The following is a 69,540-nucleotide window of genomic DNA, read 5'->3' on the forward strand; positions in this document are numbered from 1 at the left end:
TTCAAATGATTAATCAAATGGGAACGCGAAAAATAATTCATACAAAAAATTACAACACATAACAAGTTACCCAATTTAAGTAGCTACATTATGGTACTTCTGAAAGATAAAGTTACAGTACTAAAATCCAGAATTCTAGTCTCGCTTCCCAAAAATTTGCTCTCAGATTGAATTCTAGTTTCTTCATCTCGCAGAAGCTCTTGTAATCGTTGACAGTCTTAAGCACTAATATTCTCAAATGCTGCAGTTTTGTCTACTCTCTTCACAGTGCCCGGTATAACCTGAGATAAAATAATAACGCAGTACAGAGAGTTGTCCGGGAGCGGCGCGTAGGGGAAGAGCTGGGCGCGCTTGTGGCGCGCATAGTCGGAGAAGGGGAAGGAGTAGTACGTGGCGGCGCCGGAGAACAGGATTAGGGCGGCGTATCCGGCGCACTTCCGGATCTCCTTCGGCGACGGCGAGGTCTCCGTCGAGAGCGGTCGGGAGAGGGGAGGCCGGCTGGGTTTGGGTTTCAGATTGTGGGTTAGGCATAGAGAGCGCTTGTTCAGTGTCAGATCTCGCAACATTTTTATTGGGTTTTCAGAGAGAGAGAAAGACTACACAGCTTCACTCTCCTCTGTTTTTTTATCTCAGGTTGACTGGTGAGTTGGAAAATTTTCATCTTTCATCTTTTCTTGTTTTTTCCAGTGTAAGGGCATTAGTATAGAAAAATCACTTTCCATGGTACACAACATTCCTCGTCGATGAAAAAAATGCAGAGAAGAAAAGAAGGAGAGAGAGAGAGACAGAGAGAGAGAGAGAAGAAATGAAATATTTATATTTTTAATAATTAATATATCTAATAACAATATTTAAATATTAAAAGTATTTAAAATAATAGAAAATACTCTAATACTCTCTAAAATATTGTCACGTCATCAAAAAGTTAAACTTAACGTCCAAATACTGACGGAAGTGGCAAGTTGTAACACGTGTCTAAGTTCTGAGATTAGTTCTGCAACATTTCCGAGTGCAGTGGGTGAAATGTAATCGGAGTACGAGTCCAGGGGTAAAAAATAATTAATTCTTCATTTTTTTCCTCTCTCCATTAGGGCCTACTCTCCACACTCTTTCCGCTCTCTTTTTTTCTCTCTCTCTCTCTCTCTCTCTCTCTCTCTCTCTCTCTCTCTCTCTCTCTCTCTCTCTCTCTCTCTCTCTCTCTCTCTCTCTCTCTCTCTCTCTCTCCAACTCGCACAAGTGCGTATATTCAACTAGTGGTACAAATAAAAGTTGGACATATTCTTGAGGCTTGGGCCGTGGTATATATCACATGCTACTTTTTTTTTTTGAAACTTTTTGTATTTTTATTATATTCTCTTGTATTGGCAAAGTAATGTATTTATTAGTATCTTAAATAACAAATACATGTATAGATATACTATAACTTTGATTATTTCATTAGGAAATTGAAAATATAATTATTGATAATTATTTTATTATAAGATTTTTTTTTCGATATATCCGTTGGCAGTCGATACATCATCGATATTATCGGTAGTCGATATTAAAATTATAATAAAATGTTCGTTGATATATCTGTAAAATCAAAATTTCGATACGGATATCGGTATTGATATTTGAAATATTGCCCTTTAGTTATCTCTTCTCGTCTTTTTCTCTACGTCTTATTCCACATAAAATTGAACGGAGAGTTTTTCACAAAGCCCTTTAAAAAAAAAAAACAAAATTGAACGGAGAGGTTTTCAAAAAGCCCTTTAAAAAGAAAAAAAAAATGGACCACATGAATAAAACAAGACACGAACATGATTCCACAAGGTACAGCTAATAATAATTATCATATGGTATATCTAGAAGATACTACTACAGTAAAAAGAGGCTCAATTAATATTTAATACACAAAAATGACCAACTTATCCCTTGCAACAAGAAGTGATCCAAGAAAGCCACTGAATACTGATACAGGTCATAGTCACCATATAACATCAGACATCTCTCTCAAATTTAATCGCATAAACATAATACGTATTTTAGAGGATTATGATTATATACTAAATGCATTATATGACACGCAACGTTTTATTTTGTATGCTACATGTCTCACTATTTAACACATTTTTAAAGTTTAAACAGAAAATATTAGAGTTAAAAAAGGATGGCGTTTTTACGTTGATTGGAATATGAAAAATAATAATAATAATTTAAAGTGAAGGATCCGAACTATATTGCACTATAAAAAGGCAGTATCACAAGTATAACTGAGCAAGCTACACCAGAAAAATCTATATGACGGATTCGATGGAAAGGCAAAGGCCTCACGTGGTGTGCGTTCCGTTCCCAGCGCAAGGTCACGTGACACCGCTCCTGAACCTGGCGAAGTTCCTCCACGGGAAGGGCTTCCACGTCAGCTTCGTGAACACCGAATACAACCACCGTCGCCTCCTCCGCTCCCTTGGGCCCCATTCCCTCGACGGCCTCCCAACTTTCCGCTTCGAGACCATCCCCGACGGCCTCGACTCCGGCGCCGACGCCGATTCCACTCAGGACGTGCCTTCTCTCTGCGCCTCCACCTCCGCCACGTGCCTCGCCCCCTTCCGCGACCTCCTCCGCCGCCTGAACTCTAACGCCGACGTCCCGCCGGTGACGTGCGTGGTCTCCGACGGGTTGATGAGCTTCTCCGTCGACGCGGCGGAGGAACTGGGGATCCCAAACGTGCTGTTCTGGACTTGCAGTGCTTGTGGGTTTTTGGCTTACTGTCACTACAAGAGCCTCGTCCACACAGGCCTCGTCCCTTTTAAAGGTACGCCTATCTATGCCTATCCCAACTTTTGGCGGTCACTACTTATCTCGAATATAATAATATAATAATCAGCCAGCGTTTGAGTTTAAATATAAGAATCGCTAAGAAAAAAAAAAAAAAAAGTCGCATTCGCAAAGAATTTGAAATAAGTTTATAGAAACTTTTTATTTTTTTTTTTATTTTTTTTTTTTTTTTTTATGGAATTTACAGCATAAGAAGAGTGAGATATGATAATTTTTAATTAATTTTGTAACAAAAATAAAAAATTAATAAACCTAGGAGAGATCTAATCCCCTCAATTTTTCCTTTTCTTTTTCACATGTGTTTAATACTTTTTATGAAAAAAAAATACTATATATATAATCTAAAATTAACCCCCCTAAAAATATATTTTAAACCCCTAAAAATATATTTTAAATTAGCCCCCTAATTAAAATTTATGACTCCGTCAATTAATTAATTAATTGTCACTAAAATACTTGTTAAATTTATGACTCCGTCAATTAATTCCACACCACTTTGAGATCGTGAGTGTTTGAGTAATTACAAACTTACAAATTCACATTGATTTAATTTTACAAACACTAAATAAAACATTAAAATGAAAATTAGTATTATATAACGAAAACTCAAACGGATGGAAGGACTAAACTACCAAAAGGTAGAGTAAATAACCTTTCCATTCTTTTAAATTTTCTTTTATTCGAGCAGATGGAGAAGATATGAAGCGGAGATTGGAGGAGACGGTGGTAGATTGGATACCGGGAATGAAAGAGATGCGGATGAGAGACTTGCCGACGTTCATCCGAACCACCGACAAAGACGACATAATGCTCAACTTCGCCCTCCAAGAAACTGACAGAGCTCGCCGAGGCAGCGCAATCTTGCTCAACACCTTTCACGCCCTCGAAAACCACGCCCTCGACGCTCTCTCCCGCTCCCTCTCCCTCCCTCCGCTCTACACCGTGGGCCCGCTCCACGTTATGACGTCACTGCAGGACGTCGAGCCCGGCCTCCCAGGCTCCAATCTTTGGCGTGAAGAGCCCGGGTGCGCCGACTGGCTCGACTCCAAGGTGTATTGATAATTATGTGATTGATTATATATAGGAAATACAACAATAATCTGAATAATAATAATAATAATAATAATAGAAAATTAGAAAAATAATCGATTTAAATTTTTGACATTGCTAAATAACCAACGTTTGATAAATCTTAAGTAAATAACCACTTTCATACGTAAATCTATCTTATGTAAATAGCCAACGTTTAGTATATATATATGAAAGTGACTATTTACATAAGATTTACATATAAAAATGGTAATTCACCTAAGATTTACAAACATTGGCTATTTGACAATGTCAAACGCTTAAATAGGTTATTTGTCTAATGGACCCTAATAATAAAACTAATGTAGTATGCTAATAATACAAGGAAGCGGGCTCGGTGGTGTTCGTCAACTTCGGGAGCGTGACGGTGATGTCGTCGGAGCAGCTCGTGGAGTTCGCGTGGGGCTTGGCCGGGAGTGGGAGGGATTTCTTGTGGGTGGTGAGGCCGGACGTGGTGGCCGGAGAGGCGGCGGGGGCGGCGGTGCCGCCGGAGTTTGCGGAGGAGACGAAGGGGAGAGGGAAGATGGTGAGCTGGTGCCCTCAGGCGGAGGTGCTGGCCCACCCGGCGGTGGGAGGGTTTCTGACGCACAGCGGTTGGAACTCAACTATGGAGAGCCTCGCCGCCGGCGTGCCCGTCATTTCGTGGCCGTTTTTTGCCGAGCAACAGACGAATTGCCGGTACAGCTGTCGCGAGTGGGGGGTCGGAATAGAGATCGAGGTCGTCGAGCGCCACGTCATTGAGGGTCTCGTGAGGGAGCTCATGGATGGAGATCATGATAAGATGGATCACCGGCGGTATTCGGCCGCCGAGTGGAAGCGCCTCGCGGCCGAGGCTGTCCGTGGCGAGTCGCGGGTTAATCTTGATAGGATGATCGGCGAGGTTCTTTTGGCTCCTAGGGCTAAGAGCGATTAAATTATAGTAATCCAAGTCAGATGATTTTCGTGTTTGTTTGTAATAATAATAATAATAATAATCAAAGCTGGAATTTCTATGCATGGCTTTAATTCAAAATATTTTGGCTATTTTAAATGTAAAAAAAGATCAAAATGTCTTTAGCCCTAACTCTTCGATAAAATTTGAGGAACAAGTGACTGATCACTTCCTTGATTTATTAATCCCTACATTACAGTCACTAATTAGTCATTTTCGCTAATTAATTATAGTTTAAGATACGTAAATTGAGTTTTAACGAATGAGTCATTAAATATTAAGTACATTAAAATAAATTACCTATATTAAAGGGGGCTTGAGATACCATTAATTCACAAGGCCTTGTGTAGTGTCCCATGAGGTGCACACCCAACCCAAGGTTATTACATGGGGATTGTTATGTTTTTATTCTAAACTTAATTGGTAATAAGGTTTAGTGAAAAAAAATATATTCTACAGATTTGGATTTAAAATGTTTTATTGAATAAATATGAATTTAAAATATAAGATGTTAATCATGTAAGTTAAGAATTCTAACCATGTAAAATATAAATAGTTATGATTTTATATCTTATTCTAATTGAAAGAATAAAATAAAACAAAAGTGGTTAAATAAATATTTTATTTTTCTTAGACTCCAGAATCTTGAGAAATTATAAATAGAGGCTTGGAATATTATAATTTTCAACCAACTTACTGTCCCTTGGTCTAATTATCTGTCTCGGGTCTCTTTTATTTAAGTTCTTCTACTGTTTAAATAAAATAAAATAAAATAAAAAAAAACCTAACCATGATTTTGTGGCTATGGGTTCGAGCGGAGTTCCCTCTAAAAAAAACTATCTGAAACTGGAAAGTCCAACCCCCAGTTTGAATAATTATCTGCAGTTGGCGATGTAAATTATTAAAATCATTCGTGATTGGTGTCATTTCGAACTTCTTAATCAGAATTATTAAGTCACACGTGATTGGTGTGTTTTCAAAGCATCCACCGCCAAAGAAATCACCTCTGAATTAGAATCTTAGAATTATTGTCTATCAACAATTATAGAGGTCAAAAAGTTCCCATCTTTTTGCTATTTCTTTCTTGGCAGAAGAATCTACGTAGGGCCGTGAGATTTTATGTTCCACTATTACATGGTCCCATCCCATGTGATTCATCTCTTGTGGGAAAAGGGTCGAGGCAAATAGGCAATGTACAACCATCCATGTATGTATATGTATATACGTATACATAAATAAAGTAAGATATCAAACAAAACAAAAGAAAAGAAAATAGAAAAAAATGACAGGAATCGGCTTATCATCGATGGCATTTAGAGTGATCCAGAGCTAGTCGCACCTGCGATACCAACTCCGCACGAGCTGAAGCAACTTTCCGACACTGATAGCCGTATTCGGTTTCATCATTTTCGTGGTATTCTTTTATAAGAACAATATCCAACGATGGACGGTCAAGATCCGGCTAGGGTTATCAGAGAAGCCCTTTGCTAGGGCACTGAATTACTACTATTGTGATGTAGACAAGCTTATAGGAAAAAGATAATCACACGGGTTTTTTTTCAAGCAATGCTTGGGTTTCTTTTCATTTAATCAAGTCTGCCATATAACTTGGCAAAGACAAGTATATATAAACTAAAATTAACATGATACGTTCAACACAAAGCAAGAAAGCAAATGGGCACAGCCACATTAAAACTGACAGCAAATAAAAGCCAATAAAGAAGGAAATAAAAGAGGAAAATGAAAGACAAAATAACAGCCCATAAAAGAGGAAATAAATGACACCATTAAGATGAAACGGAAAGTGACTTTTCATCATTTTCTCCCATTGTTTTGGTCCCACCTTTCCATGTACGTAAGACCCATTTGCATGGCATTATGCATGGCATCATTCTCCCCTCGGTCGAGAAAATTCGTCCTCGAATTTTGCACAGTGTCGTCGTCGGAATTGTCGCCGGTGTAAGGGCGGAGATGCTTGACATTAAAAACGTCGGCGGTGCGAATGTGGCTAGGCAAATTTAGACGATACGCATTGGAATTTATCTTCTCCACGATCTCGATCGGACCAATTGTCTTGGATTTCAACTTGTTGTACTCGTGAGCCGGAATCCGCTCTCTCGTAAGAACAGCCCAAACATAGTCTCCAACTTCGAAGTCGACCGATCGACGTTTCGCGTCCGCATGGAGCTTGTACTTAGCAGTGGCTGTGCGCAAGTTCTCCGTAGTTAGCCGGTGAACATTTTGGAGTTGTTTGACAAAATCAGCGGCGGAGCCATGGAGGCGTGTGTGGTCGGGAACTGGGGCGAGATCTAGCGGGCAGCGAGGGTTGGTACCATAAACGACGTGAAATGGACTAAAACCCGTACTTCGATTAGTGGCGTGGTTGTGAGCGAATTCAGCTTGGCAGAGCTTAAGATCCCATGATTTAATTGCTTCGCCTACGAGACAACGGAGGAGATTGCCGAGAGAACGATTGACAACTTCAGTTTGACCATCGGTTTGTGGGTGGTAAGCACTACTAAAGTCGAGGCGTGTGTTGACGAGGCGCCACAAGCTTCGCCAAAAATGACTCAAGAAGCGAGTGTCGCGGTCGGAGACAATGGATGTGGGGAGACCATGAAGACGGTATACCTCACGGAAATATAAAGCAGCGACGTTGACCGCGTCCGAAGTCTTTTTGCACGGAATAAAGTGAGCCATTTTGGAGAAGCGATCGACCACGACAAAAATGGAGTCATTTCCGCGTTGAGTGCGAGGTAGGCCCAGCACGAAATCCATGCTAATGTCGACCCATGGTTGTGTCGGTATCGGAAGCGGCATATAGAGACCCGCGTTTGTTGCTTTGTCTTTGGCGAGGTGGCATGTGCGGCAACGTTCGACAAAGCGTGTGACGTCACGCCGTAAGGAAGGCCAGAAATATGAAGCCGCCACGAGGTGATGAGTGCGATCCCGCCCGACATGGCCCTCGTTATGCATATCGCGGATGATCTTTAGCCGAAGACTACCCTCGGGAATGCATAACCGTGTGTTGTAGAAGAGGAACCCATCGGACCATGAAAACTTAGGATGCTCAGTCGTGTGAAGCTGCTGGATGATATTGGAAAAGAATGGATCCACCGCGTAGAGCTCGGTCAAAGAGTCGAACCCGGGCACTTCGACGCGCATTTCGGTAAGTAAGGTGTGGCGGCGGCTAAGTGCATCGGCGACACGGTTCAAAACACCCGCTTTATGCCTTATTGAAAACGTGAATTGTTGTAGAAAAGCAATCCAAGAAGCGTGCCGCGAAGATACCTTATCTTGAGTGCCGAGGTGTTTTAGCGCGTTGTGGTCGGTGTAGAGGACAAACTCTTTTTGGAAGAGATAATGGCGCCAATGACGAACGGCGCGGACAATCGCGTAAAACTCGACATCGTACGTGTTGTAGCGTGACTTCGGGCCGGTGAGTTTTTCACTAAAGTAGGCGACCGGGCGATTACCTTGGCTAAGAACGGCACCGATCCCCACTTTTGACGCGTCACAGTGGAGTAAAAAGGGCTGCTCGAAATCGGGTAGGACGAGTATTGGAGCGCTCGTGAGCAGTGCCTTAATCCGCTCGAATGACACGGCCGCTTGTGGTGACCAATGGAAGCGTCCGGTTTTGATGCATTCAGTGATCGGAGCCATCACAGAACTAAAATGCGGAATGAACCGTCGGTAAAATGATGCTAAGCCGTGGAAGCTACGCACGTCCGTGACGGTGTTAGGTTGTGGCCATGAAGCGACGGCTTGGACTTTCGAGTCGTCGACGCTTAGTCCCTCGGCAGATATTACGTAACCCAAAAAGGTGACGCGGTCGGTGAGGAAAACGCACTTCCCAACAGCGGCATAAAATGAGTTTCTACGAAAAATGTCAAGGACCTCGCGAAGATGTTGCAAGTGGATATCGTCGTTAGCACTATAGATCAATATATCGTCGAAATAAACCACAACGAATTTACCGATGAGTGGGCGCAACGCTTGGTTCATCACGCGCATGAATGTGCTCGGTGCGTTGGAGAGGCCGAAAGGCATAACGAGCCACTCGTAAAGACCCTCGCGAGTCTTGAAAGCGGTCTTCCACTCGTCGCCGGGGCGAATGCGGATTTGGTGATATCCACTCTTCAAATCCAATTTGCTAAACACGCGTGCGCCGCTCAATTGGTCAAGTAAGTCATCGAGTCGCGGAATAGGAAAACGATAGCGAACCGTGATCTTATTAATGGCGCGGCTATCGACGCACATGCGCCAAGTACCATCCTTCTTAGGCGTGAGCAAGGCGGGGACCGCGCACGGGCTTAGACTTTCGCGAATGTGCCCTTTTTTTAGAAGCTCCTCGACTTGGCGCCGAAGTTCTTCGTGCTCGGCCGGGCTCATGCGATAATGGGCCCGGTTTGGTAAAGAAGCATCGGGCATAAAGTCGATCCGGTGTTGAATGTCACGAAGAGGTGGCAACTCAGCGGGGAGATCACCGGGAAAAACGTCATTAAATTCCGCGAGCAGCGGCTGGACGGCCGAAGGCACCGAAGAAGTGTCGGGTATTGATTTGCCGAGAAGCGCGTAGACAATCCTGGACTCGGTCATTTCGGCTTCAAATTCGGAGCGAGAGAGCAATGACATAGTTGGACTTTGAGCGGGGGTTGCTGTGGGATTCGAGGGGAGAAGCACAATTTTCTTTCCACCAAAAAAGAAACTGTAAGTGTTTGCTAAACCATCATGGATTGCGTGGCGATCGAATTGCCACGGCCGGCCGAGGAGTAAATGGCAAGCATCCATTGCCACAACGTCACACATGATTTGGTCCCGGTATGTTGTGCCTATCGACAACGACACTAAAGCCCGCTGAGAGACAGTCACATCGGTGCCGTTTTGGAGCCACGCCAATTTGTACGGCTTAGGATGTTTCTCCGCTTCGATCCCTAGCTTCTTGAGAACGTCTTTAGCGATGACATTCTCACAACTTCCAGAGTCAATAACAAAACGGCACACTTTCTCGCCAATAGTGCACGAGGATTGGAAAATATTATTCCGGAGCCAACCGTCATCACGGCTCGGGGGAGTGAGAAAATTTTGGCGGAGAACAAGCGCGTGACCAACATCACCCGCAACTTCTTCGATCTCGTCATTTTCACCGGCATCATCATCAAAGATGGGATCGCCCATAATCTCGTAGGTTTCGTCGGCAAGGAGACCACGGCGTTGGTTTTGCGGACAATTGTTTCGGCGATGGCCCGGTTCGCCACAGCCAAAGCATCGGATGCCACCACCGATGGCAGGAAGAATAGGCTGTGCCGGGGCTGGATTCGGCTGCGGTGGGGCTGGATTTCCTCGAAGTGGTGCCACAGGTGCGGCGCGGGGCTGTGCGATGTTCGGCGGGGCTGAAATATACGCGCGGCGTGACTGTTGTTTTTCAATCGCGAGAGCACGTTGGTGGGCTTCGGCAACCGTGACGGGATCGAACATATTTAAGGTGTCTTGGATCTGAACACGCAAGCCACCAATATAGCGAGAAACGGTTTGATCGACCGTCTCCGCGATCTCATTCCGGGCAATAAGCATGAAAAATTCCGTAGAGTAGTCTGTAACAGACCTTGCACCTTGGCGGAGGTTTTGGAGACTTTGGTATAGTGTTCGGGCGTAATTGTACGGGAGGAATGCGGTGCGCATATGTTTTTTTAATTTTTCCCACGTAGCGATCTTCGTCTTTCCGCTACGAGCGCGTTGAGTTTTCATCTGGGTCCACCAAGCCGCGGCGCGGCCTCGAAATCGGGTGGCCACGAGGGAGGCTCGTCGATCTTCCGGGACCGCCTTGAAATCGAGAACCTCTTCCACCGCAACAATCCAATCGAGGAATACATCTGCGTTGACGTTGCCGTGGAATTCGGGGATCTCCATTTTGAACGCCGATTCCCATCGCGTATCATTCTCCATGCCGTCCGCGCGTAGGCGACCCGGGGGCTGAATGGCGGGATCTTGCGCGAAAGGGTTATCGTCGTCGATATCGGAGTCGTCAAGAGGGGCCGGCGGCGCTGCGGGTCGCTGTTGAAGGAGCGCTTCGACGGAGCGGGTCAGGGCCTCCACTTGCATTCGTAATCCGGTGAGATCTTCTCGTCTATTCACGTCATCAAGATCAGCTTCGCGATCGGGAAATCCTCCACGTCTACCTCGGCGCGCCATGGCGATGGTGGGGCGATCGGAGCGGGCTCTGATACCAACTGATGTAGACAAGCTTATAGGAAAAAGATAATCACACGGGTTTTTTTTCAAGCAATGCTTGGGTTTCTTTTCATTTAATCAAGTCTGCCATATAACTTGGCAAAGACAAGTATATATAAACTAAAATTAACATGATACGTTCAACACAAAGCAAGAAAGCAAATGGGCACAGCCACATTAAAACTGACAGCAAATAAAAGCCAATAAAGAAGGAAATAAAAGAGGAAAATGAAAGACAAAATAACAGCCCATAAAAGAGGAAATAAATGACACCATTAAGATGAAACGGAAAGTGACTTTTCATCATTTTCTCCCATTGTTTTGGTCCCACCTTTCCATGTACGTAAGACCCATTTGCATGGCATTATGCATGGCATCATATTGACTGGCTGGGTGGCTAATTGAAGGGTCTAACCAGAAACTCGACGTGGATTGCACCGCTGAAGGGGTGTTATGCATAGAGACTTCTTCAGATACTACTCTCGATCAACTCGGTGATACGATTCTATCGCCATATCAGTATTTGGATGAGGTTTTGTATAATATACCCGGATCTCGATCTGATAACATCATTGTCTGCCCTTTACTATTAGTACAGGTAAGTATATATTTGTGTACAAATTTATACCCCCATTTTTTTAAGAAACTTGCAAATTTATGAACATAGTTTGAAAATTTTACTATATATATAATAAATAACATTTGAGAGAAATTCAAGAAAGTCAAGTAGCTATAAACTTGATATAAATAAGGGAATACTATATATTTGTATATAGCAAATTATAGGAAAATGAAAATTTACATAAATTTTTTATAATTGAGGGAGTAATTTTGAAGAAATTGTACATTTTTTTGTTTGTTTGAGGGATTAAAAATGGTAAAGGTATTATTTCCGAATGCTAGGATTATTTTTCAGATTAAGAAATTTTTTTCTTTAGAAAATTAGAAAAATAATCAATTTAAACGTTTGACCTTGCTAAATAGCCAACGTTTAATAAATCTTAAGTAAATAGCCATTTTCAGACATAAATCTTAAGTAAATAACCAACGTTTGTTATATGAAAATGGTTATTTACCTAAGATAGATTTAGGTCTGAAAAAGGGTATTTGCATAAGATTTACCAAACCTTAACTATTTAGTAATGTCAAACGTTTAAGTTGACAATGTCAAAATTTTGGGTATTATTTTTGCATTTTACCCTAAATAAAATACATTCAAATTGATTCATTATCCTTATGCTATATCTCAGGTGACTCGGTTACTGTGTGGAGGTTTTCTTTTGGGATTACGGCTCAACCACGCAATGTGTGACAGAAAAGGGTTCGAACAATTCCTTCAGGCAGTGGCTGAGATACCTCGATGCACCGTGGCTCCTTCTATTCATCCCGTTTGGCAACGAGAGCTCTTAAACCCCCAAGAACCGACTCAAATATAACATATGACGAGCAAGAACAAGCTGTGACGACTTTGGTAATGAACGAAGACACAGCCACGGGTGATGTTTTACAACGGTTGTTCCTCATAATATAAGTCCTGCTTTCATAGAAAGAATCCGTAGAGATCTCCCACAACACCTCGCAAAATCCACATCTTATGAGATTCTTACAGCTTGCTTATGGAAATTTGTGTTGCCCTAGCTTTGAGCGTGGACCATGCAGAGCCGATTTATGTTTTGAATTCAGTTTGTGCTCGCGACAAGATATAACAAGTAACTATATAATAGAAATTATTCCAAAAGTATGATCATTTGCTATTTTTTTTTTCCTATTATACAATAAGAGCTATTTATTCCAAAAGTAGGACAACCAAAATGTCATGAAAAAACCCAGGTTTTGACAAGCTTTATGACCAAATTTCAGATGAAATATGTATATAATTGAGCGACAACGACACAAAAGACGGGTGGCTCTATAGTACTTAGAAAAAACCTTTTATAACATAGTAAATGGTTCACTATAACTAATTTATGTTTGCCTGCTTTTACATAAATGATCGGCCGCCCAGTGGAAGCGCCTCGCGGCCGAGGCTGCCCGTGGCGAGTCCCGGGTGAATCTTGATAGGATGATCGGCGAGGTTCTTTTGGCTCCTAGGGCTAAGAGCGATTAAATTATTGCAATCTAAGTAGATGATTTTCGTGTTTGTTTGTAATGTCTTTAGCCCTAACTCTTCAATAAATTTGAGGAACGACAAGTGACTGATCACTTCCTTGATTTATATTAATCCCTACATTGCAGTTTATATATATCCCATCACTTAACATAACAGTGAATGAGGCTTAACTCTAACAGTCACTAATTAGTCATTGTCGCGAATTGATTATAGTTTAAGATACGTAAAATGAGTTTTAACGAATGAGTCATTAAATATATATATATATATATATATATATATATATATATATATATATATTTGCTCGAAACGAGTCATTAAATATTAAGTACATTAAAATAAATTACCCATATTCAAGGGGACTTGAGATACCATTAATTCACAAGGCCTTGTGTAGTGTCCCAGAGGTGCACACCCAACCCAAGGTTATTACATGGGAATCGTTATGTTTTTATTCTAAACTTAATTGGTAATAAGGTAAAGATATTCTACAGATTTGGATTTAAAATCTTTTATTGAATAAATATGAATTTAAAATATAAGATGTTAATCATGTAAGTTAAGATTCTATTTATTCTAACCATATAAAATATAAATAATTATGATTTTATATCTTATTCTAATTGAAAGAATAAAATAAAACAAAAGTGGTTAAATAAATATTTTATTTTTCTTAGATTCCGGAATCTTGAGGAATTATAAATAGAGGCTTGGAATATTAATTTTCAACCAACTCACTGTCCCTTGGTCTAGTTATATCTCTCGGGTCTCCTTTATTTAAGTTCTTCTACTGTTTAAATAAAAAAAAAAAAAAAAAAAAAAAAAAAAAAAAAAAACCATGGTTTTGTGGCTATGGGTTCGAGCGGAGTTCCTTCTAAAAAAAATATCTGAAACTGGAAAGTCTAACCCCCTTTACCTTGAATAATTATCTGCAGTTGGCGATATAAAATTATTAAAATCATTCGTGATTGGTGTGTTTTCGAACTTCTTAATCAGAATTATTAAGTCATACGTGATTGGTGTGTTTTCAAAGCATCCACTGCCAAAGAAATCACCTCTTAATTAGAATTACTGTCTATCAACAATTATAGAGGTCAAAAAGTTCCCATCTTTTTGCTATTTTTTTCTTACTATAATTAATCTTGATATTTTTTTCCCCAAAAATTATTGGGGCAGAAGAATCTACGTAGGGCTGTGAGATTTTATGTCCCACTATTACATATGGTGATTCATTTCTTGAGGGAAAAGGGTCGAGGCAAATAGGCAATATACATCCATGTATATACGTATACATAAATAAAGTAAGATATCAAACAAAAGAAAAGAAAAGAAAATAGAAAAAATGACAGGAATCGGTTTATCATCCAGAGCTAGTCGCACCTGCGATACCAACTCCGCACGAGCTGAAGCAACTTTCCGACACTGATAGCCGTATTCGGTTTCATCATTTTCGTGGTATTCTTTTACAGGAACAATATCCAACGATGGACGGTCAAGATCCGGCTAGGGTTATCAGAGAAGCCCTTTAACGAAAATTTATCCCCAATCATTACCCAACCTAAAATTTTATTCATTTTAATATATATATATATCAAACTGCATTATTTATCAAAACTCATAATTACCAACTTTACGTTATTAATCGATTAATAATAACAATTTTGATTAAAACTCAGATTATCAACGAAACCTCCGACATAAAACTAAAAGTAGCTATTATGGACTGCAAGGTTCTAGGTAGACGCGCATCACCTACAACCGATGCTAGACCCAAAGTAAGTGGGTGAGGTGGGCCCAACGACCGGTAACCCCAAGTCTCACCCCGCGTAAACCCGCTGCGATGTTACAAGTTTATATTTAACCCGAGATTTCTGCCTTGTGTGTGTGTGTGTGTGTGTATATATATATATAATTGGAAAAACTTGATAACTATATACAAAATATTATTAAGACTACCGTATGTAGACTCTTTTATCACTTTTAATCCTTTGAATGACAAAATTATATAAGATTAAAATGAGTAGATTAGTCACTTTTTAGGAACGTTACATGGTTTGGATTTCGTTAATATATAGCTAAAAGTATCTGTTGTGTGGGATTTTTCCCCATCCAAAAAACATTAAGGCCCAACTCAAGCAAGGATGCATGGCGACCCCGACCCAAAGAGTAGAGCCCGGGATTAAGACAAGTCGGGCTCACCCCTGAGGAGACCTCCCATCCTGGCGTCCAGGGTCGACACCTCCATCCCCCATAGCAGTCAGGCTCGACCTCTAACCTCGTCAGCCTCGGAGGTCAAGGTTGACCTTCAGTCAGGCTCGACCACCAGTCAGGCTCTACCTCTAGTCAGGTTCGACCTTTACCCTCGTCAGCCTCGGAGGTCAGGGTCGACCTCCACCCTCATAGCAGCCAGGCTCGACCTCTGACCTTGTCGGCCTCGGAGGTCAGGCTCGACCTCCAGTCAGGCTCGACCTCTAGTCAGGGTCGACCTCCACCCTCATAGCAGTCAGGCTCGACCTCCAACCTCGTCGACCTCGGAGGTCAGGCTCGACCTCCAGTCAGGCTCGACCTCTAGTCAGGTTCGACCTCTACCCTCATCAGCTTCGGAGGTCAGGGTCGACCTCCACCCTCATAGCAGTCAGGCTCGACCTCCAACCTCGTTAGCCTAGGAGGTCAAGGTCGACCTCCAGTCAGGCTCGACCTCTAGTCAGGCTCGACCTCTAGTCAAGCTCGACCTCTGCCCCATGTCTGAAGGGGAGCCCGAGCAAATGACGGTTTTACCCCGACTCATCATCACATCTATAAATACCTCCAATTTTCCCATTCGGAGGTAAGTTTGCTCACACTTACAAAACCTCTGCTTCTCTCTCATCAGAGCTTCTCTCTCTAGAACTTTGGAGCACGACACCTAGACTAATGTTGAGTGTCGGAGTGCCCGCCGGAGGAAACCCCTCTGCGGTCCTTTAGCTCACTCTTTTCCCTTTTCAAAGATGACGAGTTGTCGGAAATCCTTTTCCGGCACGGCGGAGGTACATGTGTAGGGACAACTTCTCCGTTCGACCACCGCGCGGTCATAGGGTCCGGCCCTAGACCGAACCACGGACCGGTTCGAGTGTTGATCCAATTTTCGGCATTAACAGTATCTATGCAGAGCCGGCCCATAGGCAAAGACTAGTTCCTAGGACTCCGATTGGATTAAGCCTCAAAATTTTAAATATAATATCATGAGAAGAGAAGAAGAGCTTACCTGCGTGTAGGTTTGGATAATGAAGCTAAAATTTGTTGTGCTTGAATGTCTTTAGAAAAAATTGCAAAAATAAAAAACACCTACAAATGAGATAATCCTCACATAAAAAATTGTTTAAAAATAAGATAATCCCCAAGCAATAAAACCAATAAATAAATAAAATCTAAGAATTATGTTATGTACTAAATCAATCCCCTAAATTAGATGCTACATAAAAAAAACCTGAGAATGGCCGGTGACGGAGACGGGTTTGTTGACGGAGTGAGAGCCGGAATTAGGTCGCCAAATCAGATTCACCTAAACATATAATAATTATATAATAAAATCTCCTAAATTTGTTCTAAAAAATTAATCCCCAAAGCGTGCTTATTCATATTCAGAAAAAACTAACTTGAGAATTGCGGAAAAAGGGAGAGATCGAAGACAACTGAGGAGAACGAGTTCACTCTACCCCTGCGGAGATGGGAACAAAGCTTCTCCAAGAACGTGGCATCGCGAGTCCGGTGGCCGAGGCGGTCGGAGATGGCGGAATAGGCGGTGGGAGGTGGTTGATGGTGTGGGAGTCTGAGCGTGACATCAACGAAAGAGAAGAGCCGAAATAAGTTTCCTTGGAGTGGAGAAGAAATCGCGAGAAGAGCCCAAATCAGTTTTCTTGAGTGAAAAAGAAAAAACGCGGGTATGGTTCTATTATTTAGCGGGGAATAGTTATTGTAAGTCATTTTCGGAGTAGTGGTGTTTTTTTTTTTTTTTTTTTTTTTTTTTTTTTTTTTTGGTGTGGGCTGAAATCCTTACAGACTACTACATACATAGTTACAAAAAATAGGAAAGTACTCGTAAATGTTATTTATAACCGGAAACTACTTATATTGTTGCTATTAATTTGCGCGCGCCACTTGCTAAATATGAGAATTCTTGTAGTGTCAAAATATTTAAATTTTCATTTATTTTTATTATTATCGAATGGCCTCAAAATATTAATTTGCCTAAGACACCTAATGAGTTTGGGCGACCCTTTATCTATGAATACCAAAAAAAAAACCATTTTCAATTGATTTTGAAACAAAATTGATCAAGTTTTATTTACATATGTTCAACATGCAATATGTGGGGTCCGCAACCACAGATTTGGGTTATTATTCATTATTCTCTTATGAAAACATATTGGAAGCTACTCTCATAGATTCCTTAGATTAGTCTCGTAATTCGCTGCAAAGAAGACATTTGGGATTCCAAATGTGTACACTACTACAAAACAATTGATAAAAGACGTTTTATAAACGCCATTAAAATACTAAAAACCGTGCTTTTTAGGCACCGTTGAATCGCATGACGTTAAAATTATTTAACGACGCCTAAAAAAGAGCAGTCTATAATTGTGCCACATACGAGACACGTAGAATTCTGGGGCGGGAGGTTTAAACGGCGCTTTTATATAAGCGCCATAGGCGCCATCAATTCTTTTAGACAAAGCTTAGATACGAGCGCCGTCTATTCTTCTGACACACATCATGCTCTCGGTTGTACATTTTTAAAGGCATTTATTTATAAGCACCGTGTAATGTTTTTTTTAATATACAAATTCAAATATTACCAAAATTTCATGCACAAATTCATATATACCACAATCCGAACCTAATTAGGCATACCAATACAAATTCATTTCGAATAACCCAATCAATAATTCCAAAATCAAATTCTACAATTCATACTAATACCTGGACCGAATATCCGAATCAAGACATACCAAAATAAAAATCAACGTTCTCAAAAACGAATAAACGTGTACCTAAACCATACTAAGTATCCATCTATATTTGATGTTTTGGATTGCGTGTTCATACCGTATAACACCACTTGGTACCATTCTTCTCGATACGCCTCTATTCCCTCACCCGTATAAGTCTTAAACTTTTCAAACTAATAATATATGAAACAATTCGTTAGTAATTGTAAACATATATATATATATATATATATATATATATATATATATATATATATATTTGAATGTGTACATACCTCTTGTAAACTTTTTTTGAAAATTTTGAGTTTCAATGATGTTTTTCATCATCATTGAAACGAAATACCCACATTCAGTGGTCGAAGGTTGTCCCGGTACCTATAAAAAAAAGTTAGTCTAAAGATATAGTAATTGATACACTAGTTTAATCGTGCACATACCTTTGGAATTTTCCATGAAAACTTTTTGTTACCGACAAAGTCATCGAACGCTCTATACGCATATATAAAGTTATTAAAAAAAAGATTATCATAACTATTAAATTTAAATTCATAACCTTAAATTTTAATACTTACAAGTCCACTATCGTATTCAAATGAGCCGGCACTCTTTTCGAGTTCATGGGATCAAGATAGTACGTTGTGCGCTTGTTAACATCAACCACCAGGAGCACCCAATGAAAACTATCAAAAAATTCATATGTATGTCAAAATAAATTTAACGGGGATAAATAAAAAGATATTTAAAGTCTAATTACTTACTCATAATTATAATGTGCGAGTAACAATTGTTCGGGAAACAATTCTTGCATTCCCTTAAAAAGACGTCGTGATCGCTCTATAGGCTCGTCTATTTAAGTTACGGACGGAGAAACATCAATCGAATTGCTAAAGAAAAACTTTCGCAATCCGTCCACATCTCGTAAATGATCACGTAAATGTCTAATACATGTAAGAAAGTAAACAAAAACACATCAACTAAAATAACAATGAACGTTTTCATACTTAATATGTTTTAAAGTTGATATAAGTGTACCGTATAAGAACTAGAATGCATTTTACTCCGATCTCCTTCAAACCCATACCACAACAAATAGAACCATTACCGACGATTTTTGTCGTCGGTAATAACTCCATAATCGTCGCTAAATCTATTTAGCGACGATTATTATCGTTGCTAAATGTTCGTGCCTAAATATATTTACCGACGAAATAGTCGTCGCTAAATATTTACCGACGAGATTAGCGACGATAATGTCATCCCTAAATGTTTAAACGAAGAGTTTTTTATTTTATTTTGTGAAATATATTTAGGGACGATTTTATCGTCGCTAATTCGCGCGGGAAAATTTCGCGGGCGAATTAGCGATGATAAAGTCGTCGCTAATAACTTCACTTTTTAAATAATTAGCGACGACTTTGTCGTCGCTAATTAATAATTTTTTTTTTCGTTTTTGAAATTATTAATTTTTTTCGTCGTTAATTATTAATTTTTTTTTTTTCGTTTATGAAATTCTAAAATGAAAAATAAAATAAAAACCAAATTATATTATCGAAATCAACTTATATATAAAATCCGGTTACGATTTCGATTATCGAGAAATATGTAAATAATAATCTACTATACACAAAATATCTAATAAAATACTAGTCGCGACCTTTGCTTCGTCGTCCCGCCGCTCGTTTTCCCCCTCCTCGACGTGAAACGCTCTTCTGCTAGCGCTGAAACTCTACAAGCTGTGGCGGAACAATGTGCTCATCAGTAGACTGACTTGGACCGCCGGGAGTCGTCTGCTGGCTAGCGTCGGGAGTCCTCTGCTGGCTGCCTGTCAGAGTGTGAACGCCGGCCGTCGGAGTCTGCTAGCTGTGGGTCGACGGAGCCTGCTGCGAACTCTGCGGAAATTGGGGCATAAACGAGCTCAGGTTGAGGCCGGGCACTTGACTCTGTATTGCCTCGGCGAACGAGGCGAGGGTCGACGTGAACACCTACTGCGAGATATATCCTGGTTGCGACGTCCCAACCTCCGAACCGTAGACTTCGACGATTTCAGCCGCCATCCGTGCTCCCTGTGGCACCAAACGTCCGACGCCGGTCAAGTGATCAGTCCGCGAACCCATAATATCGCGGATCGCCTGCTGCTCTAGGACGAAAATATCAACGTCCGCTCCTTGTTGCTCAGCCTCCGCTCGCAACGTGTTGAACCTATCGACTAGTCGATCCTGATATAACTAACTAGTTAGTATATATTAATCAAAAAATAAGACAAAATAAATGTAAACTTACATAACGTGCGGAGGCTTCAGGAGTCAGCCATTCGGACTTGTCGGACTGATGTTGGCGCTTGTAGTTCGCAAACAAGCTCTCGAAAGCGCCTATCTCGACGCTCTTCTACATGTAAACAAAATTTCAAGTGTTAGATAGTTTTAACGATTTGATGTATCATATAAACATAAAACTTACATTCTTCATGCGGTGGGTCAAGAATCCAATCGTCCCTTGTCGACTCTTCGTCTTCTTCTTCGCGCGATTCGCCTTGTTCTTCGCTTGTATGGCCTGTAATATATAATAAACTTACACGTAAATAACAAATCGTATAATAAAAGAGTAAACACATATTTAACGTAAATGATTTTATTACCTTAAACTCATCGCTCGTATATCGTTGTATAAGCGTCTCTCATTCGGTGTCGAGCTTAACGGTCTTCGGTTCATCGACTGCGCCACCTGTACGCTGCTCTTGCAGTCGATGTCGAACTATGACCGCAAGGTATGCCTCCAATCATGAAGACGAGTCTTCGCGTCTCGAATGATTGTCACATCGACAATCGCCTTCTTCTTCCCGGTTGCGTCACCATCGACTCGAATGTCGTACTTGTCTCGAATCGCTGCTCGGATCTCGGCCTCCTTCGCCGGCCCCACGTTTGCATTCGTCCACCTTGGGACCGTAGGCGAGATCTTGTCTCGAACGACCAACCCGAGCGTGTTCGCGAACGTCGCGAGATCCGGATCCATCTCTCGCTCTGGCTGCAAGAACGACTGAAACTCCTCGTTATAAATAACGACTTCCTTCACCCCGGGACGCCGTACACGCTCAGATCGAATCCCAAGCGTCGGTCCACGCACGGCCGGTTCGATATCCTCGTCTTCTTCTTCGACGCCATCGCGTATGGGCGCCGACTCGCAATCATTCGGGAGACGGGATAAGTAGTCATCCCCGCCTCCGCTGCCTCCAGCTCCTGTAGCCGTAGCCATCTGAAATTCAAAACAAACTTTATTTAGTTATGCATTCGTAATAATTTAAATAAGTTAATTTAGTAAGTAAATGAACTCCCACCCGCGCTTTCGTTTCTTCCCGCCGAAGTCAGGGTGCTTCCCCGGGGTTGCATCTCCCACTAATCGCAATTGTCGAAGTATGTCGCTCGTTGATTTTCTCACTGGTGGTGGTCGTTTCTCATTTCGTACCTTGTACAGTTTGCTCTTCCGCATCGGGTGTAACAACGGCAAGAAACGACGATGATCGCAGTAAACAATCTTGTTTCGAGCCTTGAAAGACGGTGTGTCGTTGTTACACGTCGGACAAGCAAGGTACCCTTAACCACTCCATCCCGACAAACTGCTTCTCGCTGGAAAATCATTCACCGTCCATAGCAGTATGGAAAACAACCTGAATAGCTCACCGGTCGAACCATCTCTCAACACAACACCGGTTTCCCACAATTCCTTCAGCTCATCAATCAGCGGTTGTAAAAAAACGTCCATGTCTTTTCCCGGCGCACTACGACCTGGTATAAGCAATGTTAACATCAATTACGATGTTTTCATGCACAACCACGGAGGTAAGTTGTACACAATCAAGACTACCGGCCACATACTGTACGATAAACTCATGTCACCAAATGGGTTGAAACCATCGGCGGCAAGTCCAAGCTGGACGTTCCTCGGTTCTGCCGTAAACATGAGATATTTTCGGTCGATCTCCTTCCACGTTGCTCCGTCAGCAGGATGTCGCAGTACACCATCCTCCTTAATGCGTTCAGACTCGTGCCACTGCATCTCTAGAGCTGTGTGCCGACTCGCGTACAATCGCTTAAGCCGATTTTTCAGCGTAAAGTAGCGCAACACCTTATTCCAAAACAACGTGCAATCGTGTTTGCAGACGTGAATCGACTCGTAACCCATACCAAATCGACGCAATTTCGCCTTTGTTTCATAGTGTGACTCTGGAATCGTGTTGCCGATCGGATGAGACTTTTTCAGTACTTTCAGTAGCTGATCAAACGACTTATTCGTCAACTTGTTCATCACTTTCAAATGCATCAACGTGACAACAAAGGAGAGTGACGAATACTCCGTACAACCCAGCCATAATTCTGTGTTCGGGTCGCTGAAAAGATCATCGAACTGTCCACTCTGATATTTTGCATTCGGGTCAATACTATCATCGTCACCGTCTACGTCGTTGTGATCTAAGATATCGTGTACAGCATCAAACATCCCACCTCCTCTTCCGTAATCCGCCTGATACTGCATTACGTCATCTTCTTCCTCCCCGTGAAAAATCCGTCTCGTGTAATTCCTCTTAAATCCTCTGATAAAGAGATGATTCTCTATATCAGGAATTTTTTGCATCAACACGTTGTTACACCTCTTGCATGGACACTTAACTCGTCCTTCGATGTTTACGTGTTGTCGGGCGATTGCCATGAACTCTGTCATGCCAGCCGCAAACTCAACGCTTAGACGTTGGTCCTCGATTATCCAATTCCTATTTGGATAACTTATTTTACCTAAAGATTCAACATTTTAAAATTTAGTAGTTTTCAGATTTTATTTTATAATTTCACGATCCTACCGAAATTTCGGCAGAACCTCCCCTATAAACTTAACAACCCGACATCAAGCCTTTAACTTTAAAACCTGCATAGAAACATCCTAAAACTAACAATAAATCCAACCTCAGTGGTTCGATTATTAAAATACATAGTCCATACCAACTAATTAATTTCACATTTTTAATCATTTGTAACAAAAATTAAATACAATTCCATTTAATTTCACATAAACTAACTAATCGTTTTTACATAATTTTACCTAATATAAATATTTATAACTAATTTAAATATTTATACCTAATATAAAAATTTATAACTAATTTAAATATTTATGTAAACAAAACTAATTTAAATATTTATACCTAATATATAAATATTTATAACTAATATATAACTAATTATGTAAATATAAATATTTATACTAAATTATGTAAATATAACTAATTCATTTATATTTATAACTAATATATATATATATATATATATATATATATATATAAACTTACCGTGAGGGAGGAAGAGCCGGATCGGGGAGGACGAGGACGACGGCGGAGCGGCGGAGGAACGGCGGAGACGCTGCAGGCAGGAGAGAGAGAAAAGTAAGGAGAGAGATGTGAGGAGAGAGAGAAGTGATGAGAGATAGACTAACCGGGGAGGACGAGGACAGCGTCGGCGGCACACGGCGGAGGACGGCACATGGTGGACGGCGGGAGAGGAGGAAATGGGCGAGAATTCGGCGGACGGCAGGAGGGGATGAAATGGGGGAGATTTCGGCCGATTTAGGTCGTGAAAATGAAATGGGGGAAACTGATACGCGACCTGGTATTTAAAGACATTTACCGACGATAAAATCGTCGCTAAATAATTAACTTTCGTAGCTAAATGAACTTACCTTTTCAGTTCATAACCAGGAGTTTAGCGACGAATTAATCGTCGCTAATAGTTTTCGTACATATTTAGCGACGATTTAATCGTTGCTAACTCATTTCGTTTTAATTAAATTGGAGGGATTTTTCCCTCTTCAAAATTCGTCAAAATTTAAAATTATTTAGTGACGATATTATTGTCGCTAAATCATTTCGTTTTAATTAAATTGGAGGGATTTTTCCCTCTTTAAAATTCTAAATTAATTCGACATTATTAGCGACGATAATATCGTCGCTAAATGAATTCAAAACACTTTAGCGACGATAATATCGTCGCTAAATATATTCCCGCGAACTTAGCGACGACAAGAAATATCGTCGCTAATTATCTTTGCCGCCAAACTTTAAAAGTTTTCGCACCAAACAATTAGCGACGATAATATCGTCGCTAAAAGCATGATTAGCGACGATATATTAGCGACAATTAAGTCGTCGCTAATAGTTTCGTAGCTAAATGTCATATTTCTTGTAGTGCCATGAATTGTTCGACATCTTTTTTCATCAAAGTAAATTTGGCTTTTCCGTTGAACACAAACTCGGGAAACTTATAATCGAGTACCACGTCTTTTTTAGTCTCGAAATGCGATCTACCAACGTCTTTTTGATGTACGGGTTAAGATGTAGCTTGGGATATCGCTTTCTTTACCTGCTGCACAACTTTTTTACTCTTCTTACGTGATTGTCGTAACTCCTTCTATAAATAAGTGATTAAGATTATTACTACGCATGTGTTTTGATTGATTTTGAAAGGATATTAATCGATGTTTTCTTATTCATATGCCTTGACAACCATAATCCATTTTGTGGATCCGTTACCACAATTTTGGATTATAATTCATTAGTCTCTTGTGGAAAACAAATTGGAAGCAACTTGTATCGTAGATTCCTTCTTTTAGTCTCATAATACGCTCATATGAAAGGGATTTTGGAATTAGAATGTGTGCCAGCATTAATAAATACATATGTATATGATTAGGGAAACTTCATATTATAAACTTAATATTTAACAAAATATCATTTGTTATCTAAAAAATATCTGAAACTCGTGAACTTCCTAAAAAAAAATGCATGAAATTTTATGTTTCCACGACAGAAAAAAACCGTCGTGAAAAACTTACTACGACGGTCTTAATAACAATCGTGAAAACTACTTACCACGACGGAAAATGTTGAAAAGTAAAGACGACGTGGAATCCAAATTTTGTACTAATATTTATATATTGTCAATGGTTAATATTTGAATTAACGATAGTTTTATCCCATGAAATATGTCACTTGTAGTGAATGTTCATCATATTTTATTTTAATTTTTTTTTTTTTTTTGCCTTCAAACTTTTAGTTTTGATATTTTTGCTCTTTCCGTCTAATGTTTCGTAAAAAAATCCGTTAACTAGACCATGTGTAACACACGTGATCGGTAAAAAAAGGTACTTATGCAATCTTGTACGAGCAGTGTTAATACGTAGACCAAGTAGAGTAGTTTTAATGGTTAATACGTAGCCATGATTTGTGGATGTGGGTTTGAGCGGAGTTCCTCCTCAAAAAATGTCTCAAAACTGCAAAGTCCAATCCCCTATACTTATAAATAATTATTTGCAGCTGGCGATATTAAATTATTAAAGTTATACGTGATTGGTGTGTTTTCAAAGCAACCACCGCCAAAGAAACACCTCTTGATTAGAATTATTTGTCTATCAACAGTTATAGAGGTCAAAAGATCCTATCTTTTTGCTATCTCTTTTTACTATAATTAGTGTTGATTTTTTTTTTTTCAATAAAGTTATCAGGGCAGAAGATTCTACGTAGGGATGGGAATTCTTTATTTTGAAATTATTTTTTTAAAAGTTGGATATGATTTTATGTCCCACTATAACATGGTCCAATCTGATTCATCTCTTGTGGGAAAATGGTCTGAGGCAAAAATAGGCAATGCACATCCATCTCATTATAGATGTGAAATTTAAGAATATGAATTAACAAAGTTTATATGAATTTTCTAGGAAAAAAATTGGAGAAAACGAAAGCCTTAAAAATAACACGAAAAAAGTTTCCAAAATACAAAAGTGAAAATATATAACAAATAATTAGCTGTTTAGTCATCTAAAACACTAGCAATTTGGTTTTAGCCAACCTTTCGTTAATTTCCCGTAAATAGCCATGTTGCTTACGTGACAGCTTATTAATTGAATTAGTTTTACCTTTTTGCCCTTACGCTGTTTTAATTAGGCATTTTTTTTTTAAAATTTCGAATTAAATATTGAAACCGAATAGGGAAGTTTTCAAATTTGAAATTTGAATTTTGAGCAGATTTTGAAAGTTCTCAGCCATTAATTGTTATGTATTTGGAAATTTTCAGCGTTGACTTTAAGTAATTAGTTTCTATTTTCGTTGCAATTCATTAGGTAATTAATTTCGAATTAATTCTTCATTCATTGATATTATTTTGTCTTCCATATATCATAATTTCCAGAATTTTCGTGCTCAAAATATTTCCAGAATTTTTTCAGTTTATTTATACGAGTATACTGTAAATAGGCTTTCTATTTACAGTGAATATATTGTAAATAAGCTTCGTATTTACACGAATATACTGTAAATATGATTTCTATTTACACGAACATACTGTAAATATGATATCTATTTACACGAACATACTGTATTAAAAAAATCATAAACTTCTCTCAGTAAGAAGCTTGTCGATTTGCACATGCGTTCCAAGAACAAGAATGAACTTGATTCCCAGGTTATAAAGGAAAGCAATATCATGAATTGAAATAAAATTCATCAACTTTGAACTTATTAAACAAACCACGACATAAAAAAATAAAAATTAAAAAACATAAAAAAAATGCTGAAATTCCTGAAATTCTGCAGTGTCTCTTCGTCGGCGGCTCGCGGCGGTCGCGCGCGGCGGCGCTCGGTCTCAGCGGGATGGCGCGCGCGAGGAAGTGAAGCTTGGGCTCGGGCTGATGCTGGTGGCCGCGCGCAGAAGAGAAGAAGGAGAAGAAGACGGCCGCGCTCGGTCTCAGCGGGATGGCGCTCGGTCTCAGCGGGATATTACCTTCTTCGACGTCGGGTTGATGTTTTGTTCATCTTCTATGTTAATGAGCCTGAAATTATCAGTCGCACAAAAGAAGAGAATTTGTCGCCGATGAAACCAGAGCTCGCTTTTTTTTTTTTGGGTTTTCAATATTTGGGGATTTCGTGTTTGAACTTTGTGTTTGAATGAGAGAGAAGATTGCGTGTATATTCGGTATTAATTACAGAGCTTAATGATGGCCCTCGAAATACGCGGCAGTTATTATCCAAAGATTTGCTTTAATTGATTTTATTTTCGCGAGGGGAACGGGCGGGAACAGTTGCGAGGATATATTGGTATTTTTATTTATGTAAATAAATTCGCCTGACTATTAACACAAAATTAACCAAATGTTGGCTAAATCCAAAACTGTATATTTTAGGAGGCTATTTAGCTATATAACCCAATATATAATGTAAATCACGCATAGACTTTAGCCGCGCTTTAGGCTTCTCTTCCTTGATTAAAAAAAGTACTTTACATTATTTCTGTTTCGAAAGCCTAGGTAGTAATATATATATTACATAAAAAAAAAATCTACTTCTGAATGTTTTCGTTCCCTTGGCTTTATATAACTTCATGTAATATGATTAATTATTAGATGCACTTGAAACAAACACCAGAGATAACAAAAAAAAAAAATGACAGGAATCAGCTCATCAACGATGGCATTTAGAGTGACGCGGAGTGATCCAAAGCTAGTCGCACCTGCGATACCAACTCCGCATGAGCTGAAGCAACTTTCTGACACTGATAGCCGTAATCGGTTTCATATTCGTTGTGTATTCTTCTACAAGAACAATCCAACGATGGACGGTCAAGATCCGGCTAAGGTTATCAGAGAAGCTCTTGCTAGGGCTCTGATTTACTACTATCCTCTGGCTGGGAGGCTTATAAAAGGGACTAACCAGAAACTCTACGTGGATTGCACCGCTGAAGGGGTGATATTCATAGAGGCTTCTGCAGATATTACTCTCGATCAACTCGGTGATACGATTCTATCGCCATATCAGTATTTGGATGAGGTTTTGTATAATATACCCGGATCTGATAACATCATTGGCTGCCCTTTACTATTAGTACAGGTAAGTATATAATTGTGTACAAATTTATACCCCCATTTTTAAGAAACTTGCAAATTTATGAGCATAGTTTGAAAACTTTACTATATATATAATAAATAACATTTGAGAGAAATTCAAGAAAGTCAAGTAGCTAGAAACTTGATATAAATAATACTATTTGTATATAGCAAATGATAGGAAAAGGAAAGATTACATAATTTTTTTAAATCGACGGAATAATTTTGAAGAAATTGTACATTTTTTTTTGTGTTTGAGGGATTATAAATGGTAAAGGCATTATTTCCGAATGCTAGGATTATTTTCCAGATTACGAAAAAAATTAGAAAAATAGTCAACTTAAGCGTTTGACATTGCTAAATAGTCAACGTTTGATAAATTTTAAGTAAATACTCACTTTTAGACATAAATCTTAGGTAAATAACCAACGTTTGATAAACGAAAATGGTTATTTACCTCTGGAAGTGGCTATTTACCTAAGATTTACCAAACGTTGGTTATTTAGCAATGTCAAACGCTTAAGGTGACAATGTAAAAAATTTGGGTATTATTTTTGCATTTTACCCTAAATAAAATACATTCAAATTGATTCATTATGCTTATACTGTATCTCAGGTGACTCGGTTACTGTGTGGAGGTTTTCTTTTGGGATTACGGATCAACCACGCAATGTGTGACGGAAAAGGGTTCGAACAATTCCTTCAGGCGGTAGCTGAGATAGCTCGCGGCGCCGTGGCTCCTTCTATTCTTCCTGTTTGGCAACGAGAGCTCTTAAACCCCCAAGAACTGACTCAAATAACATATGACGAGCAAGAAAAAGCTGTGACAACTTTGGTAATGAACGAAGACACAGCCACGGGTGATGTTTTACAACGGTCGTTCCTCATAAGTCCTGCTTTTATAGAAAGAGTCCGTAGAGATCTCCCACAACACCTCGCAAAATCCACATCTTATGAGATTCTTACAGCTTGCTTATGGAAATGTGTTTCCCTAGCTTTGAGCGTGGACCATGAAGAGCCGGTTTATGTTTTGAATGCAGTTTGTGCTCGCGACAAGATATACAAGTAAGTATATATTAGAAATTATTACAAAAGTATGATCATTTGCTACTTTTTTTTTTTACCTATTATACAATAAGAGCTATTTGTTCCAAAAGTACGACAACAAATGTCATGAAAAAAACCCAGGTTTTGACAAGCTTTATGACCAAATTTCAGATGAAATATGTATATAATTGAGCGACAACGACACAAAAAGACAGGTGGCTCTATAGTACATAGAAAAAACCTTTTATAACATAGTAAATGGTTCACTATAATTAATTTATTTGCCCGCTTTTACATTCTCAATTCCGAACCAAAGGTCAAGTAGTGATGAATTTTGCATACATAGTGCAAATATTCCTGTAGGGTACTACGGTAACGCTGTTGGCTGGCCACACGCAATCTCGAAATGCAAACATTTGCGCGAGAAATCGCTGGCGTACGCAGTGGAGCTCGTGAAAGCAGCGAAAAGAAGTATGATAGGCGATTACTTTCGTTCGGTCGTGATAGAGTCTGCGGCGGCGGTAGAGGATTCCCTGGCTGAAGGAGATGGTTTTTTTGGAGTTTCGGACATTAGGTTTTTCGGAGAAATAGATTATGGGTGGGGATTTCCGGCTCATGTAGCCCCGCTCCTCGAGTACCACGGGACATGCTATTTAACAAAGTACAGAAATATCGATGCGAGTGAATGTGTTGTTGCCGTGATGAGCTTGCTAGAACCAGTCATGTCTCGATTTGAGCATGAGCTTAAGAAATTAATGGCCACCAATTACTTGTCCAAGCTTTGAATTTCAAGTTATATTTCATGCTCGCGCTGAGGCTGCAGTTAAATAAATGTACGTTTTCCATTGGATTTTTGGTTCAAATAGACATGTTTGTGTACTTAATTTTTAGAAATTTCGTTTAATTTTATATCATTTATCTCTTTTATTAAATATTTCGAATTGATTTGTACCACCAAATTTATATATACAACTGTGTTTTATAATGCATTTTTTTTTTCCATTTGTGACGTTGTTTTGCATAGAAGTTGCAACCGAAAAGTGAATTTTTATTTTTATTTTTACCTCAGATGTGTTTTTGACCAAAAATAAAATACACATATTTTTACAATTTCAAACACCCTCAACTTAATTTTTATATTTTTATATTTGAATATACAAATTATGTATATATATACATAGATATAAATCTATACATATATGATTATAAGACTTGATAATTATTCATGTAGATACATAATATATATTGTAAAGACTACGGTAAGTATATCCTTTGAATGACAAATATATATATATATCATCAATGATTGTATGTAAAGTACATTGGATAAATACTTCGCGGCCATGCCATCCATTATTATATCACCCCAACGACGAGTTGTTGTCCTTAAATTTTATTGATTCTTTTAGATTAAATTCGTTGAATGTCAATATATTCTTCAATGATAAAATTTAAAATGAAAAAAATTGATTTTCCACATGTTCGTCTGCGATCGGAGGAGGTCGCCGGACGGAAGAATGAAGACTAAGAATCGAAAGAGTTAAGAGAGATAAAGAAATGAGAGAACAAATTTTAGTTTGTTTGTTTTTGTTTTTGTTTTTTTTTAGTGAACGAATTTTAGTATTTGAAACAAGGTGTATTAGTCTGGAGTGGCATTCAAAAGATAAAAACGTGACATAAGACTATTCATAAAAATGTGTAGATAGAAAATTTATTTTTAGTTACATAATAGGTCTAGAAAAATAAAAAATTTCTTTTGAAGAGTAGTTTTGAATTTAGCTTAGCTCCACCCCAAAAAGTACGTCAACGTAAGAGAAAAAAAACAATAGTTTAAAACTGACGACCCAAAAAAAATAAATCAGGGACCATTTGTTAAAACACTTGGCACTATATATAATCATCCGGTCTTACTGTCTAAAGTTTCAAGCTTTGTCGCGTTACATTCAACTCGTCCAAAATGGCGGCCACACAACCACTCTCTCACTCCTCCCAATTCGCCACCAAAACCCTAACACACCCACAAACCAAATCCCCATTTTATCGGACCCCATTTCTCCGCCTGAGACCTTCTTCTTCTTTCAAACCCCTCGTTCTTCGGGCCGTACTGTCCCAAAACCCCGCCAAAACCCAGCCCAAAACGACCTCGTTCGGTCACTGCTTCTCCAAAGACTCGGATGGGTTTCTTCGCTGCGAGGGCGTCAAGGTCGATGACGTCATGGAATCCGTCGAAAGGAGGCCGTTCTATTTGTACAGCAAGCCCCAGATTACGAGGAACGTCGAGGCTTACAAAGAGGCTTTGGAGGGTCTGAGCTCTGTCATTGGCTACGCCATCAAAGCCAACAACAATCTCAAGATCTTGGAGCATTTGAGGTCGCTCGGCTGTGGGGCTGTGCTCGTCAGTGGAAACGAGCTCAGGCTGGCTCTCATTGCTGGCTTTGACCCCAAAAAGTAAGAATTTGACATTTGCACGCCAACTGTTTGTGTTTATGCCGCAATAAGCTTTATTCTTTTTTTTTTCTTAAACATAAATATTGACTGATATTTTATCCATTTGCGCGGGAAGTGTATAAGTTGAGTAAAGATCGTTTTAAGAGTAACCTAATTGTATCATGGAGTCTCATTTCAAATCTTATTGACAGTAGGAGTATTTCATGTTTTTATACACTTTGTTGATTCCCATTATTTTAACGATGTGGGCTCGTTAACATACCCAAAGATGGGCTCGCTTGTCTTTGGGGGAATCTGATTATGTTTTGGGCCTGTGACTCGTGACCTTGTAAACATTGCTCAGTGTCGTGATTTAAGCGATGGGAGACCCTTAACAGACTGTAATTATGAATTGCTTTTGGATAGGTGTATCTTTAATGGCAATGGGAAGTTGTTGGAGGATTTAGTTCTGGCTGCTCAAGAAGGCGTGTTCGTCAACGTCGATAGTGAATTCGATTTGGACAATATTGTGGCCGCTGCAAGAATTGCTGGAAAGAAGGTCAACGTCCTTCTTCGGATCAATCCAGACGTTGATCCTCAGGTATAAATTTTGTTTTTTTGTTAGTAATTATTTGATGATAAATTAGCTAGATTATGATGCTTTGGCAGTTGTACTGTACTCTGTTAGTGATAGGACGTGCTTTTTACTGTTTGGTGGCTTCTTTTACACTGATCATATATCCTTACGAGTCGAATAAATGACTTGTATTCAAGTTTGTTTATTGCGAAAAATTAAAATGCCCTTATTTTTATCAGCTTCCATGATTAAAGAACTGTTGTTACAGGATTTTTGGTTTCACTTGCAACTCTGAGACCAAATTGTATTACTGTTGTATTTTTTTTTTCAGGTGCATCCTTATGTTGCCACGGGGAATAAGAACTCCAAATTTGGTATCAGAAATGAAAAGCTGCAATGGTTTTTGGATGCTGTAAAATCACATCCCGAAGAGCTCAAACTAGTCGGGGCTCATTGCCATCTCGGATCCACCATCACCAAGGTGTATTAAGGACTCCTAGCAGACAATCTCTCTTATCCTTTACGAGTTGTGTCCTTCAGATTCGGTGGAACAAGGAAGCGATTGAATAACTAGGGTTTTGTATGAATTTTCAGGTGGATATCTTCAGAGACGCAGCGGAACTTATGGTCGAATATATCGATGAAATTCGCTCTCAAGGTTTCGAGGTTGATTACTTGAACATCGGAGGTGGACTCGGGATCGATTATTATCACACCGGAGCCGTGTTACCAACGCCCATGGATCTCATTAACACCGTAATTATTCATTTCCTTGGTGCACTTTACAACATTTGTTGTAACGCGTTCAAATAAATATATATAGAAATACAAATTTGAGATACTTGCCATGTAATTGTGATTAGGTTTTGACATACTTCCGGAATTTCAGTAGGCAAATATAATCCGAATTTTTTTACGAAAATCCGATATTAAACAGTGATTTTCCAAATAGCGAAATTTCTGTCGGAAAGCACCAAAAAACCAGTGACATTTTCAATTTGACATTTTAAATTTCCAAATGATGACCTGAAATTTCCATATAGTGGAAGCATTGGCCAAGGATTGGTAACCAGCATTTTAGTTCATGGTTGTAATTTTTTGGAATCAAGTATGGTAATACTTATTCCTCTGATCTCTCTGACCAATGAAATTTCATAGTCATATTCGGCTGATTTCGAGGTTGATGTTTGGTTTTTAGGTTCGCGAGCTGGTCCTCTCGAGAAACCTTAAACTCATCATCGAGCCGGGGAGATCGCTCATCGCAAATACTTGCTGCTTTGTCAACCGAGTCACGGGAGTCAAAACCAACGGAACTAAGAACTTCATTGTGATCGATGGAAGCATGGCCGAACTTATTCGTCCCAGTCTTTACGATGCTTATCAGGTAAAGACACGACACATTAAGTCCCTTAACTAATTTCTGAGCAAAATACTCCTCTAACAATAGATTTTGTAGCATTTTAGTCCTTATAAAAAAAAGATATGGAATCACCTAATAAACTTATAACACATTACTTGTTTATAATTTAAAAAGGCTTCATTGGTGTTTTATAATTAGATTATGATATTTTAATTAGTCATTTTTACAAAATTAATAATTTATTTAAGTTTGGTGAATATGTCTTAAGTATCTTAGGTGATAAATTTCATTCAAAATTAATATAAATATATTTCTTCGAATATGACTAAAACCTAACAATATAAACAGTTTGAGAATTATTTTCCGCAGAAAACTATTTTAGGGATTACAATGCCACTCGCGTAATAGTTCATGGACTATTACTGCTTAAAGCCTCAATCACGGACTACTATATTCCAAGTTCAGGAAACTATTCTTTGAGTCTTTAGCTCTGACATCTCTGTCACTTCAATCACAGCACATCGAGCTGGTTTCTCCAGCGCAACCCGACTCAGAGGTATCCACTTTCGACGTGGTGGGACCTGTTTGTGAGTCGGCCGATTTCTTGGGAAAGGAAAGAGATTTGCCAACCCCAGCCCAGGTATCGAATAAAAAAAAATCATGTCATTAATGTCAATATCCGACTCATCAAAATCACATCTATTGATCGATGTTCGTAGCTCTGATCCAAGTTATCAGATGTAATTATTTATTAACCTTTATTATAATAATTATTTTACAGGGGGCGGGTTTGGTTGTTCACGATGCCGGGGCATATTGCATGAGCATGGCGTCCACTTACAACCTCAAGATGCGTCCAGCAGAATATTGGGTAACAATGCTTAGAAAAAAAATTAAACAAAAAAAAACTTTTGATCCTAGTCTGTATGTGTAAATTACATATTTATAGTTTTCCTATTTGTTTAATTCGTTTATTTAGGTTAAAGAAGATGGGTCACTGGCGAAAATCCGGCACCCAGAAACTTTCGAAGATCACGTTCGATTCTTTGAGGGTCTTTGATTTCGAGCTCTCGTTCCATGTTTGATTTGCCTTTGTACTTTGATGTTTGTTGCACTCAGGTACCAAGTTAAAACTTTTTTTTTTTTTTTCCCCATGAATATTTACGCGAATCGTTGAAAATTAGACAGAGACTGAAAATAAGTTGCCAAGCTATTATAAAATTTCAGAATTCGTCATGTTGTTCTCTTCTTAACTAGTGGGAATTACAGACACAAAATAATTCTTTCTAGCTAGCTAGCTAACACGGTAGGCCCTTGTTGAGAAAAAAAAATGATATATTAAATTATTTTTGTTTTATTTGACCTTTTTCTTCTTATTTCATTCTTTTGTGGTTTAAAATTTTATCAGTCAAAGAAGACTACACAATCAACCACATCCATAATGGTGATGGTGGTGTACGTGTATAAAACTATCAATACATTTCACCAATGGAATAATTTGATCATTTTATTCATTTCCAAATATCATTCACCACAAGCAATAATTATTGGCTTAATTCACATTGCAAAAAAATCAACTGTTTTGACTAGTTTATATTTAATTCCAAAACATATTTATTTCCAAAAATATATCTTGATTTACATTTTTTTTTTATCATCAAATGGATTTATTATGTACTTCTAGTCTTCTACTAATCAATTTTTTATTTTATTCTGTAGAAGTATCATAATCTTAAAAGGACAACACGGTCAAAAGCTAACAAGGCATGAAAACAAGTTGTCACACATAAGGCATGTAGGAACGATATTCAACATATGAAGTATACACACTAAAACTTAGGTAGGAACAGAGAGTAACCGATAGAGGGTATTTAACATAAGAAAATTACAGACTAAAACATGGTTACGAGACAGAGAGAGCTAATTAGGCAGCGGATAGAATTTGGCGGGCCTGAATCCATTGAGTTTTATTCGGCAAGCTGGGCCGGGGAGACACCAAACTTCCATCGCATAAAACTTCTTGTCCGACGCCTCCAGAGTTATGTAATACACAAAGTCACTGTAAAAGTAGTTTTTAAATATATATCCGATTATAAAATTATTACAATGATAAAAAGTCGAGTAAAAATAGATCATACAATCATAGCGTGACTATTTCTTTTTTGTTTCATTTTTTTAATAAAAATCAATCAGTTATATATCTGATATCTCATTTTTCCAAATTAAAAATCGATAGCCTGTCTAATTTTTGAAGTTGAATCGGTTAATCCGAATCCAAAGTTCGGTTATATGATGTTACACCAATTTTCGATTTTGGATTGGTTTGGTTATCACTTTCATTCGATTTTTGGTTCAATTTTATATAGCTTTTCGCTCATATTATTTACCTTGAGAGTATGAGCGACGATCTTCAATTACAGTTCGCAAGATGTCAAATTAAATTTAAACGCGTTCTTGTGCGGCCAAATAATTGTGTGACAAACGTCTAACATATAGACAATTAAAGCCGAGTCATATAAAAAAAACTATAGTTGAGTGATACTCTATCTTTGAAGTTGACTAATCCTACTAATTATATATTTAACTCCTGACACTGTCAACAACCGATAGGGGATATTCAACATAAGAAAACTAGAGACTAAAACATAGTTAAGAGACAGAGAGAGCTAATTAGGCAGCGGATAGAATTTGGCGGGCCTGAATCCATTGAGTTTTATGGGGCAATCTGGGCCGGGGAGGCGCCAAACTTCCATCTCATAAAACTTCTTGTCCGACGCCTCTAGAGTTATGAAATACAACAATCCCGAGACTTGACGCACATTAGCTCTCACGATTCTTTCAATTCTCAGATCACCACCCTGAAACAATATTTTTACTATTATTTATAGCATCCATGAAGAAAGAAAGAGACAAACAACGCAGAAGAAGATTACAGACATTGTTGATGTTATGTTGGTTGATTCCGGACTCAACTGCGCTTATAACGTCAGGGCAGCTCGGATCGATCGGAGTAGTCCCGCCGCCATAACAGAAAACAATCTTAGCTGGATCAATATAATATTCCTGACAAAAAGTATATTCATCACCATACAAAACCTAACACGAACAGATTATTATTACGTAAATACACAATAAATATATATACCTCATATCGCACCAGCATATCAGTGTACTCTCGAGCCGCCTCTGGACCTGCAATGCAACGAACCGATTAACCAAATTTGAACCAAGGATTAGACTAACCCTGCAATTCACTTGCTGATCGTAATTGTTCAAAACATAAGATAATAACAGAATTGGGGATTTTACTTGGGGGTTCGCGGATGGAATTGGGATCACCACAGAAAGGTGAGCCAACACGGGAACGTTCAGTCTTCCTTTCCTCAATACGGGAACGGTGAATCGTCCTTAAATCAATCATCCTTTTGATCTAGCGAGAAAAGAGAGAGAGAGAGAGCAAATCTAAGGCCCTTTTTTTTTCTTCATTTGAAAACTGTTTTTGACTTTTCTAACTTGAACAGTTTTTTTGAAAAAACTGAATTGACTGTTTGTTTGATGATTCTCATAATACAACTAAAAAGTTTTCAAACTGTTTTCTGTTTTAATGAAGAAAATCATAAAACTGTTTTTAGGTGTTTTCTAATTTTTTCACTCAACTTCTTTAACTTTTTTTTTTTTTTTAAATATATCATCTTGACATTTCCTTCACTCCTATCAACGTCATTTCATTTTCCTCACTTTTGATTATCGAATTTGTTTTCGTTACCTGAAAAACTTAAGTTTTACAATTATGGCAAACTTTAAATAATCGGAACTCCATTTTACAAACTATTAATTGGTCGTGATCCTCTCGTCGAACACATGAGTTTTCACTATTTTTAGTCAACATTAGGTATCAAAATTTGATATTTGTTGTATTGACTACAAAGACAAACGGTGTTTTCGATGAACTTATGAACAATCATTATTACTAAAGGTACGACCATTATATTTGCAGCAAAGACTTTTAATTAATATATATCTCGACGCCTAATTCTTATGTGAATTATTACACTATAATTATAAAAAAGTCACTAAAAAAAACTGAAATCCTTACCAAACAGTTATTTGAAAACAACTGCAAAAAAATTTTAGACTACAACTATATGAAAACAAAAACAGAAAACAAAAACAGTTTGAGTGAACTAACAAACAAGCCCTAAGTGTTCTGGTTGATCTAGCGTTGGTTACACGCCTTTTAAGCTTCATCCCGTCCCGACCCGACCCGGAAGTCACACGGGCCTCAAGGTTGGGCCAACCCAAATTGGGCTTCAAGCTACTGTTGATGTCCACACACTTATATTTTTTTTAAGAAGATTTAATCATTAATTATAGTAGGAATATTAGCTATTTACTCATTGTATTTTTATTTTTGTACCTACTAGCTTGTATCACGTACGCACAAGGTTTTAAATATCGGCGATATATAGGGATATATCGCCGATATATCCATTTTTTGGAAGTCTCGGTAAAAAATCGTGCATAACCGTTATCGTTTTAAAAAAAATATCCATAAAATATCGGTGATATATCGGTATATCCCTATATATCCGTGAAAAATCACCAGACGATGAAGGATTGTTATGCCATATCGCCGATATCAGCCGATATATTTCTGGTATGAGTATAAAGTTCGGATATTGTTGAATTTTTTTTTTTTTTTCATTTTTACATCGATTTAACTCTAGTTTTGTTGAAATTTTTTGCATATTTGAGATTAGTACTTGATTATTTTTTAGATCCCCAACTTTTTTTAAATTTCCGACGAGTTTTTCAATTTTCCGACGACCCGCCACCCATTTTGACGGCGGCCGGAGAATTTTCCGGCGAGTTGAAAATTTTCAGAATCTTTATTTCAAAAAGGTTAGTGTAGAAATTATGATATTCCAACGTGTGAATTGGAATTTATGATTGTGGACGGGAATATGTGATATTGAAATTAGGATAGATAAATTGTGATTTTAGAAAATGCGAATCAAAACATGTGATTGAGATTGTGATTGGAAAATGAAAGGTGGCGGGATAACTCGAATGAAATACCACTTGAGTGGTAACGATCCCAATAAAAATGCGAGAGCATGCACTAAAGTTCCTCCCGAGGTTCGAACCGAGATCCGAGAATTGTTTGTCATGAACTTTGTAGTATTTGATTTTGTATTTTCATAATTTGGATTCCATGATATATATATATATATATATATATATATATATATATATATATATATATTTGGTTATTTAAAAATATCTACTTGTTATAGGATTTATGTCGATATATCCGTTGGTAATCGATATATCACCGATATCATCGGTAGTCGGTATTGAAATTGTTATAGAATATCCGTCGATATATCCGTCGATACTCGATATATCCGTAAAATCAGAACCTCGGTATGGGTATCGGTATCGATATTTTAAACCTTGCGTACGCACGTGTTTAACTAAGTATTTTAGCTATATTTATCTAAGTATTAGAAATCATTGTACTCAAATTGTTTAAAGAAAACCTAGAAAAGTTAATATTATTTTTTTGCGAGTTAAATTCTATGCCAAAAAAAAAAAATCAAATTATCCACAATTTGAGATGGGGACCAACATGAGAGTGGGCTTTGCCATGAGATCAACTCGTACATTTTTGGTTCAATCCTAAGCCAGAGTCTTAACGATTTCTTCTACCACAGTTGCATCAAGAAATGTAAGCACAAAACGGAGAAAAAGAAAATGCAAATAGAAAAAAAAAAATACCAACGGGTGCAACAAAGAAAAAAAAAATGCGAATAGAAAAACAATACGATGCATTGCCAATAAATCTCCAATAAAACAAAAGCCATTATACACATCTATGAATACTCATAAAAACCTTAAAAATTTCCAACCTATTTTTATGCGTAGATTATGACAATAAAATAAAAAAAAAACTATTTTTGCAAACTGAAGAGGCGAAGTGAAATTTTGTGGCATAATAGATGAAAGAAAAAAATTCGAGGTATGGAAAAGCAAAGAAAATACCAACGATCAAGCGTCAGGTCACTGAAAGCCAAATTCGGCGAGGTAATGCTCTGTTAACTTATCGTATACATAAAATTATCTAAAACCTCAAACCAAAAAATAAAAACAATGAAGAATATGAATTAAAAAAAAAGGTGTAGATCTAAAAAAAGGGCACGTCATCGCGTCGGAGATATCGACCAGAAATCGGAGGTTCTCCCCCCTTTAGCGGAGGCCACGATTGTCCTTCGGGGGTTGTACTCGCCGTTTAGTTGTAAGAAAGATCGAGTTGTGCAGTCGGACTGCCTCGAGATGGTTCATGCGATCTTGAGTGGTATCGTACCGCCGACGAAACTTGGGACGATTTTAAATGACATCAAGGTAATGACTTTAAATTTCTCTCATTTTTGATGTAGTCTACTTTCCTCGTTCTTGTAATGTTGTGGCTCACAATTTGACCCGTTTTGCTTTTCGTGTTGACACGGATGTGTGTTGGTTGGGGTTTGTCCCACAATGTGCGATGCAAGAGGTTATTAAGGACCAAATGATTATTGTGTAATCACGGTTTTCTTTCGCCACTTAAGTGATGGCTTATTATGTTTTTTCGTGGTGCCCGTTCACGTTTACTGAAAAAAAGTATATATATATATATATATATTTTAAATCAAAGCTACAAGCAAAGAGCAAAGGGTATTTAGAGCATCTTTAATGGTAAGCAAATACCATATTTGCTTAACTTGCCACATAAGCAATTTAAGCTACTACTAATTTAAGCAAATTTGTTCTCTATTGGTAAGCTAAATCACTATCTTAGCTTAACTTTATCCCACATGTCAATAATTAATATTTTATTATTATATTCTATTCAATTCCCACTTATTAAATAAATAAAAAATTAAAAAATTGGTCCATTTTTTTGCTAAGCTAGTAGCTTAGTTAAGCAAAGTAGCTTAGTTAAGCTAGTAGATAAAGTGCAAAACAATGATAAGCAACTAGCTTACAATTTTTGTTAATTGCTAGCAAGTCCTCACAATTGTTAAGCTACACACCATTAAAGATGCTCTTAAAGGAAGAAAAAAAAAAACTTCCACGACACGTACAATGCGTTTTGTAGCTTACACTTTACACTCACACAAACACAATACAAACATTCACAACGCGTCAACTCAGTGCTTTTCGGATTTACTTATTTATTTTTATTTTCCGCTTGTCAGAGAAATTTTTGTATTCTTTATAATTTTAAATTTGAAAGCGAAGAAAAGTTCAATATTTCATATCAAGGTCTCTATCTCTACAATCCTTATTTTTTTTTTTAATCTGTCTTGAATTTTTTTATATCCCTGAGTCCTGTTACTTATTTTCTGACTTGAAGCTTGTTCTCTCTGTCTCTCACCCTATCAGTCCAACCCTTATTTCGCTCCCTCATTTCTTCACAATCTGGGCTTCGCGTTGAGATCGGTGAGTAACTCTTTCGATTTCTTTTTCATATCTTAGCTTTGATGATTTCTATTGCTGTGAAATGCGTATGATTTTATACGTTTGACTGTGATTTCGCACACAGCAATACACTCGTATCAGCACCGTCTAATTTTTAGGAATTTATCAAAACTTTCTCCAGCTCCTAAATTTTTGTTCCGAATTTAATCTCAGGCTTTGTCGAATTTCGGCCAAAAGTCAGTCAATCTTGTTCGGCGTTCGATACGCTCCATGGCCGGCGAAAACCCGATGAGCTCGAACGGCAATGGAATTGCCCAAACTAACCCTCAGAGGACCTACCAAGTCGTGGTGGCTTTCACCCGAGAAATGGGTATCGGAAAGGACGGGAAATTGCCGTGGAAACTGCCTTCGGACATGAAGTTCTTTAAAGAATTGACGACGAACACCTCTGACCCGGTAAAGAAGAACGCTGTCGTGATGGGAAGGAAGACTTGGGAGAGCATTCCATCGGAGTTTCGTCCTCTTCCCGGCCGACTCAACGTCGTCTTGACTCGCTCCGGGAGCTTCGACATCGCCACCGCCGAGAACGTCGTGATCTGTGGCAGCATCGCTTCCGCGTTGGAGCTTTTGGCCGCTGCTCCGTACTGTTTGTCCATCGAGAAAGTGTTTGTGATCGGCGGCGGCGAAATATTGAGGTTTGGTCTGTTCTGATTTTTTTTTTTTATATAAATTTATTTCGACTGATGAAATTGTTTATTTGGGCTTATCAGCCTCTCATTCCTCAAACACATGAATACACCTCCATTATCATAGTGGCAAGCGTGTATATTATTACTTAAATGTCTTTACATTCAAAACCAAATAAAGCCATATAGATACTATGATTTTCCGAAACGAGTTGCTTTCCTTCCACTTTGATGTTTTTCACTAGTCTTTCCAATGTTTTTAACCAAAAGTTGGTGGAAGAAGAATTGTTCTATGCGAAACGCTCTCCTTTTCGTCAACAACAAAGAAGATGACAACCCAACTATTAAACAAAGACAAATATTTCTCTTTATTTACTTATTATTGCTGAGAAGGGTTCACCAAAGCTGAGAATATGTTTGGGAGTGTAACTTAACTTAGAGCTCGTTTTTGGTCTTTCAAGCACGCTGTAGTTGGGATTTATCTCTTATTCACTGTGGTTGTTTTCAGGGAAGCACTGAACGCGCCCAACTGTGATGCCATCCACGCTACTGAGATTGAGACAAGCATCGAGTGTGATACTTTTATCCCGGCGATCGATACCTCAGCGTTTCAGCCGTGGTATTCTTCGTTTCCCTCGGTCGAGAATAAGATTCGCTATTCGTTCGCGACTTATGCTCGGGTGAGAGGTCCCGTTGTTGAGTCCCGAAACGAAGACGATGGTTTGACCAACGGCGTGAAGCCTGGATTCGTCACCAAGTTTGAGGTGAAGAGTTTTAATTTCCTGCCTAAGATGATATTTGAGAAGCACGAGGAGTATCTTTATCTGAGACTTGTTCAAGATATCATCTCCGATGGGAATGTCAAGGATGACAGGACCGGGACTGGGACTCTCTCGAAATTCGGTTGTCAGGTAATTCTTTCAAGCCCCGCTTTACTATACGCTGTTAAAATTTTGTGGAGCTGCAATTAACATTATTATTATAATTTTTTTTCCCTTTCAGATGCGGTTCAATTTACGCAGGACTTTCCCGCTTCTTACAACCAAGGTATGTGATTTATCCTATTTGAATTACCTGTTTTCAGTGTATAGATTTTTTTTTTCCTCACGAGTTGACACCTATTTCTTCTTATCCTTTTGGTCCGCAGAAAGTTTTCTGGCGCGGGGTCGTTGAAGAACTTTTGTGGTTCATTAGTGGTTCAACGAGTGCCAAGGTTATTGATCTATACTTGTTTCTTTGATCCCAGACTTGCTTGGATAATTTCTTACCTGGCTTGTTAGCGGTGAAACAGTGAAAAATAAATAGAACTTGATAAAATTTGATTATACTCACAGGTGCTTCAAGAGAAAGGAATTCACATATGGGATGGCAATGCGTCAAGGGACTACTTAGATGGGTAAGTATTTGACCAACACAGCCCATTTACCAAAAATACTGTGTCTCTGTCTAGCTTGCGTATTTATATCTTCCCTGTTTCAGCATTGGTTTAACGGAAAGAGAAGAAGGTGACTTGGGACCCGTTTATGGGTTTCAATGGAGACACTTTGGTGCTAGGTTTGTTGTGGATTTTACCTCCTTCAAGTTCTAGTGATTTGTTTTTATAATTTTCCGTAAAATTAATTATCAAAATATTATTTCAGGTATACCGACATGCACGCCGACTATACTGGCCAAGGATTTGACCAGTTGGGCGATGTTATAGACAAGATTAAGAACAATCCGGACGATAGGAGGATAATACTGTCGGCCTGGAATCCCTCCGATCTCAAATTGATGGCTCTACCGCCGTGTCACATGTTTTCTCAGGTTGGTAAAAAGAAATAAAAAAAGCTATATCGGTTCGTTCTGGTTTTCAATTTTGGTTGGTTGTGTGTGAGAATATCATCGTCCCCGTTTATGCAGTTTTACGTGACCAATGGGGAGTTATCGTGTCAAATGTATCAGCGCTCCGCTGATATGGGCCTCGGGGTCCCGTTTAACATTGCCTCCTATGCCCTTCTCACATGCATCATTGCTCATGTTTGTGGTATGTTTGACATATCGCTTCGAATGTGTTTGGAACTTAGCGGCATTATTGTAATTTTGAATTGCTAGCTAGTTAGTTTAATCAACCATGTGGTATAGGTATGATAGGAACTTTGTAATTCATAAAAAAAAGGAACTTTGCCTCTCTTTTTCCTTCCTTCTCTAATTTATACTAAATGGTTGTTTTAAGTAACTAATAATTTCTAATTACGAGCCTTTAACCCTAGATTTCTAATTACAAGCCTCTCAAAGGCTCGTAACTATAATTTTGTAATCAACGAATTGCTGAGGTTTGTATCAGTAGGATCTGGAGTTTTGTTCTGTTTTCCTTTGGTGCTATTCCTTTCAAAATGTAATGGTTCATCGCTTTGAGCTGGCTTTTATGAGTTATTTTCAATAAATATTACGGTTTGGCCTGTTTGAGTTATTGATTTTATATAAGTTCAAACCAAATTTGGCAGGTCTGGTTCCGGGTGATTTTGTCCATGTCATTGGGGACACTCATGTTTATCGCAATCACGTTAGGCCTCTGCAAGAGCAGCTTCGGAAATTGCCTAAGCCGTTTCCAGTAAGAAGGCCAATAATGCGAAATGCAATTTTATTTTGGATTTATATGTATTCTGAATAAGCTTTGGCGTTCAATATTTAAGCTTGAGCAAACTATTGCAGGTTTTGAAGATAAATTCTGAGAAAAAGGACATCGATTCTTTTGCAGCTGATGATTTCGAGCTCATTGGTTATGATCCACACCAGAAGATAGAAATGAAAATGGCCGTATAGAGAGCATTCTCAACTCTTTTAGCAAACGAGAATTCATGGTCTAGTTAACATGTTCAGACAGCACTTGCTCTTAGTTTTATGGCAAGTATCCACACAATACTTCTTTTTCTTTACTATCAATTTCAGCAGCCAAATATTCTCTCTACTTCTGATAAAAAAAATTATAAAAAAACTCGTACTATTCTGATGACAATGTGGATTGTTTAAATTTGTTCTTACAGATGCGTCTTCTGTGATTTTTCAGGAATAGCAAGTGGGAGCGTAAAGTTTTGTTTTTAGTCTTAATGTAGAGGCTGCAATGGGAATAAAGAACTTCTAGATGGATAAATATACTTGAGCTTTTGCACAATGCGTAGTGAGAATTGAATCCTTTAGTTCCACAGTATTTGGTGTGGTGGTTTCTAAGGTGATTTAGTTTAATGATTTTTTTTTTTTTTTTTGTCTTTCATGGATCCTAAATTACTTAGATATAACTCTACTATCTGTTTGATTAAACAAAAAAATGGAAAACTTTACTATCTGCAGTGGTGGCAATTTTATATCAATGGATGGACATAACACTTATTAGCCCTTTTGCTCTGATATTCTCTTTTCTTTCTCTGTGTAGGTTTTTTCTTCCCTAAAGTTGTACAAGGAATCAAAACTTTTCCGAGTTATGAAAAAATATAAAGGACTTAGTTTATGGTTCGTTTCGACTATTTAACATTTTTTTTTTCGTAAACATACGAGAGTATGATACGACCATGGTTTTCTCTATAACCTTCCTTGTGAGTACATCAAATTCACACGATATCCAAATTGTTACATTTTCCCTCCTTAGCTCGGAGGAGCTCGATGAGTCCAGAGAGCGAAGCTTCGGGGTCCTCGTTCTTGAGAAGCTCTCCGCTGACCTCCGCGGGAGTGACTTTCACGGCGGCCACGAGGCTGTCGAGTTCGGGGAAGAGGCGGTGGTTGGCGAGGCCGAGGTGGGTGGAAGCGAGCGTCTTGAAGCCGCAGGGCGTGCAATGTGAGAGGTGGACGTGGACGTCCATGCGGCCCGGTCTCATCAGAGCTGGGTCGACCCCGTCCTTGTGGCTGCTCGTAAGCACTATGATCCTCTCGTCTCCGCTGCTCGACCACAGCCCGTCCATCAGGTTTAACAATCCCGACAGCGTAACCTATCAGATCAGTGTTCGTAGTAACGATAAGAAAGATTTGGCCGGGACTGACTAGGCTCTTTTCGGCTTTATGTTAGGGAAAAAATAGAGAGAAAGGGCTCGAATTCACGACCTCAAACTGGGATGGGTAAATGTACCGTTTGAGTTGCCCCGAACTGGTGTGGATAACAACAATCGAAAAAAAAAAACAAAACAAAAATCTTCTTTTTAAAAACATTCGTGGGCAATCGAAACATTTTTTTTTTGTGTAATTTATTAAAAAAAAACAGTTTATAATATGGTATTTGAGCATCATTGATTTTGTGGCTAACCTTAAATTGTATTTTTTGTATGATATATACAATATGGTATTCAATAATATATGATGCAATTTTACCAAAATTTTGGTATTCAATAATATATATATATATATATGTTATATTAACAATTTATACATTTTTATCTTTTGAAAAAAAAAATAGCATTTTACCTTGGATCGTCTCCCCGACCGGCCGCCGCGCATCGCCGGATTCCCGTCGGCGCAGTCGATATTTTCGACAACGATCATGGAGCGGCTTCGAACAGAGAGCAGCACCTTCCTAAGCTCGGCATTGCTCCGAACCCGGCTCAGCTGAAGATCGTAGACATCGAACTTCAAGTAGTTGGCCATGGCCGCGATCAAGCTCGATTTCCCCGTCCCCGCCGGGCCCACCAGAAGGTAACCCCGCCGCCACGCCCTCCCGGCCCTCCGGTACCTCTCCCGGCTCCCCACAAACCTCTGCAGATCCTCCACCACCGCCTCCTTCGCCGCCGCCTCCATCGCCACCGTCTCAAACGTCGCCGCGTGATCGAACGCCACCGAATCCCACCACTCCCTCGCCGCCACCGCCGTTACTCTTCCCCTCCGCCGCCGCCACGTCACCATCATCGTTCTCGCGTCCTTCAGCGCGTGAATTTTCAACGCCGGGTCTGCATTCATTTCTTTCGCCTTAGACGATTCCTCGAGAATGTGAGGAAGGTACGACTCGAACACTGCTTCGCGGTGGCTTTTGTGGAAGCTCAGTTCGAACCGGTCTGGTGGTCCTGGGGTTCTCTTCCAGGTGAGTTTGATTCCGGCGAAGGTGTCGACGGTCTCTTGACCGGCGTCCATCGTGATCGCGACGGCGGTTTCTTTGTTCCCGGCGGGATTTATCGTGGCCTTGAATCGAGCTGTCTCCGGACTCTTCAGGTACATTTTCGCGGCTCTGAAGAGGTGGTTCGGACCGGAATTGGTTGTGTCGTCGAACTCTTGGATCACCAGGGTGAGGCGGCGAGAGGAGAGAGAGAAGGCGAGTTTGGATCGGAGGTACTGCCGGAGCTCCGGCGGGATGTAGTCTCTGAGGACGGAGCGGAGGATCACGGCCGTGGCGGCGATGGAAGCGAGAGTTGACGCGACGGTCTTCGCCGAAGGGACTTGGAAGACCATGTTTGTGAAATGAAAGAGTTGTGGGTGTTTTTTTTTTTTTTTTTGTTATAAAAGACTTAGGTTGACTTGACTAACTTGAAGTGAAGGTTAAGGGTCAACGGTTTGCGTGGGAAATATATTGTGATTGGTTGGTTTATTTATGCTGGCAGTTTCAACGAAGCTAATGTGGAGCTTCGTTTTCGTAGAACTTTTGTGTTGAATTTGATTGTCCCCAATTTTTACCAAATGGACTGCCTATATGAGCTGAGCTGATTATACAGATTTTTTTAATTTTTTTTTTAGTTTTTATTCATTTTATTTTATCGCATTGCTAGATTCACCTTCTCCACCAAATTCATGCATCGTATTTACTCTGGTGAATTCATGATAATCTCAAGTCAAACTTGCTCCTTATAATTGTGATATCAACGACGTTACGTGATGTATTTTTATATGTACGTCTTCAATTGGGTCGAGTCCATTTCACCCGATCCTCTTTCTGCATATAAAGACTGGATCAAACCCGGCCCATTAAAGGGCCCGCCTTCAAAGGGGGAACCAATGATTTAAAATTTCTTGTAAAATATCTTTACATTAAATACATCAAGCAAAATTAAAAATATTTCAATATATATCCTTCATATTTAAAACAATAAAACTATTTGCTTTTACATAAAAAATGTGGATTTGTAAGTAATATCTAAATTATGTCTAAATATACTAAATTAATAAGGATGTCGGCCAACAAATTACAAGAAAGGCATGGAGGTAAAGAAGGAACAAAAGTAATTTCATGGAACTAATTCTGAAACTCTACACATGCAATTGGAAGAAATTTATAATTAAGGGGACAAATAATTATGTCTAAATTAATTATCGTCAATTTTTTATTCACTTCCTCTTTCGCAATAAGAAATTATTATTACACAATATATTTATATATCTATATACATAGATTATTGCTTTGGATTCCTGTTAATTATATATATAATTTCCTAGTTTCCACCATCGGTGTCATCATATATAAGTAGAGTAATAAACTAATAAGTTATAATTCTTATCCGTCTAACCATACGAAAAAGAAAAATATATTATGAAACTGTAATAGAATAGAGGGTTATATATCCCTGAACTCAATTTATTGGATTTATTCAATTATGGAAAAAATTGGAGTCCCATTAATTCATCTCAGCTGAGGAGTGTCCCACATAAATTAACAGCGAGTAAGAGGAGAAAAAAAACCCTGACCCGCTTTATCTCTTTTTCCACTAGGAACTACAAAAGCAAAACTCACCAATAAATCTGATCGCGAACAAATAATTATGGGCTAAAATAATTCTAGCATGCAAAATTATGACATTATTTTTAATATTCTTGAAACTAAATGACGCGTTGGGATGCAAGGTGTTGCCTATTAAGCGGGAGAGGCATTCAAGTTGTTTTCATCCATAGAAAAGTGTTAGCAAGATATTAATATTTACAACACTTTCTTGTATACTAGTCTAAGCACAGCACATATAAAAACCAAGAAGAGTTATTCTTTTTGTGATCTTGTTCGTTTTTGTCATCTCAACTGAGTGTCCCACATAAATTAATAGCGAGTAAGAGGAGAAAAAAAATCCTGAGCCGCTTTATCTCTTTTGCCACTAGGAACTACAAAAAAACAAAACTCCCCCATAAATCTGATCGTGAACAAATAATTATTGCCTAAACTAATTCTAACATGCAAAATTATGACGTAATCTTTAATGTTCTTGAAACGAAATGATGACGTTGGGCTGCAAGGTGTCGCCTATATAAAGCGGGAGAGGCATTCATGTTGTTATCAGGCAAAGAAAAGTGTTAGCAAGATATTAATATTTACAAACACTTTCTTGTATACTCGTCTAAGCACAACACATACAGAAACCATGAAGAGTATTCATTTTGTGATCTTGTTGGTTGCTGTCATGGCGTTGCTGGCTTCATCGCCCGCCTCTTCCGTCCGCTCGCTGCTCGATGTATGAATTACAATTCTTCCAATCTCATTTTTATAGATATAGATATGTATACATATATATATGATGATTATATATATTAATGCCCTAAGCGATTTATTACGTGTGTACGTGTAGGTTACGGTGGACGCGTGTATCTCGAAAGGGAAGACTTGCGGAGCTCTTCACTTGTGTTGCCCTGGCTTGCACTGCTTCGGGGCTGTTGCGTTTTTCTCTGGAACCTGCGTCAATTAATACACCATGCAAAGCATCCATGGCGTCAAACCTAGCTATCTCCACTATCTACTTTTCCTCTGCCTGGCTCTACCCATATCATAAGTATTATTTAAAAAAAAATAAGAGCTGTATATAGCCACTTCTGTTTGTATGTGTGCATGTTTCATCCATCTTATATATGTTTCTGTCGCGTGTCCCAGCTGTTCAATGCAATATTTATGTTTATAATTGTGTATCATTTTCTTCAATAATGTATTGCTTTCCTCAAGGATTCCTCGGAAGCACCTTATAAGCCAAGATTAATATTAATTAGTAGAGGTGCGTCATTTTTCAACATAATAAACAATCGCACCAGAGAATACTTATAATTGCCACTCTAAACTAAAATTATTCCTTGGTTTATTATTTTCTTCAGCTAGGAATATAAACGAAACTTATAAACACCCTAAAAATTGAAATTTTGAATGCGACAAGTCGCATAATCTGTTTAGAACTTCAAAACAAATAATATAGCCTGACTTATGATCGACGCAAGTTGCCACGTTGATCGATATAAAAAAAACCTACAGACTTTTCCAAAAAAAATTTCTTTATTGTCCCCAAAATTACCAAATGGACTGATTATATGAGCTGAGCTGATTATACATTTTTTTTATTTTATAGTTTTTATTGATTTTAGTTTTTCGCGTTGCTAGATTCATATTCCCCACCAAATTCATGCACTATATTTACTCTCTGAGGAATTCATGATAATCTCGAGTCAAACTTGCTCCTTATCATTGTGATATAAACCTTATATAGTGTCTTTTTATAAGTACATCTTCAATTGGGTCGTGTTCATTTGACCCGATCCTATTTTTCAGATAAAGACGTGATCGAACCGGGCCCAATAAAAGGACCTGTCTTCAAAGGCAAAACCCCAACCAGTGATTTAAAATTTCTTGTAAAATATCTAAATTAAAATTATTAGGTGCGATATGTCGCACCGGATACCCTTCCGGAAAACTAAAATTTTCGTTAAATTTAAGTGGTATCCAATGCGACAAGTCGCACCTAATACTTTTCGGTACGACTTTGTCGTACCTAAAGGTCGCACCTGTTAATCTCAACAGGTGCGAAATGTCGCACCTGATAAGCCAATCAGGTACGAATACGTTTAGTTATTTAAAACCTATCCGGCCTCCTTCTTCCTCATCTGCCTTTTTTTTTCTCTTATCACCTCACCTGATATCTCCCTCTCTCTCATTCTCTCTCGCCCGCGACCTAGCGCCGCCGCCCACCCGCGCGTGCTCGCCTCTCGCCCCCCGCCCGGCCCGCGCTCGCCCCTCGCCCGTCGCCACCTGCCCTCACCCTTTGCCCCCCGCCCGGCCCGCGCTCGCCCCTCGCCTGTCGCCCCCTGCCTTCGCCCTTGCCCCCGCCCGGACCGCGCTCGCCCCCCGCCCGTGACCAACCCCCTCCCTCCCCCCGCCCTCGACCAGCGCCGTCCGCCTGTCGTCGCCGTCCATTGTAAGTCTCTCTCTTTATCACTCTCTCTCACCCTTTTTCTCGCTCTCTCTGAGCTTTGCAAATCTTTCAAGTTGATAAGTTCTAGAACACTGAGAGTGGAAGATCTCGAAAAAAACGGAAGCTTCCATCATTGAGATCTTGTGTAAGCTTGAGATGATATTCCCGTCAGCTTTTTTCACAGTCATGGTTAACGCGACAATTCATCTACCAGATGAAGCGTTGTGTGGCGGTCCGGTGCATATGCGATGGATGTACCCAGTTGAGAGATACCTTTGAACGTTAAAATATTTTGTCAGAAATAGAGCTAGGCCAAAAGGCTCTATTGCGGAAGCGTACGTTGTAGAAGAGACCCTGACGTTTGTTGCAAGGTATCTCGAAGACAAGAAAATTGTCGATGAAGTTCAAGTGCAGGAGCTTTATGTTTTTCGGTCCGAGAACTGTGTGCCTTATGGGATGATGAAACCGATAATTTTAGATGACGGCCAAAAAGAGAAGGCGGAGTGATACATTTATACCAATTGTCCAGAAGCGGATCCGTATTTGATGTAATTGTTCGACTCATTTAAATATATAGATTATCTAATTGATTTACATCTAATTAAGTAACGTTAAGAATGAGCATTTGGAACTCATGAAAAAGAATTCTCAAGTGGGCACTGAAGATTCTGATATCGAAGAAATGCATAAAAAAAAATTCAAAATTTGGTTTGCGAAAAAGGTAAAACGAAAGAAGTCATTTATTGAAAGCATACTAAAAATGCTAATGACGTTTCATTTGCATTGTTTCGTATCCAGATTTATGATATGAAAGTTAGTGGTTCCGACGTGTCCGATGAGCTTTACGCATTGTCTGCCGATTCCTTGCACCTCGCTTATCAGTATCCGAGCTGCTTTGTTAATGGCTTGAAGTTCATCACTCGTCGTCGTGATAACCAATGAATCACTCAGAATAGCAGTGTTTGTGTGCCCGTGAATGAGTATAATTTTTACGGTCGAATGGAAGATGTCATCGTGCTGAACTATAGACATAATTGTCGTGTCGTATTATTCAAATGCATATGGTATGGTGACAACTACAATGCAGAGCGCATAGTGCACGTTGATAAGACCACCGGAGCGACGAGTTCGTATACCACTAAAGAGTGGTTTACAGAAGAGCCATACATACTCGTGACTCAGGCGAAGCAAGTCTTTTACATCCAAGATCTCGTTAAGGGTCGTGAATGAGAAATCGTTCAGGAATGCAATCATCGTGGGATATGGGACATTCATGAAGTTGATCCGATCAACTCAGCCTCGGTCCCGTTGACAATAGAATTTTCAAACATCGATCGTCTTAATCATCGACATGAAGCCGCTGCGGCCGAGCTAGTTACTATTGTTGACGATGATGAAGAAGTCGATGAAGAAGATGAGGCATGCGTTGTTTTTAAGGGAGAAGATGTTGATGTCGATGCAGAAATAGGTACTAACATTACATCGAGCGACGACGAGGAATGAGTAATACCATGGAACCACGATTGAATACTAATAACATAATTGATGACGATGAATGAGTAATATTGACATTTAATGAGTAATACTAATATTTTTCATTTTGCAGGGGAGGCTATGATTTGTTAGGAGGAGACCGTGATCCCCCACAGACGCCAGGTTCTGGGGAACCGAAGAAGAAGCGGGGACCAACGACTGACCTCGTTTCTGCTAGAGCAGAAGTTGGGACTCCTGGTGCGAACATAGTTCGCTACGATCAGATACAACAGGCGTTCTTTGAAGACGTCAGTGAACAAAATCCATTGATCGGTACTTTCCAAAACCGCGTTGGAAACCTGATCAAGAGCACCATTCCCGTCGACCTCCCTGACTGGAAACACGTACGTAGACCCTCAGAGTGTGGCGGCTCTGATGAGTTCGATCCATAAGGAGTACAACTTCGTGTACAGTGATCCTGCGACTGGCCAGCTAGTGTCAGCAGATCCCATTCGTCATGAGATTGATATGGCTATCGTTCGTGATACCAAGAGGATGCGATGTGTCCAGAAGTCGAGATTGTCGCAGTTATCCTTCAAGACGTTTTGCGGGAGTAAAGATCTTGCCAGAAATGAAATACCCGAGGGCTATAACAAAGAAGCTTGGTTGAAGACAATAGAGGTGTTCGACACGCCAGAGCATAAAGTATGAGTTGACTTTTTTTTTTTAATTTCTTATATTATCGAATTAAATGAAATTATGTCTCGTAGACAAAGTCTCTCCGCAACCTAGAAAATTCGAAGAAGAAGAAGAAACAAAGGCGAGACAAGGGTCCCTAAGTTGTTTGGGTCATCGCTCCAAGAATGTAAGTCGCTTAATATTAATTTGCAATACATACGGTAGTCTTATTTTGACGTTGAAAAATTGAAGAGGAAGGACGATGGGACTATGGGCTCAGCTTTAGCGATATGGTCGGACAAACACCATGACACTAAGGGATCGTGGACGACGGACTTCGCGAAGTCGCAATTTGTAAGTTACTTGTTTAATTTAATATATTTAATTACTTATCCTTCTTATTTGATAAATTTTTGTGGTTTTTTTTGTGAAGGATCAAGTCACCGCCTTAGTGACAGATATTATGCGACAAGCAGAGGAGCAAGACCAAGTGGTCAGCCAAGAATCGGCAGAGGAGTACGCGGTGCGTGAATTTTTTGGGACACACCGAGATTGGAAAGTCGGGATAGGGCCTTTGATCCCAAGGTCATCCCTGGGTATAGCTCGAGCGCTAGATGAAGGCTCGTCAAGTTTGTCATCTCGGACCGATCCATTGATTAGCGAAATGCAGTCAACCCAACAAGCCGAGCTGCAGGCCCAACAAGCCGAGCTGCAGGAGATGCGGCAACAAATCGTCTTCCTTACATGGATGTCCCAGCAATCCCCGACGACTCCCCAGCCTCATCATACGCCGCAACCAGGTGGAACCATAGATCAGCAGACGCCAGGTTCTGTGGAATTCCTGCGAGATCGTCCTAGCGGAAGCGGTTGAACAACAGCAGCGGGGGACGAGGACGAGGAGGATGCAGCGGATCCCGAAGCGACTTATTTGGAAGAGGAAATTCCACTATCGCGATAAGTTGTATAGACAAAAAAATAGGATTTGAACGTTTAGATATTAATATCTAATATTAGACTTGATTTTTACGTTTATATAAGAATTCTAATATGCGAATCTTAGTTCTAATTTATAATTTTGAAAATTAAATTTTATTTTTTAATTAATTATATAAGAATTCTAATTTAGATTTTTAATATATAAATTTGTAAATTATTATTTTTAATTAAAATAATATATTAGGTGCGACATGTCGCATTATTTATGGTGGGAAGGGTAATAGGTGCGACATGTCGCACCGATACCTTGGCGGGAAGGTTATTAGGTGCGACATGTCGCACCGAGTACTCAAACACCCTCCATTTTTTAAGTTTTTGGAAGCAATATAGGTGCGACAAGTCGCACCGAAAAGTGTCGCACTAATACGTGACACTTTTCGGTGCGACAAGTCGCATCTGAAGCGTTTAGCGACAGACTTTTGGATGCGACTTTGTCGTACTCAAAGTCGCACCCGATGAACTTTCGGGTGCAACATTTTAGGCATCGGGTGCGACTTTCATCGCACCCGATGCCTATATTTGTTCGAGTGTATACTATTGGAGTAGCAATCCAAGTCCCACATCGAAAGAGTATGCAAGTATTGTCTTGGATATAAGAGTCCCACCAACTCCATTAATATGAGCCCTTTTGGGAAGGACCCCAAAAATAAAAATCGTGCGGGCTTGGGACCCAAAGTAGACACTATTATACTAATGTAGAGTTATGATGAAGTGGCAGCCCAACGCGGTGGAGAACGGGGGCCTTACATAATGGTATTTGAACCAAAGGTTCAGGAGCACTGGGAGTTTAGGTTGCGTTTGCGATATGGAAGATGAAAACCTCAATGTGGTGACCTCGTGATGGGAGTGCCTTGTGTCGAAAGTCTTCCTGACAATGACGATGGTCAGGCGGTGTTTCCCGTTTGCGCCAAACGGCGGTACAAGATGATTTTGCTGGAGGGGAGGCCATGTGTATGTAGTTCTTGGTTTGAGGGGGGATTGTTGGGGTAGCAACCCAAATCTCACATCGTAAGAGTATGCAAGAATTACGGTGGATAGAAGAGTCTCACCAACTCCATTAGTAAGAGGTTTTTTGGGAAGGAGTCCAAAAATAAAAACCGTGCGAGCTTAAGCCCAAAGCGAATAATATCATACTAATTTGAAGTTATGGTGAGGTGCCAGTCCAACGTCATGGAGAACGGGGCCTACATATACATTGATTATTGTTGTCGATTCCTGTTAATTATATATATAATTTCCTAGTTTCCACCACCGGTGTCATCATATATAAGTAGAGTAATAAGCTAATAAGTTATAATTCTTATCCGTCTAACCATACGAAAAAGAAAAATATATTATGAAACTGTAATAGAATAGAGGGTTATATATCCCTGAACTCAATTTAGTGGATTTATTCAATTATGGAAAAAATTGGAGTCCCATTAATTCATCTCAGCTGAGGAGTGTCCCACATAAATTAATAGCGAGTAAGAGGAGAAAAAAAACCCTGACCCGCTTTATCTCTTTTTCCACTAGGAACTACAAAAGCAAAACTCACCAATAAATCTGATCGCGAACAAATAATTATGGGCTAAAATAATTCTAGCATGCAAAATTATGACATTATTTTTAATATTCTTTAAACTAAATGACGCGTTGGGATGCAAGGTGTTGCCTATTAAGCGGGAGAGGCATTTAAGTTGTTTTCATCCATAGAAAAGTGTTAGCAAGATATTAATATTTACAACACTTTCTTGTATACTAGTCTAAGCACAGCACATACAAAAACCAAGAAGAGTTATTCTTTTTGTGATCTTGTTCGTTTTTGTCATCTCAACTGAGTGTCCCACATAAATTAATAGCGAGTAAGAGGAGAAAAAAAATCCTGAGCCGCGTTATCTCTTTTGCCACTAGTAACTACAAAAAAACAAAACTCCCCTACCTACCCATAAATCTGATCGTGAACAAATAATTATTGCCTAAACTAATTCTAAATGCAAAATTATGACGTGATCTTTAATGTTCTTGAAACGAAATGATGACGTTGGGCTGCAAGGTGTCGCCTATATAAAGCGGGAGAGGCATTCATGTTGTTATCATCCAAAGAAAAGTGTTAGGAAGATATTAATATTTACAACACTTTCGTGTATACTCGTCTAAGCACAACACATACAGAAACCATGAAGAGTATTCATTTTGTGATCTTGTTGGTTGCTGTCATGGCGTTAATGGCTTCATCGCCCGCCTCGTCCGTCCGTTCGCTGCTCGATGTATGAATTACAATTCTTCCAATCTCATTTTTATAGATATAGATATGTATACATATATATATGATGATTATATATATTAATGCCCTAAGCGATTTATTACGTGTGTACGTGTAGGTTACGGTGGACGCGTGTATCTCGAAAGGGAAGACTTGCGGAGCTCTTCACTTGTGTTGCCCTGGCTTGCACTGCTTCGGGGCTGTTGCGTTTTTCTCTGGAACCTGCGTCAATTAATACACCATGCAAAGCATCCATGGCGTCAAACCTAGCTATCTCCACTATCTACTTTTCCTCTGCCTGGCTCTACCCATATCATAAGTATTATTTAAAAAAAATAAGAGCTGTATATAGCCACTTCTGTTTGTATGTGTGCATGTTTCATCCATCTTATATATGTTTCTGTCGCGTGTCCCAGCTGTTCAATGCAATATTTATGTTTATAATTGTGTATCATTTTCTTTAATAATGTATTGCTTTCCTCAAGGATTCCTCGGAAGCACCTTATAAGCCAAGATTAATATTAATTAGTAGAGGTGCGTCATTTTTCAACATAATAAACAATCGCACCAGAGAATACTTATAATTGCCACTCTAAAATGAAATTATTCCATGGTTTATTATTTTCTTCTGGTATGAATATAAACGAAACTTATAAACACGCTAAAACTGAGATTTTGAATGCGATAAGACGCATCTGTGTAGAACTTATAAAACAAATTATATAGCCTGACTATGGGACGAAGCTAGGAATTCGGGTTAGGGGGTTAATGTGCAAAAAATTTAATTCAGGCGGGGGCTAATTTATAAATTTTTAAGGTAAAAAATATAAAATTTTATAAAAATAGCCAAAAAATGTAATAAATTTTTTTTTGAGGGGCTAAAGCTCTCCCTGGAGAGTCTGGACTGGGAGTAGCTTCTTCCTTGGCCTGACTTATGATCGACGCAAGTTGTCACGTTGATCGATATAAAAAAAATATAGGCGTGATGTGCTCCTTTTAATTCAACTTTGTATAGGTGCGACTAGTTGCGTCATTCTTTGTAAAAACATGTACACGATTTCTAGGTTAAATTAGCCCAAGTACACATCATCTTCTCTTAGATATGTGAGACTATGAAAAAAACAAACCGAACGACTCAAAAAACCAGTAGACCAAAAAACCAGTTATTCATCATATAGTATTGTGAAAATGGGCATATAATAAGGTCTCACATCGATTGAGTACTTATCAAGTGTGGGATCTCTCTACACTTAAATTAGCCTTTAAGTATGAGTTAGCTCACACTTAATTATATATATTTTTGTCCGATTTATACTATCTTATTCAGGGTTTTCGTAATTTTAAATATATCTTATTAGATATTAGCTCGTATAGATTTTTTAGGATATTAACTTTAATTAATCTATAAAGCTAAATCTTTAATTAACATAATTAAGTGCAAATATTAATTAAAGATTATTGAAAGTGCTCTGAGATGGTATGTGTCACGACGAAACCATAATATTATTGAAGAGGGACACACAAACATAAGATAAGTACACGCAGACAACATAAGTATTGAAGAGGGACACACAACACAAACATAACAAGTACGCATACAAACAGTTGACTTATATTGGCTAGCTACTTTATTTTTGTAATAATAGGTATGATATGGGTAGATAGAGACAGCGCCGAAGCAGTGCAAGCCAGGGCAGCACAAGTGAAGCGCTCCGCAAGTCTTCCCTTTTTGGGATTCACGCATCCACCGTAACCTACACACACACGTAATACACTTAGGGCATTAATATATACAATAACCATATATATATATATATATATATATATACATGTACATATATCTACGGAAACGAGATTGGCAGAATTGGAATACATACATCGAGCAGTGAACGGACGGACGAGGCAGGCGATGAGGCCAACAACGCCATGACAGCCACAAGCAATATCACGCAATGAATACTTTTCATGATTTCTGTATGTCTTATGCTTAGACTAGTATACAGGCAAGTGTTGTAAGTATATATTGATATCTTGCTATTACGTTTCTTTGGCTGAAATCAACATGAATGCCTCTCCCACTTTATAGGCAACACCTTGCAACCCAACGTCATCATTTAGTTTCAAGAAAAATAATATTAACGTCATAATTTTGGATGCAAGAATTATTTTAGACCACAATTATTAGTTTAGGATCTCAGATGAATGGGGGAGATTTTGTTTTCGTAGAGTTCCTAGTGGTAAAAGAGACAAGGCGGCTCAGGAGATGGACTCTATTTTATGTGGGACTACACTCCTCAATTGAGATGGACTAATGAGATTTCAATTTTGAATTGGTCTCAATTTTTCCCACAATTGAAATTGTGATATTCAATTTTAATTGAATTCAGGGATATTACCCTCTATTATATCACAATGCCATAATTTTTTTTTTTTTTTTGGTAGTCACATTTTCATACTGATGCGTATGGTTAGGCGGATAAGAATTATAGCTTTTTCATCTATTACTTCACTTATGATGATACAGGTGGTGGTAATAAATATATATATTATATATATATATATATATATATATATATATATCATAGTAGGATCTAAATGAAAAACGTGCGAAAAAAGTGCAGAAAACGATTTTTTTTTTTTTTTTTTTTGTGTGGGGGTGGTGAAATTAGATTATATATAAAAACAATTTGACAAACTAACAAGTACATGCATATTATTTTTCATTTTTTTTTAATTTATAACTAACACATAATACCTATTTGCACATTTATATAATGATGACAATGTAAAACTAAACAAAAATGATGATAATTGTGGTGGCCGACGAGGAACGCAGTTTTGTCGCCGTCAGGTTAGGAGTCGGTTTCGCTGGAAAGAATTCAAGGTTATCGGACATCGTTCAAGGTAAAGAAATCCTTGAATTTCATTCTTCTATTTTGGAATTTCAGAAAAATAAATTAGGATTTCTGCTTTGGTGACTATCGGCATGTTTTACGTCATTGACCATGACGTTGGCATAAGGACCGTTAGATCCTCGGCCACTTGAATATTGAGACATAAAGTTGATGTAACCATCGGCATAGGCATGCAGCCACGATGGCGAACAACTATCATCAAAGCTCAAGACCATCGGGGACACGGGTCCATAAAACCTTTGGCACAGTTTAGACTTGGATCTCCAACGTCACAAGACTAATGTCGAAGCGAGACTTTCGGCGAGCCAAAATTACATAGAGCTGTCGCCGATCTCTCAAGCTCCAATACTATTGGCAAGCCTCAGAGCTACCAGACCGTCGGCGACCACGTCCTTGTAACATCAATGTGCTCGGTGAAGAATGAAATTGGTGCATCTAAACTCGACGGGCAATCTAACTAACCACATGGAAGACATGCATAATATCTTACTAACCACATGGACGACATGCGTCTAGACGAGTAACCGTGAGATAAATTGCAAATTGCCAACTACGGATCAGACGGTGAAGGCCCATCATATGGAGAGTAGCGAGCAATATTGGTTTTGAGTGGAATGTCAACGGCCTTGTTGTCGGTGAGACATGTGTGCTCAAAGAGATCTATTATATACTTTGACTGAGATAAAAATTCGACGAACTGCATTGGAATCAGTGATGCAGGGCAAACTGGGTTACAGTTGAGATCACCGAAACGGACAAAAGAATAGTGTTTTCTGAGTGGAATCGACCTAGTAAACAAGACCCACAAAATGGGGTCTCGGGATTTAAGCCGAATTATGACGTTTAGGCTTTCAAAATGACGTTTTGTGTTCTTCTCGATTAATTTAATTATAGCTTTTATTATTGTATTAAGTAGATTTAATTTATGCATTAATATTCGGTTTTGGATTATGAAAAGTCTCTTGATGCATTTATAAATCATGAGCACCTATTTTGTAATGGATAGATTTTTTGATGAAATGAAAATTTGAAACTTGAGTGTTTCTCCCAAATCCGAGCGTCGTGAGCGAGCTCCGAGTTGATGCCCGAAAACCGGTGTTCGTGCGCGAACCAACGGTGATTGGATGCCCCGAGTCTAGCATTCACGAGCGAATCAATAGGCGAATGAAGGTTCTTCGATCGGTTATTCGTGCGCGAATCAACGATCAAGTTCGACTATCCGGTTACGTTACCTTTTATTTTGATTTTTTTAAATCAATCTCCTATCTTTGAACCCTCCGCTGCATCAATCAGAGTTGTGCCAAATAGTATTCCATCAAATTTGTGTGCTTGAACTATTAGGAGGACTTGAGATTGTTGGAGAACGTTATGACAATAAAGCCTGATCGGAAGAGGATTTAGGTGTGATGCAAAGCCTAGATCAGTTTGAAATATTGTACATGTCTTGTGGTGGCTGAAGTAAAAGAAGAATTTGACGCAATCGCTGATCGGAGAAGAGAAAGTATCAAGAAAAAAGTTAATTATGGCTCAATACCATGCGGAACATTTTACAGAAATCAAACGGGGGATAGGAAATTTTTAAGGGTAAATTAGCAAAATAGCCAAATCAAACCTTTAACATTGCTAAATAGCCAAGGTTTTGTAAATACTAAGTAAATAGCCACTCGGATGACGTGGACGAATCGGATTTTTTTTTCAATTCCAGTTTGTGTCCTTTTATCTTTTGAATCCGAAATTTTTTGAATTTTGAATTTTTTTTCCCGAATTTCAGAGTGATTAAAATTGGGTAGTTAATTTCGGATCTTTATTTTTAGCAACTGAATAATTACGTGGGGTATTTATTCCTTATTTTGTTTCCATATATATATCTGGCGTTATTAATTTCTTTTTTCTTTAATCCGATTCTTTGTGTAATCATCTGTAAATAGTTGTAAATTATAGTGTAATCATCCGTAAATAGTTGTAAAATATAGTGTAATCAGTTGTAAATAACTGTAAATAATAGTATAAATAGTTATCACAATAATTAAAGTGGCAGTTTTTTTATTTTTAGGTTGAATATTGATATATTACGTATTTTAAGCAGTTAAGACATTCAAATCTTTTTATTTTAGGCAGTTTAGTTTTAAATTTGAATTATCCAGTCAATCTAAATAATAATTCCCTATTAATTAGTATTTAGTTATGAGATTACGTGTATTTAGTCTTTAATGGTATAGAATATCTGATCAAATATGAGTATATTACGTGTACTAGACATATAAGCTATTTAAATGAGTGTACTGTAAATGAGTGTTAATATATACAACTTTCAGTAAATACTTTGCACATAACACAAAATTTATACCATTTTGAAGTAAATAACCGTATACTATAGTCAACAATATATAAATTTGCAGTAAAAACTGTGTAAATACAATGTCACATTAAATACAGCAACACGAATATACAGAACTATAAATCGTAGGGGGCACAAAATTTGTTAATTAATATGTCTCTACATCTACTTAGGTGTCCCGTAATTTTGATCGGCATTTTCTCTGACCGACTTTCCTCGCCATATTATCATTCTGTGTACACAAGAAAATGAAGATTGTGTAAATATTTGTAAACAACTCATTTTCAGACTATTTGCTAGAATCATGTAAATAGATGTATATAACATTGTAAATCTCATGTAAATATAATGTAGTCGACGTACAAAAATGGTCGCTTCACAAAATGATAAAACTTGAAAAATGGGTCCGATTTACACAAATTTGTGGGTATTCAATAATCGAATCAACAAATTTTTGTTTTTTTGGGTAAATCTCTTTCAAAATAAAGTAAATACTAATCTATATATGCGTACCTGTATGTATATTCGGTATAACCATACACGACAAGATTTACACATCTAGCCATTTAAAATCGAACCCCCAAATCTTGTATGCAAATTCCTAGGGTTTAAGGCAAAAAACTAGGATTAAAATAAGCAATACACGAACATTAACTATTGACCCTTTATCCCAGAGGAAGAAGAACAAGAAAAAATTCATGTTATTCAATAACCGATCCAAAAAACCATGTTTTCTCTTTTATTTTTGTGTAAATCTTTGACGAAAAATAGTAAATACGAGTTAAAAAAGCAAGAACCTCTACACATGCATACCAGATTTAGATTCAGCAGCCAGATTTCTCGTCGGGGAAGAAGAAAAGATTTTCGTCGGGGAAGAGAGTAGCGTTTTTGGAAAAATTTTGGGAGAGCTTTTTTTTTTTTATGACCGAGAGAAATGCAATGAAGGTGAGCGGTTTTCAAATAAATGTGTTTAATGATCTTGATTCTCGGAAATCATGATTTCCTTTGATTTTTTTTTTATATTCAGCAGTAATGACGATTGGGCGGGAAACAATATGGGCATTTTCGTAAACTTTGACGTGCAATTAAATACAACTGACTATTTACTTAATATTTACAAAACCTTGGCTAGTTAGCAATTTCTAAGGTTTGAGTTGGCTATTTTGCTAAATAATTGAATTTTTTATTATTGAATCTCAAATTACAAAAGACGATGAGCAGAGTATTCAAACCAAACTACCATATCGAACTCGCCAGCGTAGCACAAGAGGATTGCCAGCTGGCAGACGATAGTATTATTGAAATAATACAGTGATAACATAACAGAACATGACAACAACGACAACAAACCTGAAACTTGCATCAGCAAGGAAACATACCATTAAATTTCACTCCCTCAAATGATTGTTTTCTCAATTAATCATATCTTCTTTATTAAGGAAATAACCAAGTTCAAGTACGCCCATTTTTCCTTCTCCATAGACTCAACGACTTTGTCCGTGAACCTCTTAAACAAGTCATCCATGATGGCCTCACCAAACTCAGCCACCAAAACAGGCTCCAAATAAGCTCTGGCGTGGTCAGAAACGTAACGCCCTCTTTCATGCTTCATCGTGCCATCATCATAATCATAATCATCATCATCATCATTGAAGCCAACGTCCCAGTTTGTTGCGAACGAATCCAGCTTATGAAGATCGAAAGAGCCTTCTTTTTTTATAACCTTTTTAACTTCTTCTATAGTTGGTGTATAGTATGGTAAGTTGAAATGGCTCAATGTTTCCTCTTCGATTACACCCTGGGTTTATATATTTATCTCATGAAGTTAATTTCAACTACTAAATCACGTACAAATTAAGAAAACTCCCATGTAAAAGTGAGGTCAATATTAATAGGCTTCTAACTAAAAAAAGAAATAACATTCTATTGAATAAAATTAATTTATAATAAATTTTCATTGGTTAAGTTATTGAAAAATAGTTTCCATTTTATATGTTTAATAATGTATTATATAAGGATATTTAAGGCTTCTCAAAATTAAAAGCCAACAAAATTAAAGAAATAGATAGAAACGAGAGGTATAATCAATATATATATATAATAAATATATATTTAAAATATATATATATATACATATATATATATATATATATTCATATAATAATATACCTAACACTGAGAAAGAGATTCAGAATATCTTATCATCATCGGAGAGCTACATATACAGCTAGCTAGGCATATGACCTATTTGTACCTCTGACATAAAAGTTATAACCGAATGATCTAACAATTAAAAAATGGCTCAAACTAAGACGTATACATTGATCATATTTAGGCATGTACTTGGGCCTGGGCTATATCCTTAATGTTTGAGTAATTAAACTATTATTTTAGTCGGGTGTAGTCATTCAACTATTTTAAATAATTTATTCTATTCTACACAATATTTTAGATTAAAAAAAAGATAAGCAAGACTTGAATTTATGTCACCAATACCTCTAGGACCATATCATTGAGTGCTCTCCCGAGTACCTCAACTTCACTATTTGGAGGGTCACCAAATCTTCCAATAATTGTGAGCACCAACGCGCCACCAGGCACGACTTCTTTGGAACGAAGTCCTAAGAAAACTGCAAAGCTTTCTTCAAATTCGTCGAGATACGCTTTTTTAACCTCCGGAGGGCTTGTGCTCGATATGTAAATATTCTCTTTGTTCATTGCCTCTCCTTTATCATTAACCAATCCTTTCGGAACCTGGTCAATATAGTTATGGATATGGAAAATATTTATAAAAAAAATAAAAAAAAAACTAGGAAAAAAGAGACGACCTATATATATATATACATATATATATATATATATATATATATATATATATCCTATAAACAAAGTTTTATCATTTCTTTTACCCGATTATTTTCTTGAAAATATGTCACGTTTGTCTGCACCAACTTGGTACGTAATTTTGGCGAAATGATATAAAACTCTAGTCGACTATGTTACGTCAGCTATTATGAGTGGACTATTAGCTAGTTGGCGTAAAATTATGGAGATCGATGAGTTGACTGTAGATCCTCTAAAAATTTATGAACCAACCTATCAGAACTCGTAAACTTATTTTATTGTAAAATTCAAGATCACCTTTGGCATCCAATGCACACTGTAAGAAGCGTGAATGACATGCATGGAATTATCCGGAAAAAGTCTAGCGTAGAAACTGCCCGGCACACCGGAGAAGAAACACGGCCCGAACTCGGCTCCTTTTTCTCTCTCTAATCCCTCCAAGAAGCTGGAAAAAGATCGGAAGAGAGTGTTGAAGTCGTTCCCGGGAAGATCATTGAAGAAAACCTGAAAAGCCGGCGTCTTCTTATTCAATCGCCGGCTAGCCTCGTTGATGACATCGAAGATCTCCGATACCACGACAAGCGTATTGGAGCCGGAAGAGCAGCCCAAATCAGCTATTTTAAAGCACTCCGGGGTTGTCTCAGAATATGCCTTTCTGACGCTCTCTTCGACTGTTGGTCTTGCTTTAGAAATCACCACTTTCTGCGAACAATTAATGAACGCTTACGTGTAATCAATTGACGTTACAGTGTGTCAAGATGTGTGGTGAGGGCGTGAACTAATAATATATAACTGTCAATTTGTATGTAGTGTTGATTTGAAAGATGACTTGAAGTACTTGTTGGGATGAGTTCTTTGCGTAGCTAGTTTTCCCGAGACCGCCGTTCATGTGGAACACTTTCTCAACGTCCATTTTCTGTGATTATATGCGTCTTGGCGCTAGCTAGATCATACGCACACATATAGCTTTATTAATTCTTCATAAATACAGCAACGTAACTCCTAAGTCCTAACGATACATATGCATAAGCAAGAGGAAACGAGAGAAAGAAAGGGAAAATGTACCTTCTGTAGTTAGTCAGCCTTAAAGGCAATTACATTGAGAACCATAGTTTTATAGACAAATAAAGAATTGCCACAAATACAAAACGGTGTAATTATTTGCGTACGTCATTGATAGCTGTCCTCCATCCTTTTCTTTTTAAATAGTATCTACGACGGACGTATCTACATTCTATATTAGAGTTTGTCTCTGATACGTTCCTATTTCTTTAGATTGAATAGTGAAATACTAAATTTAAAATTCCAGTATTCTTCATCTCTTTCAACTAAATTTTACGTACCCGGTAAAACTCTAGGCAAAACTCTATCCGCGTGGGTAGAGTTTTACCCAAGAAATAAGTAATGAATAGGTTACGAATATTATTAATTAAAAATTAGATAAATATGATTAGGGTATGTTTTGAAGAACTATACCCAAGATGTTATTATCAATGTTTAAAATTTTGGGGTATTTCGGAGAAATTGCGTGGAAATTTCGTTATTTTTGAGATTGCGGCAAAAAAATGACATTTTGTCGTTTCGCCACTTTATTTCGTCGACATTCCCCGAAATTTTGACCGTGCCCGCATTATTTCCACTCCTTCTGTGAAAAATCAACAATATTTTCATCATTTTTTGGGAATGTCGCCGAAATTTCTGTGTTATTCCCACTGTTTTGTGCCGACAGTTTGAGTTTGTGATGAAATCGAATCGTTTTGATTTTTTTTGGAAAAATCTTCCTGAATGAAATATGTGTATTTACGTTGTGTGGTTCATATATGTTTTTCTCATTTTTTTTAATAGAATCCAAATTTATTTCATATTTTAGACTTAGATTTCAAAATTAGAATTTATTGTTGTTTTTTATAGAACCCGAATTTATTTCATGTTTGAGATTTATATTTCAAAGTTAAAATTTCTTGTTGTTTTGATAGAATCCGAATTTATTTTAATGGGTTGACTACTATGATTTCAAAGCACGAACCGGGGGTTATTATCAACCCCACCGCCACTCAACTTACTATTGAGTCTTTTTATCTATGTTGAACTTAGTATGTGTTTTGAACTTATCTTTGTTTTTGAACCTATTAAGTGTTTTGGACCTTTTGTTTATGTTTTTTTTTTTAATGATGTGTAAAATTATTACGTGTGTTGGAGACTTGAATTTGGAGTATAAACTTATTATGTGTGTGGTTGAAACTAATTTATTATATTAAGAATTATACAACATTATTTCCGTCGGCATTTTCGTGTTTTATCGAAATTTCCGTTGGCACCGCAAGTTCCGTCGACATTTTTTTAAGCAAATTTTCACATTTTTTCCGTCGTAATTTCCATCGATCACCGCAATTTCCGTTTTTTGAGGTCATCGGCACGAAATCGGCCGTCGGCATTTCAATCCTTGACTCATATTATATCCGTTTGAAATTATTATTATATTTATATTATTTATGTATATATGGAGATTTTAATATACTTTCCTGATTATTTTTAAAAAAATAGGTAACATATATATATATATATAAACCTAATACTTCTCCGTAGCTTTTTCTTTTAGGCGGCGGTGCTCAACTGCTCATTCACAATCACCACAGTATATACTATTTTTTTATTTTCTTTTTTCCTTTTGGAAACAAGTGGAACTTTGTGTATACATGTTGTTAATTTGTAATGGCGTGTGTAGGTATTGATAATTTATTTAATCGTGTGTATGTATATGGGCATCGTAATTTGAGTCATTATTAATGGTGTTTATTGATTTTGTTATTTTTTTGGTGTGATTTTGTTATTTTTTTGGTGTGTGTTTTTTTATTTTTTGTCATTCAATGCATAATGTTGTTGCGACTATTGTTGGCTTATTTTTTACTGCAAATTTATTTGAAAAAATGTGTGTATCATGTTGCATCTTTTTATGTACAGCGGAATCATAGTACATAGCAACTGAAAGTAGTTGCTCTCAAATACTATGAATGAAGCAGATGTTCGAATATGGGGTTGAACAAAATGTTAAAATTTATGTAATTTTTTTCTTGCCCTGTAATATTAATATATACAAATAATATTCTTTATTTCAAGTCCTAACTAATTGACTTTCTTTAATATCTCCAATTTATAAATTTGAAAGTTGTTGAAAAATCAGGGTGTAAATTTGTACAATTAAAAAATTAGGACATTACTATCTATAATTTAAATATTAGAGTATCATTTATTAAATTAAGAAATGAGGATATTATTGTACATATAAAGCTTAACGTGGAGCAGGGACGACGGAGGCAACATGTGCCTAGCTAGGCCCCCTCTCAAATTTATTATAGTTTTTACATTCTTTTTACCATTATTTAAAATTAACATTATAAAAGAAAAATAACACATATATACTTTGTGTTTTAGTGAAATATCGAGTTTAACCTTTGGTTTTCAAAAGTGTCGCATTCATACCCTTTGTTTAATTACAAAATTATACCCTGAAATGGATAACAGTGTCACAAAGCTCACTTTCATTGATATTAACTCTTATATAAGAAAAACCGAATCAAATCCAAACCAATACCCTGACTTCTAAATTCTCAATTTTGAAATAAAAATAGCTTTAATTTGAAATTAAATAATAAAATCCATATATTCCAATAGATGACTTCATTCTGTGTTCGAATTGCAACTCTGAATCATAGATTCTCTGTTCAAATCTGTGATTTTGATGATCATCAACTGTCGATTTTTACCCATTTACTTATTTCTGTGTTTTTCACGATTAAGAGATTGTTGTTTATTTTTTAGTTACTAAATGAATTACATGTACGGCACGAATGAATAACGATAATTGGTGTTTACATATAAATATTATAGTCAACGTCAATGAAAAGTCAATAAAAATTCAATAAATAAAAAAAAAGATATGTGACACTGCTGATTATTTCAGGATATAATTTCGTCATTTTAGTTTCACTCGACATTTCACTAAAATACAAGATATATATATATGTGTGTGTGTGTGTGTGTGTGTCATTTTCCCTTAAAAATACAAAATAACCTCCTAATTTTTACATATTAGAATCTCTCTTATTAATGTCTTGGCTCTGCCTTTGACATGAAAGTTAATATTTTGTAGTTTTAAATTCATATATAAGAAAATAAGTTTGTTCCATGTCATAATGTAAGTGTACGGTTTAATTTGTTAAAATATTATGTATTGAATTGTATCAAAACAAAGTCATTGATGAAAATTTTTAAAAATGTGTGAAAGAAAGAACATCAAATTGGAAATGCGCTGCTACGTATATCTCATTTTTATGTCATATAAATAGACGTCATCTGCATGCTACGTAAATCTCATTTTTATAGTGGCATATATACTACATAAATATGAGTTTTATTTTTATTTTTTTAACATTGCTCGTATGAGTGTATATACATACATATATATATATATATATATATATACATATATATACATACATATATATAAGGACAAAGCTACATAATAAAGGGGATTTAATTTTTATAAAAATAATTCCTCATAACTTGTTTAACAAAACAATTGCAGCTTATAACTTCAATGACAAATTGAAGAAAAATTACTTAATATTATAGATTTTTGTAATATAAAAAATGATTTTCTTAACCACGATCTTATACGAATTTATATTAACCCCCTTAAGAGAAAATTTATATTTATAAAGTAAATTCTTACTTCGTCTTTGTATATATATGCTCGCTTATAAGCAGGGGCGGAATCAGGAGTTTAAGTTGAGGGTGGCCGATGCAAAATAAATATATAAAATATTGTGTAGACACATATTATCTAAAATTCATATATCATAAAAATAAAATGAAAATTAAAAACGTCTTCATTATTACCAAAATCATCTAAAGAAATATCCAAATATTTTAAACAAAATTCTAAATAAATTTGTAACTAATTCCCAATTTTTATACTAATCCATAAAGAATATCTAAATTGATATAAGAAAATAAAAATGTTATATGTTAACAAATGAATTAATAATTAAAAAGGGATTAGCTAGTTTGAATTTTTTATTGTATTTGCTTAGAGATTAATCAGAGATTGTCCACTAAAAATAATATATTACAATGCCTACAATCTAAACAGAGGCGAAACTATAATCTCATGTGGACTAAAAAAATGACATAATGATCACCAAAAATCATCAAAACAATGCATTTTTAAGCTATACATGATAATTGTGAAAGTATTATGAGTTTCTATCTCAAAACCAATTGGTAATGAGAGGAGTAGTCCATGATC

General features: G+C 37.8%; 8 protein-coding genes across 10 annotated transcripts; 4 read left to right on the forward strand and 4 right to left on the reverse strand.

Moving 5' to 3' along the window:
* The first annotated feature begins 2,234 nt into the window (after positions 1–2,234).
* LOC149387333 ((R)-mandelonitrile beta-glucosyltransferase-like) lies at positions 2,235–4,947 on the forward strand. Its single transcript, XM_089623242.1, has 3 exons — positions 2,235–2,797; positions 3,509–3,870; positions 4,235–4,947. Exons 1-3 carry the CDS (start codon positions 2,284–2,286, stop codon positions 4,820–4,822), a joined length of 1,464 nt encoding a protein of 487 aa, XP_089479368.1. The 5' UTR covers positions 2,235–2,283; the 3' UTR covers positions 4,823–4,947.
* A 1,708-nt stretch (positions 4,948–6,655) lies between these two features.
* Positions 6,656–23,696, reverse strand: LOC149387334 (uncharacterized). The gene is made up of 10 exons (XM_089622123.1): positions 23,648–23,696; positions 23,505–23,574; positions 18,742–18,849; positions 18,607–18,658; positions 18,445–18,544; positions 16,877–16,989; positions 16,648–16,722; positions 14,562–14,684; positions 14,098–14,110; positions 6,656–11,070 (listed from the first exon to the last, which is right to left on the reverse strand). The coding sequence occupies exons 1-10, from the start codon at positions 23,694–23,696 to the stop codon at positions 6,656–6,658; spliced, it is 5,118 nt and encodes a 1,705-aa protein (XP_089478249.1).
* Positions 23,697–27,470: 3,774 nt separating this feature from the next.
* LOC149387335 (alcohol acyl transferase 1 allele GSa-like) lies at positions 27,471–30,078 on the forward strand. Its single transcript, XM_089624303.1, has 3 exons — positions 27,471–28,088; positions 28,701–29,149; positions 29,478–30,078. Exons 1-3 carry the CDS (start codon positions 27,645–27,647, stop codon positions 29,914–29,916), a joined length of 1,332 nt encoding a protein of 443 aa, XP_089480429.1. The 5' UTR covers positions 27,471–27,644; the 3' UTR covers positions 29,917–30,078.
* Positions 30,079–31,034: 956 nt separating this feature from the next.
* LOC149387336 (diaminopimelate decarboxylase 1, chloroplastic-like) lies at positions 31,035–34,855 on the forward strand. Its single transcript, XM_089624087.1, has 8 exons — positions 31,035–31,579; positions 31,985–32,159; positions 32,467–32,616; positions 32,730–32,891; positions 33,334–33,519; positions 34,013–34,135; positions 34,277–34,366; positions 34,475–34,855. Exons 1-8 carry the CDS (start codon positions 31,089–31,091, stop codon positions 34,553–34,555), a joined length of 1,458 nt encoding a protein of 485 aa, XP_089480213.1. The 5' UTR covers positions 31,035–31,088; the 3' UTR covers positions 34,556–34,855.
* Positions 34,856–36,085: 1,230 nt separating this feature from the next.
* On the reverse strand, positions 36,086–36,946 carry LOC149387337 (cysteine proteinase inhibitor 6-like). The gene is made up of 4 exons (XM_089623001.1): positions 36,805–36,946; positions 36,641–36,687; positions 36,433–36,558; positions 36,086–36,353 (listed from the first exon to the last, which is right to left on the reverse strand). The coding sequence occupies exons 1-4, from the start codon at positions 36,914–36,916 to the stop codon at positions 36,162–36,164; spliced, it is 477 nt and encodes a 158-aa protein (XP_089479127.1). The 5' UTR covers positions 36,917–36,946; the 3' UTR covers positions 36,086–36,161.
* Positions 36,947–40,781: 3,835 nt separating this feature from the next.
* LOC149387338 (bifunctional dihydrofolate reductase-thymidylate synthase 1-like) lies at positions 40,782–44,882 on the forward strand. The gene is made up of 12 exons (XM_089622998.1): positions 40,782–40,800; positions 40,921–40,977; positions 41,170–41,651; positions 42,151–42,553; positions 42,645–42,689; positions 42,790–42,855; positions 42,977–43,038; positions 43,122–43,196; positions 43,283–43,448; positions 43,545–43,668; positions 44,129–44,235; positions 44,337–44,882. Exons 3-12 carry the CDS (start codon positions 41,227–41,229, stop codon positions 44,445–44,447), a joined length of 1,584 nt encoding a protein of 527 aa, XP_089479124.1. The 5' UTR covers positions 40,782–40,800; positions 40,921–40,977; positions 41,170–41,226; the 3' UTR covers positions 44,448–44,882.
* Positions 44,883–44,972: 90 nt separating this feature from the next.
* LOC149387339 (protein HYPER-SENSITIVITY-RELATED 4-like) lies at positions 44,973–47,373 on the reverse strand. Of its 2 annotated transcripts, none has more exons than XM_089623000.1 (2): positions 46,074–47,373; positions 44,973–45,554 (listed from the first exon to the last, which is right to left on the reverse strand). In XM_089623000.1, exons 1-2 carry the CDS (start codon positions 47,046–47,048, stop codon positions 45,264–45,266), a joined length of 1,266 nt encoding a protein of 421 aa, XP_089479126.1. In that variant the 5' UTR covers positions 47,049–47,373; the 3' UTR covers positions 44,973–45,263. The 2 variants fall into 2 exon arrangements, with proteins under 2 accessions (XP_089479126.1, XP_089479125.1); XM_089622999.1 differs by having other exon boundaries at positions 44,982–45,604; positions 46,074–47,333.
* Positions 47,374–62,571: 15,198 nt separating this feature from the next.
* Positions 62,572–65,342, reverse strand: LOC149387340 (S-adenosyl-methionine 4-1-methyl-2-pyrrolidinyl-3-oxobutanic acid methyltransferase-like). 2 transcript variants are annotated; one of them, XM_089623584.1, is made up of 5 exons: positions 65,298–65,342; positions 65,071–65,175; positions 64,530–64,934; positions 63,885–64,142; positions 62,572–63,186 (listed from the first exon to the last, which is right to left on the reverse strand). In XM_089623584.1, the coding sequence occupies exons 2-5, from the start codon at positions 65,143–65,145 to the stop codon at positions 62,809–62,811; spliced, it is 1,116 nt and encodes a 371-aa protein (XP_089479710.1). In that variant the 5' UTR covers positions 65,146–65,175; positions 65,298–65,342; the 3' UTR covers positions 62,572–62,808. The 2 variants fall into 2 exon arrangements, with proteins under 2 accessions (XP_089479710.1, XP_089479711.1); XM_089623585.1 differs by having other exon boundaries at positions 65,071–65,171; positions 65,298–65,318.
* Positions 65,343–69,540: the final 4,198 nt, after the last annotated feature.

The sequence above is a fragment of the Urtica dioica genome, chromosome 8 (assembly GCF_054948205.1).
Source record: "Urtica dioica subsp. dioica isolate 48M chromosome 8, U.dioica_male_clone48M_v1_H2, whole genome shotgun sequence".
NCBI lineage: Eukaryota > Viridiplantae > Streptophyta > Magnoliopsida > Rosales > Urticaceae > Urtica > Urtica dioica.

What these genes read in the sequence shown, in the direction of transcription:
- LOC149387333 (XM_089623242.1), top strand. Translation starts at nt 2,284, where the DNA reads ATGACGGATTCGATGGAAAGGCAAAGGCCTCACGTGGTGTGCGTTCCG. An exon ending in AGGCCTCGTCCCTTTTAAAG is followed by an intron (nt 2,798 to 3,508) that starts GTACGCCTATCT and finishes TTATTCGAGCAG; the next exon opens with ATGGAGAAGATATGAAGCGG. An exon ending in CCGACTGGCTCGACTCCAAG is followed by an intron (nt 3,871 to 4,234) that starts GTGTATTGATAA and finishes TAATAATACAAG; the next exon opens with GAAGCGGGCTCGGTGGTGTT.
- LOC149387334 (XM_089622123.1), bottom strand. Translation starts at nt 23,696, where the DNA reads ATGTGCCGTCCTCCGCCGTGTGCCGCCGACGCTGTCCTCGTCCTCCCC. An exon ending in CGCTGTCCTCGTCCTCCCCG is followed by an intron (nt 23,575 to 23,647) that starts GTTAGTCTATCT and finishes TCCTGCCTGCAG; the next exon opens with CGTCTCCGCCGTTCCTCCGC. An exon ending in TTTCATGGAAAATTCCAAAG is followed by an intron (nt 18,545 to 18,606) that starts GTATGTGCACGA and finishes TTTTTTTTATAG; the next exon opens with GTACCGGGACAACCTTCGAC.
- LOC149387335 (XM_089624303.1), top strand. Translation starts at nt 27,645, where the DNA reads ATGACAGGAATCAGCTCATCAACGATGGCATTTAGAGTGACGCGGAGT. An exon ending in GCCCTTTACTATTAGTACAG is followed by an intron (nt 28,089 to 28,700) that starts GTAAGTATATAA and finishes ACTGTATCTCAG; the next exon opens with GTGACTCGGTTACTGTGTGG. An exon ending in GCTCGCGACAAGATATACAA is followed by an intron (nt 29,150 to 29,477) that starts GTAAGTATATAT and finishes TTGCATACATAG; the next exon opens with TGCAAATATTCCTGTAGGGT.
- LOC149387336 (XM_089624087.1), top strand. Translation starts at nt 31,089, where the DNA reads ATGGCGGCCACACAACCACTCTCTCACTCCTCCCAATTCGCCACCAAA. An exon ending in GTCTTTACGATGCTTATCAG is followed by an intron (nt 33,520 to 34,012) that starts GTAAAGACACGA and finishes CTTCAATCACAG; the next exon opens with CACATCGAGCTGGTTTCTCC. An exon ending in TGCGTCCAGCAGAATATTGG is followed by an intron (nt 34,367 to 34,474) that starts GTAACAATGCTT and finishes TCGTTTATTTAG; the next exon opens with GTTAAAGAAGATGGGTCACT.
- LOC149387337 (XM_089623001.1), bottom strand. Translation starts at nt 36,916, where the DNA reads ATGATTGATTTAAGGACGATTCACCGTTCCCGTATTGAGGAAAGGAAG. An exon ending in TTCCATCCGCGAACCCCCAA is followed by an intron (nt 36,688 to 36,804) that starts GTAAAATCCCCA and finishes GTTGCATTGCAG; the next exon opens with GTCCAGAGGCGGCTCGAGAG. An exon ending in ATATGCTGGTGCGATATGAG is followed by an intron (nt 36,559 to 36,640) that starts GTATATATATTT and finishes ACTTTTTGTCAG; the next exon opens with GAATATTATATTGATCCAGC.
- LOC149387338 (XM_089622998.1), top strand. Translation starts at nt 41,227, where the DNA reads ATGGCCGGCGAAAACCCGATGAGCTCGAACGGCAATGGAATTGCCCAA. An exon ending in GTGGTTCAACGAGTGCCAAG is followed by an intron (nt 42,856 to 42,976) that starts GTTATTGATCTA and finishes TTATACTCACAG; the next exon opens with GTGCTTCAAGAGAAAGGAAT. An exon ending in CATCATTGCTCATGTTTGTG is followed by an intron (nt 43,669 to 44,128) that starts GTATGTTTGACA and finishes CAAATTTGGCAG; the next exon opens with GTCTGGTTCCGGGTGATTTT.
- LOC149387339 (XM_089622999.1), bottom strand. Translation starts at nt 47,048, where the DNA reads ATGGTCTTCCAAGTCCCTTCGGCGAAGACCGTCGCGTCAACTCTCGCT. An exon ending in GGTCGGGGAGACGATCCAAG is followed by an intron (nt 45,605 to 46,073) that starts GTAAAATGCTAT and finishes CTGATCTGATAG; the next exon opens with GTTACGCTGTCGGGATTGTT.
- LOC149387340 (XM_089623584.1), bottom strand. Translation starts at nt 65,145, where the DNA reads ATGGACGTTGAGAAAGTGTTCCACATGAACGGCGGTCTCGGGAAAACT. An exon ending in GTGTGCATTGGATGCCAAAG is followed by an intron (nt 64,143 to 64,529) that starts GTGATCTTGAAT and finishes TATATTGACCAG; the next exon opens with GTTCCGAAAGGATTGGTTAA. An exon ending in TCAATGATATGGTCCTAGAG is followed by an intron (nt 63,187 to 63,884) that starts GTATTGGTGACA and finishes ATATAAACCCAG; the next exon opens with GGTGTAATCGAAGAGGAAAC.